The sequence below is a fragment of the Aristolochia californica genome, unplaced genomic scaffold (genome assembly GCF_029961685.1).
Source record: "Aristolochia californica isolate CCGP_79_NKW_82.1479 unplaced genomic scaffold, dmAriCali1.0.hap1 SCAF_14, whole genome shotgun sequence".
Lineage (NCBI taxonomy): Eukaryota > Viridiplantae > Streptophyta > Magnoliopsida > Piperales > Aristolochiaceae > Aristolochia > Aristolochia californica.
This window is the reverse complement of record NW_027181815.1, coordinates 22,354,895-22,426,460: the sequence shown is the minus strand read 5'-3', so window position 1 is coordinate 22,426,460 and position 71,566 is coordinate 22,354,895. Positions and strand designations below refer to the sequence as shown.

The following is a 71,566-nucleotide window of genomic DNA, read 5'->3' as shown; positions in this document are numbered from 1 at the left end:
GGGTTGAACCGGCCCGATGTAAATTTTTCTTGCACGTATCTCTTTACTGGATCGTTTAGGTCTCTTCCCTTCCCGTTTCCTTGGCTCCGTGCTTCTTTCTCTGGTTCTCTCCTTTCGTGTTGTCGCTTGAAGTCTCCGCCTCTTTGAAGAACCCACAAAAAGGATGCAAGGAAGCGAAGATGTCAGCATTGAAGAACTGGCCTCAAATTTATCGACGTACAAAGATCAACTTGCCCAGGTAAAGTTCATCTTTTAGACCGACTGATAGATTTATTGGATTCTCGGGTAACAGTTACAAGTCCCTGAAGTGATTGTTGATTTGGTATTCATTTTATGGATGATAACTATTTCCCTCTAGTCCTGTGTTTGATTTACTACCATGTTCGTTCCTAAGGGCTTTATGTTATTCAGCCTTAATTTAGTTATTATGTCTAACCTTTACTGCAAGTCCAATTTTTGACCTTCGAAAGTTGGTTTTGGATTAAAAGCTGGTGTTAGTGGTGGAGTAACTTTAAGTCTCTCCCTATTGCATTCTAATTTTGAATTTTTTTTTATCTATTTCAGTTTATTGTGTCCTAAAAAATTCATGAATATGCTTTTCTTTCTTTATTATGACTTGCTGTTTCTTTTGCCAACTTTTGCCTTCCTGATGTGTTTTTTAATTTTAATTTTTATGGGCTTGCAGGTTATAAAACTATTAGTTGATGAACCTGGAAACTCGGAATATCTTGATATGGAAAGAGAGCTTGAAGAGGTAATCAGCGCCATATTTTTCATTCTCTGTGTAGTACAGAATCCATGTCACCTCGTTACTTGCTTATACTCGGTATCAGCGTTATAAGTGTTAGTCCTACTGTCTATGTTAAGAGAAATTCAAAAACCAGAATTAATTAATGGAATTTCTAGACTAGGGTGTCTTATGTTCTCTTTTAAAGGAATCATCAACATGCTGTTCAAGCAGGGCAGCACGATACAGCTGCATGCAGGCAGGAGACTTCTCACGGCGTTATTGTTTTTATTTTTTGCTTTGAAAAGGTGAGAAGAGTGCTTTTCTTGAAAAATAGCCACATGGTTAAGACAGAGATTGAAGAATTTTCTGATAAAAAAAGAGCTATATGTGGAAAATGCGGCTTTCTGAAGATGCCCATCACCCCTATTTTGGTTCCTGTGCAGGTTCTCTGTGTCCTGATGGCCTGCCTGCTTGCTACTCCCTGATTTCAGATGTTCACGACTGAGATTCTAAGTTTGAAATCTGGATCTAAATTCATTGCTTTAGAAAAAAGAAAGTTGGTTTCTTTTGTTTGTTATTTGTTTGGTTGATTCTGTTGAATATTGTCGGCCTGCAGGTTATTGCTTTGACAGAGGAACTTTTAGCAACAGCAAAGCAAGCTCATTTGTCTGGAGTGAGTCCTGATATAGATGGAGATTTGTCTCCTAATCAGCAGAAATCTGTTGTATCGCCCACGATTGAAATGGTGAACTTTGTAAAAGCTTTTCTCTTACTTATTTATGAAATTTGAAATTTGCCTCTATTACTCTTATTCAAGCTCTAGGGTTATCAGAAAAAGAAATAGTAGATTCGGATGATGGTCATTTTCGTATGATTTTTAACTCTCAATGAGTGAAATGAAATACAAAATTGTGTCCTCTATATTTACAATTAAACAAGAAAAAAGGGCAGCAAAATCTGAAGTTCTTTGTTGATAAAGGAAGTGACTTTTCTTGGTTATACTTTCTATTGAAAGCAATATCTGATACTTATATTTCACCATGTCACGGATCCTTTTCTATATAACTGGAGATTAGAATGGTTGCAGGTTGTGTGGAAAAGTGTGTAATGATATGGTTTGTCCATTTTTTTGCCGAACCTAGTTGAGCTGTCTTTAACTAATTATAAATTTGAATGGTCACACAAATATTTTTTAAGTTGGCTAGATGTCTCAGAAACCTCCATTCTTCTTTTGGTTTTTAAGTTTAATTGGAGTGATGTGGTGGAATGAAAGGTGTAATGTCAGAATTAACTTTGAGTTTGTGCTTATACACACATTAGCAGCCTCTATTTCTGTACACGCTGGTTTTTGGCTTTGTATGTATATTTTCTCATGCTTTCTTAGTTATATATGTTTTGTTTGACTCAGTTTGCTTAGGGAGTATTTCTTATAGTGAATTCTAATTCACTACTACATTCTCTCTATTCTTTTCTGGTGTTCATTTTTGTCCTTTTCTAGATATCAAGCAATTCGTTTGAAACATACAAGAGGTTACCTGTTGGCTCAAAGATTCAAGCTGTTTGGAGTGAGGATGGAGATTGGTATCTACTAATTCACAAAAATTTTGTACAGTATAGACTTGTTTTATGTATAGGTTTTGCATTCTCCTACTTTTTTCTTACATCTTGATTTAGTTTGAATGTTTAGGTATGATGCAACAATTGAGGCTATCACTCCAAATGGATACTTTGTCAGCTATGATGAATGGGGAAATAAAGAAGAGGTATTTTATCTTGTTATGTAGGTTATTGGTAGAAGGTTTGACAATTATATCAGTGAAAGCATTTTAAAAAAAATTTAGTTTGCTTTTTTTTTTTTTCATTTTCAAAACAAAATTGTAGACACCGAATGAAATTGAGTTTGGAAGAAATAGAGTAGGGAGAGGGAAGCAGCCAAAGTGAGGGCTGCGTGAATCAGTCTCAAAAGCACGAGTCTGATCCCTTTTTAATAATTCACTTGTGATTTTACATCAAAGGACAATAATGCCCCTAAGTACACACATATACACTCACTCAATATACATCTGAATGCAATGTGACTTGAAACATAAATACATGATAGGTAGTCTAGCTAGCTGTGAACATATGACACCTATATGAGATAGAGAAATGACCAAAATACCCTTGTACCAGTATTCTAATACTCCTCAAGCTAGAGATTAAATGTCAAAAAGTCTCACCTTGTCACAAAATTCGTAGTGTCAATGCCTTCCAAGGGGCTTTGTGAACACATCTCCAAGTTGTTTTGAAGACTTTACACAGGGAGTGACCACTTTCTCTTGCATGACAACATCTGTAATGAAATGGCAACCAATTTCTTATGTGTTTAGTCCTTTTGTGGAATGTTGGTTGCTTGTTATGAATATTGCAGCATGATTGTCATATTTCATAACCATAGGTTCTGGAATGGGAAATCCAAACTCAACAAGAACTGACTTTACCCACTTAAACTCACTATGTGAGCCATTGCTCTATACTCTCCCTCGGCATTAGATCTAGCCACTATAACTTGTTTCTTACTCTTCCAACTCACCAAGTTACCTCCAACAAAACAATAGTAACTAGTGTTGGATTTCTTGTCCGTTTTGCACCTAGCATAATCTGCATCAGAATATTCAAACACATCAATTTTCTCATTCCTAGTGTACAGTAAGCCTTTCCTAGGAGCGTCATTCAAATTATTTAAAATTTTCTGTGTACCTTCTAAATGTATCAGTCTTGGGTTTTCCATGAACTGACTCACTACTCCCACTGCAAAGGATATAACAGACCTAGTAATTGTAGCATAAAACGTCTATATTGTGTCTTGTCGTTAAGCACATGGCTATGAGAGTCATGAAGATTAGCATTGACTTCCATGGGAGAATCCACTAGTCTAGCACCCAAGAGACCATACTTTTTCAATATATCTATAATATACTTCCTTTTAGAAAGAACAACACACCTTTCTTACTTCAAGCCACTTCAATGCCAAAGACATATTTTAACTGTCCTAAATCCTTAGTTTGAAAATGTGTGACCAAATACTTTTTTACCTCAATTCCTTCCAAGTCATTCTCAGATAAGGCAATATTGTCAACATGAACAACTAAGATAACAATACGAGTCTTCCTTTTCAACAAGAACACTTTGTGACCCACTTTTCGGAGCATCTGATTGTAGGATGTCATTGGGTCCACACAATTAAGTATAAGGCTAATGGGACTATTGATCGATATAAGGTCAGATTTGTAGCCAAGGGCTATAAATAGACCTTTGACATTGATGTGTTTAAAACTTTTTCATGTGTGGCTCGACTTACTTCAATTTGTATTTTGGTTTCAATAGCAGTTAACAAAGGGTGGCCACTCTTTCAACTAAATGTCAAAAACATGTTTCTGTATGGCGACTTAAAGGAGGAAGTATATAGAAAACAAATTGTTGGATATGTTGCTCAAGGGGAGATAGAAAGTGTGTTGGTTAAAGAAAGCTACTTATGGACTTAAACAAAGTCATAGAGCGTGGATTGAAAAATTCAGTATTGTGGTGGAGTTTAGGTTTTATAGAAGTCACTGTGATCACTGTAGTACAAAAGATATTAACATGGGCGTCAAACTGATTTTTTATTTCATTAATGAAAGTGACAAATACATCAAAGTCTTTAGACTTTTGTTAAACACTTAGCCAATACTACCTAAAAGACCGGCCTGGTAGGTAGCGGAAAGCCAAGTACTTAACCCAGGACCATAAAATCACATCCCACCTTCACGAGCCGATGACCACGGCGGTCCACTCTAGCGACAACCCACTCTAGCGACGGCCTACTCTAGCGACGGCCCACTCTAGCGACACCAAGAGGTCGCCCCTTCCGCTAGGTCGCCCCCTCCGGGATTCAAACTCGCGACGTGGGTGCCTGCTCTGATACCAAATGTTAAGCACCTAGCCAATACTATCCAAAAGACCGGCCTGGTGGGTAGCGGTAAGCCAAACACTTAACCCAAGGATCATAACAATACTCCCACCGTTATGAGCTGACGTCCACGGTGGCCCACTCTAGCAGCCTACTCTAGCGACCCGGATTGCCTTTTTGCGCTACACAGGTCTCTAGGTTGCCCCTTCCGGGATTCGAACTCGCAACCACGGTATAACTCTGATACCAAATGTTAAACACCTAGCTAATACTACCCAAAAGACATGCCTGGTAGGTAGCAGAAAACCAAGTACTTAACCCAGGACCATAACAACTTTTCCCAAAGCAGACACAACCATGTGAGTCTATTTAAAATCAAATGGATTGGGGACCGACTCTGCATGGACCCCATACATCTGTATGAATTAACTCAAAAACATGCTAATGGTGACTATGACTAATTGAAAAACTAGTTCTATGATGTTTTCTAAGTTGACATGATTCACAATCAAAAGAAATATCCACTGATAAAGATGGAGTTTAGCTGGTGACGGATGCCCCAAACGCAAGTATTATAGGAGTGGAGATTCCTTAGCTGTAAGTGCCATATTTTGTGGAATAAAGATGTCATCCAGCAAATAGACCCGCTCTTCTCATGTCTGAAACCAATTGTCCTCTTCGTTTGCAAGTCTTGAAACACACAAGAAGTTGGAGAAAAGTTATTGAACAATTCAGAGACTTATTTATATGACTGATAGGTAGTAATTAAAAGAAAATAAGCAGCAAAAAAGATTGAACTCAATGATATCTGAGGTGTGGTATGTACAATACCCTCCCCTAAATTGGGGAGGTGGACCCATCAGCTAAAGTAATAGGACTGAGAAAGGTTAATAGACTGAAACAAAGGCCAAACCTGACATGTGGGTAAATGCTCCTAAATCAATGACCCAGGAGGGAGAGTGAGACATATGCAAGTGCTAGCATACCTGTGTTTGCCAGCATGGCACTTGTTGAGGTAGAGGTATTCGGCTTAGTGGTAGTAGAAGCGTTAGAAGTGGTGGTCAATTGACTAAGTCTCTGAAGTAACAATTGAATCTCCTCTTGAGGACTAGAATGGAAAGTCGAAGCACAATTTGTCATCATGGAGTTGACCCATGTAGGCTTTCCAAAATTTTCCCAACATTTGTTAGAAAAACAGTTTTGTCCTCTCATAGTGGACACACTTCCTATCCCTTTTGTCATTACAACCATGACCTCGAGTAGAGGAATTTTTTTTCACGGCCTCTACTACTGCTCTCACGACCTTGGGCCTCTAGTTTACTATAGGACGAGTTGAGGTTGCAAGAAGTTCCATCAAAAGGTCGTGTATCTTTCTTACTTTTACCTACCACTACACCTTTTGCCTTAATGACTTGGTTAAAGGCTTGCTCAAGTGTAGTTACATCATCATTTGCTAGCAGCTGTGCTCTTAGAGCATCATATTCAAATCTCATATCACCAAGGAATCTAGCAACCTGAATCTTGTTTTTCTCTTTTCGAATGTCATCAACAATCGTAGTGAAAGGATGGAAGGTGCTCATTCTTGCAACACATCCCTCATCTCTGTAAAGTAGTCAGTGATTGATTGGTCACTCCGCATATTGAAATACCAAACATAAAGTTTATATATGCAAAAAAAATTGCTCTTCTGGGACAAAATGGAAGCCAGTGTAGTCCACATCTCCTTGGCTATCCCACAACTCAAGGTCTTATCACTAAAACAGGACTCCATGCCATTAACTAACCGAGTCATGACTTGATTATCTTTAGCCTCCCATCTTCAGTCATGGGACTAGGAGGATCATCCTTGATGTATTTTGCTTTTCTTTTTGCCTTGAGAAACATAAGAATTGAGTGGGACTAATTTACATAGTTGGATCTATTCAACTTAAGTGAGGTAATCTGTATGGGGTGAGAGTCCAGGTCTTCAAGGGTTTAAGTGCAATAACCTGTTTGCCGGAATCTGCCATTCAATCCTCCAAATCCAAAATATCAATAACCTAAATCCACCCAGATAAGGTCATGTTGGTCTCACACTATGAAATTAGGGCACAGATCAAGCAGCAATAACACATACTATCTTCTATTCTGTCATCAAATATCTTCCATGACGTAGGCATGGAAGGGATGACATAGACACAGTGATGGTTGCGCAAGTAAAGTGGAAGCAAAAAAGTATCAATTAAGCCCTCTGAGGGCAGTAGGGCATAATAACTGCTCAGCTAGCAGTAATGTCCATCAACCAAATGATTATTGCAGGAGAAAAGAAGAAACAATGAAGTTTTACCCTACTGGGAGAGAAATCGATTTGAGCCCTTTCTGTGGGGTTGAGAAAATCTATAGAGAGATCCCAAAACGTGAAGAACTTCCCAAAATCGATGTCTATTGCTCTTATACCATGTAAGCTGAAGAAGGAATAAGAGGGAGGAGAGGGAAATAGAGGGAGAAGGAGAGAGAGGGAAGCAACTAAATTAAGGGCAGCATGAATCAGTCTCCAAAGCACGAGTCTGATCCCTTTAATAATTCACGTAAGTGAGTTTGCATCAAAAGGATAATAATACCTCTAAGTACGCAAACACTTATAGTTCACCCAATATACATCAGAATTCAATGAGAATTGAAACATAAATACATGATAGGTAGTATCGCTAGCTGTGAACATATGACACCCATATGAAATGGGGAAATGACCAAAATACTGCTAACCAGTATTCTAACAAAAAGTAATGAAGAAAGATGCAGAGATGAACATATAGAGCTTTGCCCAGACAAAAGGAAAAGAGAAGTTACAATGACCATAATGCCCCTCTTTTGCACTCACTAAACTAACTATTAATATGTAATGATGCTGTAAACATAAGAAATTATTGTTATGAAGTTATTGTCTAAAATACTAGAGAGAGACAATTACAATTATACCCTTAACACTTAATTAGCAAATAACCTAGACATATTACGTTTCTCAACACTCCCCCTCAAACTGGAGCTTGTATATTGAATACTAAAGTTCAAAAAGGGCAAGAGATTAATCAAGTAACGAGTTATCAAATAGCATGGCCTTGAATCTTTGCGAACACACACCCACAACAATAAAGTAGAGTAACATCTAAAGGTGTCTATTTTTTTCGTTCAGCTACCCCATTTTGTTGTGGAGTATAAACATAAGAAGTTTGATGTATAATACCATATCAATTAAAGCATAGAATTCAGAGAAAACTTATTATTTATATAGTCAAGTCCTCTATCAAATTATAGAACACTAATATGAGGTCCAAGTTGATAATTCATTTCGTTATAAAATAAATTGAATACATTCAAAGCTTCAGAGTTATCTTTCAACAAATAGACCCAAGCAACTCCCCAAGTATACAGTAGAATTCACTAGGCGTCTTAGTGCCCCCCTCAAAAGTTATATTCTTCATGTGGAGTGCTTGCCGTAATAAGATTCTCTCTACTGACAACCTTAGAATTCGTGGCCAACTCGGAGTTGACCCCATATGCCTTTTCTGCCATGCAAAGGAAGAAACTGTTAGCCACCTGCTTCTTTTGTGCCCTTTCTCTTGCGGGATTTGGACGTCAATTCTTAGCAAAATTGGGCTCCAACTTTGCTTCCCTGAGGACTTGACAGCCACCTGTCGTATGCTCGCTGGGACCCCTATCCCCAGTCTTGGGAAATTGATGATTTCTGCTTTATCCACATTCATCCCCTGGGGACTTTGACTGGAGCGAAATCAGCGTAGATTCAATGCCAAACTCAGCACTCAAGATAGAGTTATTGAAACCATCTCAGACAATATTACAACTTGGCTTCATTCTAGAAAGGCCTTCTCCCCTTTCTCTGGATCATCCATCAGGAATAATTGGAGAAGCCTAGCCCAGCTTCACCTCTCCTCGAAGCCTCCTGTCATTTGCGAATGGACCCCGCTTCCTGCCGAGTCCTTGAGCTGAATTTTGACGGCTCTTCTCTTGGTAACCCTGGCTTAGCTGGCTTTGGTGGCGTGATCCGTGATTCTCTTGGGAACCAATTCGTCTCTTTCTCCGGGCCGCTTGGTGTTGCAGACTCCACGATGGCTGAGCTTCAAAGCCTTCTCAATGGGCTTTGTGTTTTTCGTGATCATTGCTCCGGACCTGTCCTGATCGAGGGAGACCCTAAGGTGGTGATCGGTTGGTGCCAGAATGTCTTTTTTGAAATTTTGGATATTGTAAATCTCTTTAATTGTTTCTGGTCTCTCATTCCGAGATCAGCAAATTGTGTTTGATGCCCTAGCCAAGCAAGGAGCCTCCTTGCAATCTCTTGTTGTCAGGAGTTGACTCCTTCTGTTCTCTTAATAAATTCACATTTCATACAAAAAAAAAATCAATAAAGAGATAATATACTTAGAGACTGGGTATTCGACATGGGCGGCTCAAGCATCAAATTAGACTTACTCAAAAGGACACTCTTGTTACTGACTTGAGGGGATGGTGTAGGATAACAAGGACTTTAGGTTCTGGGGTTCTCTAATGACTCGGTTACCCACTTATGAAATGACTAAAATACCTTTGAAATTTAAACACTACTTATAGAAGATTCCATAATGGTTCGTAGCCATGGCATAATGAGAAAATTTTCTGATTTTCAATCCATAGGGAAAGGAGACGGAGGTGTTCACTAATACAGTGATACTTATTCTTTGTTCTCCAAAAGATTTCAACGACTCTAGCCCAGAACAAGTCATTCTACCATTTAACTTTACTCGTAGTAATACGAATCTCATCTTTTCTCTTCCCTTTCAGATTCTAGGAAGGGAGAAACCTTTGCTGTAGAACCTAGACTTGACTAGCTGGTTGCACTGTACCCTTTCCCTTGACTGTGTTTGCCCCCAAACATGGGAAGGGTAGCGCTTTGCCTCTTCGGGGAAAGAATCTTCTTCCCAAGATTGACAAATTTTTTTATTTTTAAATATTTTTTACCTGATGATGTCATCACCAATTCAATAGGTGGTCAGACCTGGTCATCTCATTGGTTTAGGTTTTATAACATTGTAAGTTACCTGACCAGAGCCATAATTTCACCAGAATAGTCAACTTTGCACCAAGGGGGGGTTAGTCAACTTGACGCAGGAGTTGAATTTCAACTGCATTACTCAGTTCATCTCTTGATGTTGTTAGTGGAGCACCAGCGTTCAAGTCATGTAGATGAATAAGATGAAATCCAAAAATCATCTCCACGGTTTAATTTCGGGAATCTGGTTTCTGCACTATTTTTGCGAATCAGGCAGATGAAGTGGCCGCCGTGCTTCAAACCCTCGTCAATTTTAATTTCTTTTGGCTCTCTCCCACAGTCTTCGCTCTCTCTCCCAGTCTTTGCTCTCTCGGTCTCCTTCTTCTCTCGTCTCTTCTTCCTTTGAAATTTTTTTTTCTCCCTCTCGGCCTCATCTCCCTTGTCCCTCTCGCTTCTCCTTTCTTCCTCACGACTTCCCTTTGCTTCTCCCTCTCTCTTCTCCCTCACTAGCGCTGGACAACCCCCCCCCCCTTCCTTCGTTCTGCGCCCATCGCCCGATGCCACACACCTGTGCAGCGCCATCGCCGCCGTTGTCCCTGCCCCTACCGCCGCTGCCACACCTAATCCCTCCCCCCGCGGGATTAAACAAACAAGCACTATTAACCAAAACATAAGCAACCAAATTCAGCCAACAGCAGCCTACTAGGATACTCTCCACCATGCACTCACCAAATCTTCTATAATAGAAACAACATCTAAATTTGACCAATAGAAACACATCAGCAGTGAGGCACATGTAGAAAGCCTATTTATTTATTTATTTATTCTAGTATTGACTAGTGGGATGACCATATATAACACAATTGCTCTGAGATATTGGCCAATTCCATAAAAAAATGGAGAATAACAATACCATTAATATCAAATTCTGAGTCACAGTTCGCGCCGGGATTCTTAGGGAGCTGGAGTGTGTCAGATCCTTCTCAACATGAGTAGTCGAAGTTAGGAGTTTTATTTTCCCAACTTCAACTATAAGATCTTTCTTGGCAATCAACCTATTTTAGATTATTCTACAAACATTCCCCTTCATGTCAATCTTAAATAAATGTAAAATGGGCTCAGATGTGGGCAATATAAATGGTATATAAACTACATGGGGCATGAATTTGGCCCAACAAATCAGATGCCCCGAGTACAGTGTTAATTTTGGGTATAGGTTGTGACTTGGGCCTTTCACTTAATGGTCACATTGGGGAAGGGGGGAGGGGAGGGTTAGCGTGTGAGGTCTTCAGTTCAAGTCTCACCAGGGTTTATAAGGGTAGTTGTCTGCATGTGTATTTAACATTCAAAAAAAGAAATTAGTATAGGTCCATCTCTAAAAGTTAGGAGACCTTTTTCCAACTTTAACTACTGGGTTTTTCCTGAGATTAGCATATATGGGATTAATTTTATTAACAAAAATATTGGTTTTTCTCTCACTTGTTAACTAGGGTGTAACTTGAGCTGGATTTTCATTTTTTTCTTTTTTGTCTAAGTTATCGTCTCTAATTCCCTGCAAACTTTTCTACAATATAGCAGTTCCTGTATAATCTTTTACAGTTTGGTTGATGTCTAATAATTTTAAGGTCAGGGTTTATACTTTTTTTAGGATCAAGAGATTTCTGTTGCTACTCTTCATTGGTCCTATTGAGTTTAATCTGGGATTTGACCATTTGTGTTCTTCGGTTGCTGTCTCTAGGTGGATCCTGCAAATATTAGGCCTATCGAAGAGGGAGTTGTTGATGCTTTGCTTGAAGCTGAGAAAGAAGCTGAAGCTACCAAACAAGCCATTAAACAAAAAATTGCACAAGCGGCTACTGTTGATTTCCAGTCCCGGAGCCTACCTGCTAAGCTACGTATAGAGCCTGGTGACCCCGAAGATGTGGTTAGTAGAGCTTGTTTTTCTTATACTGCTTTTGGGAAAGCCTTTGTTGTCATTGACATTCATCTTGTTCTGATTCAAAAATCATAGTTCGGACTTGCCATTGTCGAAGTTTAAAGTGGGATTATTGGACCTCTTCAATCATCTCCTTTATTGTCCATCTGAGTCGAGCTTTCATCATGGGTTGCATAATTGTGTCATCTTTACATTCATGAGGGCAAGCTTCTATTGGCAGTGATTATATTTTATTCAGGATGTAAATTGTATTACTAGATATTGTAGATCTTGGGATTTTAGCTGCAAGTTACTCATAAAAGATGTAGTGAATAATATATGAAAATACAAGAATGCGGTAGAAACTTTCATGCTTACTCTGCATCATTCACCTTTGTGACGTTTGCATTGCATTTCTAGCAAGGGTTAGTAGGCTATGAGTAGTCATCTGTGTTAAACGTTTTTTCTTTCTTGGGATGTTTAGAAAGCATACTTGGCTTTTCATATCTGTCTTCTGCTCAGTGGTCTCTCTCCTTTGTTGATTGCAAACAGGTTTTCTCTCTCAAGCTTGTTTAACCCTTTATCTCTGGGATTTGAATCATTCAAATGCCCTTTTTTTCTCTCTTTTTAAGGAGGATGATGATGGTATTTATCTAATGCTGAACTATGTTATTATTTCAGAAAACTGCAAAACGAAAGAAGATCCATGCTTTCAAGTCAAAGCTGCGTACTGAGCAACTTGAAGTTGCACAAAATAAGCGGCAGAATGCTTGGCAACAGTTTCAAACAACAAAAGGCAAAACTAAGAAGGTTACTTTTATTTCGAACTCTCTAGTTCCCAAATTTATTTAATTTTGACTTACTAATTATTTTTTACTCCATTACAGGTTGGCTTTTTCTCTGGTCGAAAGCGAGAGAGTATCTTCAAGTCACCCGATGATCCAAAGGGAAAGGTAGGCGTCACTGGCAGTGGGAAGGGATTGACAGAATTTCAAAAAAGAGAAAAACATCTGCATCTTAAAGGTGGTGGTGCTGTGGCTGAAACTGAAGATTAGTTTATATAGTTGGTCCCATTTTTCTTGTCGTGGATGGTAGCTGCCTAATCTAATTGGACCAGATTCAGGGCCCTCTAATTTTTCTGTATGTATAGGGTGGTCGCAGATGCCTAACTGTTACTTTCTTGCTGTAAAACATTCCTTCTGTATTTTACCTGACAATATGCACTTAAAGGAAGCTACTAAAATTTATTTATTTTTTATTTGTTGATGGTTGACAATCCTGTAAACTGCTAACACGGTGAAGGGTATGATAGAATTCTGAAGAGGCATATCATTATTTCAAGTGTGGGTAAGAAGATACTTGAATGAATATAATAGAGACTGAGTTGCTACAGAGTTGTTATAGTTCCTTTATGTTTTGGCTTAGAAAAGAAATATAACAGAGACTGAAGTTTATATAATTGTTAGGATGGAGCTTCATTTGGAACTGTAGTCGATTGAAGGATGAGAATGCATGAAAGGGACGAGGAGGCGACTGCTGGAAGAAAACAGGAAGGAGAAAAAAATGAGAAAGATGAAATTAGGAAAACCGGAGAGGGATGGGAGTGTGTGAAGGAGTTGGAGGTAGGAGCAAAAAGAAGAGAACGAAAAGATGAGATTTTAACTGTAATGAGAAGTGCCTACAACTTCAACTTTGGACAAAAAATAAATAAATTGTTACAATGTGGGATCCACCACGGTTACACGAGTTGGTGAGACCCACCATGAGGTCGAGAGATGTCAACAAGGGCCCTCATAAGTTGACTTGAGTTAAGATATAAGGAACATGAGTGAGAATTAAATAGAAGATTTGAAGATCAAGTGGTACCCACAAAGATACCACAAGCTGGTATCTTTATCAATATGAGCTTGAAGATTATGTGGGACCCACAAAGATAAGACCACGAACTGGTTTTTATCTTGGTTCACGTGTTTAAAGAAGGGTTAGAAGTTGAGTTAAATTAGTCTCTGAAATAGATAATATAATCTTATCATGATAGACTTATCTTAGAGAGTTCTAGTTAGAATGTAATTAGGAGTCCTAAGATTATTTATACATAGACTCTATCACTTCCTCAACTATAAATAGAGGTGATTGTAACTCGAAAATTAATCAAGCAAACCTCTTATTTATCTTCTCTCATGTGAAGCTCTCTCTCTCCAAACTTTTTTTATTTTTTCTTCTTCTCTCTCAACCCGAGAGTCTTTCTTGTTTTTCCCCTTTTCTTTCTCTCTACCCTTGCTCGAGGTATTATTCATGGGGTCCTAAATTCAACATAAATATATAAACCATTGAAGTAAATGTGATTTTGAATAAATAGAATAAGTTATTACAATCATGTAGAATAATTTATTTTATATACCATTTATTTACCAATTTATTGAATAGCAGAATAAGGTTTCAAGGTAAATAAATAGAATAATAACGAAAATAACTTAAAAGCTTATAAAACCATAAAAAGTATAAAAACTCATATTATTACATAGTAAGAAGCCTAAGAACAATGTCAATCTAATATATAACAAATTTCATAAAAAAAATTTAGAAAATCCTTCAAAAAACACTTGAATTATGTTATGATTCCATTTGGATGTAAAGCTTCTAGAGGCTAGGGTACTGGCTTATAGACCTAATGGACATTATGCATGTGGAGTTTTGATGGACTTTTTACATGAAAATTGTTGGAATGTTAGGAGCACAAATACTTGTTAAGCTATAGTTATATGATGTAATTGTCTTTCTTAAACACTCATCTTTTTTAGAAGCATTGTCTCATCTAGTGACTATATTGATTACATCTTCACCCTTCACCATTATGTTTATTAAAACTCACTTCCTCACCATTGAATAGATTTAATACAATTTTCTTGAAACTTTAAAATTTTAATACAAATACATCTACCACACCAACTTTTTTTTATAGTGGTCCAGAATTACTATTTCAGATCGCTACTCTAATCCCTGAGAGTCCTTGCCCTCGACTTTAAAATTCCACTATAAAATGCCCAACGACACCTACATCAACGAACCAAGCAGGTTCAATTTGTAGCACTTGCCCAAAACATACAAGACTTACCATCAATAACACTAGGTGCATCCTCCTAGACCGAAAAAGGGATTTCTTATAACTTTGTCAATATGTGATCTTAATGCAAGGGATACTTGCTTTTTATTTATTTATAATGTAGTACAATTATCTCTTAAGTAAATAGTTATAACAATCAACCCAAAAGAAAATATAACACCTTAATTATTGGTGAATAACCCATATATCAATAGCCCTAGAATATAATTTAGAGTAAAATTAAATAAGTCTGAGTGAAAAGAAGTTTTGAGTTCGAGAACAATAGCTCAAGTATGAATATAATCAAAACTTCTATTTCTTGTGTTGATTTCTAAGGCCAAGACATAACTCAAGAGATCACAAGAGAAGGAGAGAAGAGAAGAACTCTAGTTCTTTGGAGAGAGGAGAGAAGAAACCAAGGAAGATAAAGAAAAAGAAAAAAAGAGAGGATGCTCTACCCTATGCTTTGAGGTTGTATTTATGATTGTGTGAAAGTGATTAAAATGACTACAATGCCCTTAGGGCTACATGCTTCAAAAAGAAAAATGCATAAGAAGACATACACTAGCTTACATAATTACAATTCCATTCCATTTCTATGAAAGTTCTCCTTATTTACTAGCCATGCCACCCCTACAAATGTGGGTGCCTTTTAACACTCCCCCTCAAGTTGGTGTTTGTAGCTACACTTTGTGTTGGAAGATGGGCTCAAGATACGAAGCCCACATGTCAAAAGAGTGGCATATGTGTAAAATATGGTACTTTCCATAAAAATGACATAGAGATGTAAATATGTGTTCCTTTTATGTCTTTTGTTTTATCAAGTTGTAGCCCTAAGGGCATTGTAAAACTATAAATAAAGGCATTAGCTAAGAGGTAGAGCATTGAAGCCCTCTCATCTTCTTCCACAAATTCGTCCAACCTTCCTCTTACTTATTTGACACAAACCCTTCTTCCCTTAATCCAAACTCTCTCCTTCTACATTCTTCTTCTTCTCCTCTCCTTTCTCTCTTCTTCTCTTCTTCTTCCTCGTTGATCTAAAGTTCTTCTCATGGGATCTCAAATTCTACATGGTATCAGAGCAAGGAGTTTAGGATCCGACTTGATGAAGTAGTTATGAAATCTGTCCAAGAAGTTGGTAAAAAGAGTTCAGCCATGAAGAGATAAGTTAATTCTCTTCTTCTTTACATTTTTTTTCTTCTTATTTACATACTCACTTTACATTCTCTTGTAGACTAATTAGAAGCTTGATCAAGATCAGTTTCTACTTGTGTCTTATCAAGATTGATGTTTTGAGATTCAATTACCTTTATGTAATTTGGATCAATTTTATTTGAGGTGCAATTCCGGCACATGTTGCTGTAAATTCTCCCACTTGACGTTGCTCATGGGATTGTGTTATGTTGTTGGATGACCGTTATATGTTTGATAAAATTCTAGCACTCACTTATCCCTATTATTTTTGTTGCTCTTGAACTTCAACAATTGCATTTTTTTTTACGTTGTAGTATTCCCATGAGCTGAAGATAATTTTTTTTCAAGTGTCTTGATTTGCCTCTAAGTTTTCTCTAAATATTTTTTGCTCTCTGTTTGTGTTAGACTTTGGATTAAGGCCTAAGTGGTTGCATCTACCTTATTCTCTTTGTTTTTTCCTTTAAGAATATAAGAGTAATTGAGTGATGGCTGGATCTTATTCTCACTTGCCAAAAACACAAATTTGTTGATAATTTGGTGCTTACTCTTTTTCCTCTTTTGTTGGTGATTGATTTGGTCCACGGGTTCTTCAAATTACATTGAGCAATTGTTATTTGAAGAAGGTCCCTGCCCTTGACCTCCACATTTGCCTTGCCTCATCATGGAGAGTGGACACACCAGTAATAAGAGTGACATACTCTGCATTACTACGATCCACTAAGAGGTCTCTCCAATTACCTTAATTGGTCACAATTGGTATGGAGGGTTCTCATTACTCGTGACCTTCTAAGTCATGTTATCAAAATCCATCATCCGATTGATGAAGAAGAAGAAGTCTACAACAAGTGGGTTAAAAATGATAACATGGTTATCAGTTGGCTCATCAATAGCATGGAAGAGCATGTAGCTAACAATGTGGTCCAATTGGAAACAACCAAGGACATTTGGGACACTTGTGCTAAGCTCTACTCGAGTACTGCCTCATTACAAAGAGTATATTATGTCTGACAAAGTATGCTGCATACTAAACACGGAGATAACATTCATGAGTTTTTGGCCCGGTTTCGGGGCCTTCTCCATGAATGGAAAATAGCTTAGCCATACTCCATTGACATTGTTGTTCAAGAACGACAACGAGAGGCCTTGGCAGCAACTATTTGCTTGTCAAATATTAATCCTTACCTTGAGGTTGTGAAGACCCAGCTTCCAAGTTCCTCCGCTCTTCCATCCTTCGATGACATCAGTGCTATGTTACTACGGATCCCTGATCCATCCCCTCATTCTCCTATTGATGCTCCATCGGCTATGTTATCCGGCAATCGGGGTACATCATCTTCATACCGAGGACAGGGCAGAAATATGAAGGGGGCGAAAAATAGAGGTGGTCAAACGGGTCCTCCCATACTGAGCCACGACTTTGTACTTACTGTGGTGGTCAGAACCACCTTGTGGAAACATGCTGGAAACTTCATAGCAAGCCTAATTGGGCTACGACTAAACCAATCTCCGTTAATATTGAGAAACGTGAAGAAAAGGCTGACTCTCACTACTGAAGACTATGTTGCATATCAGAAGATGAAGTCCTTAATGGAATCTTCCATTCCTCCATTATCTATTGGCGCTACCACTATTGCCTCAGGTATGTTTTCTTTTTCTTCATCCTCTTCCTCTTGGATCATTGACTCTGGGGATTCCGAACATTTGTTAGGTAACAAACACTTGTTTCAATCATTATCTCCTTGTCTTCCTCATAAATTCGTTACTATTGCTAATGGTACCCAAACCAAGGTCCTTGGCAAAGGTTTCTCCTCTCTTACCTCGTCTATTCCTCTTTAAGATGTTTTGTTTGTCCCTCAATTTCCTTTAAATTTTCACCTGGTCCTTAGCATCACTCCCGAAAGGTAAAAGATTGGTTGGTTGTAGATGAGTGTTTTTGGTGAAACATAACTCGGATGGATCGGTTGCTCATCTTAAAGCTATAATCATTGCTAAAGGTTATACTCAGTGCTATGGGATAGATTATGAGGAGACCTTTTCTCCTGTTTCCAAATTGAATTCGATATGTATCATCTTATCTATTATTGCTAACTCATAATGACCCATATATCAATTGGATATAAAAAAATTCCTTTTTAAATTGTGATATACCTGAGGAAATTTATATGGTTCAACCACTTAGTTATGTGGTTGAGGGGGAGTTGGTATGCTGGTTAAAAAATCTTTATATGGGCTTAAATAGTCCCCTCGGGCTTGGTTTGATAAATTTAGTCAAACACTTCTACGGTTTGGTTTTCATCGGTGCTAGGTTGATCATTCAGTATATTTTATAGATATTGTCAAAGGGAAAATATTATTGGCTGTATATGTTGATGATATTATCTTAACTGGTGATGATGCTCAAAGCATACAAGCAGTGAAGAATATGATATGTCAGGAATTCAAGACTAAAGATTTGGGTTTGCTTAAATATTTTTTGGGCATAAAAGTTCTTCAATCAAAGCGAGGGATAATATTGTCCCAGTGGAAATGTGTGTCGGATCTCCTTGAAGAAATAGGAATGAAGGGTTGTCGACCAGTTGACACACCTATGGATACAAATGTTAAATCGTGTGCCACAACTGTAGAAGATATTGATATTGGAAAATATCAAAGACTCATGGGAAAACTGATCTATCTCACAGTAACTAGGCCAAACATATCATATGTTGTAAGTGTGGTGAGTCAATTCATGCACAAACTACAAATTACCCACTGGCAGGCCTTAGAGAGAATATTACGATACCTAAAAGGAGCTCTGAGAAGAGGATTGCTGGATAAAAAACATGGGCACTTCAACATAGAAGGCTTCTCAGATGCAGATTGGGCTGGATCACCTGATGATAGGAAATTTACATCGGGATGTTGTACTCTTGTTGGAGGTAACTTGGTTATATGGAAAAGTAAGAAGCAAAATGTGGTTGCAAGATCTAGCACCGAAGTAGAATACAGAGCTATGACCCATACAGTTAATGAACTCTTATGGATTAAGACCTTTCTTACTATATTAGGATTTTATAAAGGAGGTTCCATGGGTTTGCATTGTGATAACCAAGCAGCCATTCATATTACTTCAAATCCAGTCTTCCATGAAAGAACTAAATATATTGAGGTGGATTGTCACTTTATATGAGAGAAGTTTCAAGCAGGAATAATCTCCCTCAAACTTGTTTCATCTCAAGAGCAAATAGCTGATATTCTCACTAAACCCATTACATCTAAAATCCTATCTTTTGTATGTGGCAAGCTGGGTATTTGTGATGTCTTTTCTCCTCCAGCTTAAGGGGGAGTGTTGGAAGATAGGCTCAAGCTCACAAGCTCAAGATAAGAAGCCCACATGTCAAAAGAGTGGCATATGTGTAAAATATGGTACTTTCCATAAAGATGGCATAAAGGTGTAAATATGTGTTCCTTTTATGTCTTTTGTTTTATCAAGTTGTAGCCCTAAGGGCATTATAAAACTATAAATAAAGGCATTAGCTAAGAGGTAGAGCATTGAAGCCCTCTCCTCTTCTTCCACAAATTCTTCCAGCCTTCCTCTTTCTTATTTGACACAAACCCTTCTTCCCTTAATTCAAACTCTCTCCTTCTACGTTCTTCTTCTTCTCCACTCCTTTCTCTCTTCTTCTTCTTCTTCTTCCTCGTTGATCTAAAGTTCTTCTCATGGGATCCTAAATTCTACACTTCGAAAATAATCTTGGTCAAGAAAATTGTGTGTTTGAAAAAGAAATTCCAATCTTGTGTGGCTTGAAAAGAAATTTTGATTGCCTTGCTTTGATTCATCTTTTTCTCGTTGACATCTAGCTTGTAGTCTTCATCTTGTTCTTGTCTTGTCTTCCTCTTATTTAGATATTCTAACCACATAAAACTTGATTACCACAACTCGTGGAATTATTCATTGTTGGTTACCTCTTTCTTGTACTCCTGCTTTTCCCCCTCAAGTTGGACATCTCTTTCTTCTTTACAAAGAGACCCATAGCGAGAGAAGAAAGTTCACTCCTAGCCATACGACAAAGCTCCAAACACCAGTCAAAATGGTGATAGTTTGAAACACACTCCGTTCAAATTCAAAGGCGAAAAAATAATCCAACTTTAGGGCTCAATAAAGAAACTACTCTTTCTAAGGGTAGCTCAAACAAAAACACCTCTTGGGTGAAGAATAAAACAACTTAACTCAAGTTGAGGTAGTGGGTTTATAGGCATTGCTCTAAAGTGATTTTTACAAAACAAACTGGAGAGAATACTAGGGACTCCGCTGCCTTGAGCTTGATTAAGATGTCGAAAGATGGTCCGGATCTGTTCTGCAGGGGGGGGGGGGGGGGATAGTGTCACCGACCACTACAGATTTGAGGCATTCTAAACCCGTTGGGCCCAGTGACCGTGCATGCTCAGAGCCATCAGCTTCTATGTACTTCTTAGCATTATCCCAAGTACTGCCAGTGTTAGAAGTAGAGATGGCAACAAGTGCACTAGGGGGGGGGGGGGGGGGGGGGGGGGGGGGACCAACTCCTTCAATGAATATCGGGAGAAATTTGGACACAAGTGGCATAGTCAGGCTTTGCTCTTCCCTCCATTAGTCCTGGAATTGTGTGACAACCTCCTAACTTAAGCCCCCATCTGTAAGGCTGCACTTCCTACACTCTTCATGGTCATGGCGGAGAACCAGTATGGAAGCATTGCACCCATGATCAACCCAATGACTTTAGGTGTCAAAACATCCACTGTGGAAATTTCAGCACGTCTCACAAAGGTACCAAAGAGAGCAAAAGACACTAGGGCGGCTGAACCAATGGCAAACCCCTGTCCAATAGCAGTAATAGTGGTTCCAACAGCATCAAGGGCATCGGTTCTTTCATGTATCCTGTGACTCATGCCAACAATCTCAGCAATTCCTCCAACATTGTCACTAATGGAACCATATGCATCAATGGTGCTCAACATTCCCATAGCTACCACACATGGAAGCACGGCTAAACTGAAAAAAAAGTTGACAACAATAGCCTCTTTGAAACAATTAATGTGTATGTACACCTTCAACTGGGCACAAGCTGAGAGGACTAAAACAACAACAACACCATCCAGCTTAACACTGGCAGACATTAATTTTTTGAAGAACCCAATAGCCTCTTCAGGTGGCCTGTTCTGGGCATACCTGGCAATCATACTAGTCTACATCCTTGGTTTTTTGGAAGAGTTTGGAGTGAACTGGTCACTAAGCTCAAGTGCCTCATGGAACTGACCTGCTCAACTGAGAGCAACCACCCTGCATGCATAGTTTTCAGTCATTGGAGCCAGTCCATGTTCATCAAATTGCCCAGTATTCTGTACTAAAATACCATAAGTGCAAGAACTTAACAAACCCAGGTAAGTTACCTCATCTAGTCCAATGCCACGAGTTTGCATTTTACCAAACAGTTCAAGTGAATCTCTGAATAACCCATGTGTTGTAAAACTAGTAGCTTCCTCTATGGATTCACATGTAGGATACATGTCAATCATGGAGTTTCTCAAGGCCACACACAACTCCAAGACATTGTGGACAGTAGACTGGTGCATCTTTCTCCATTGCTCTAGAGCACCAAGGTGAGCACAACGATTAGCCATGCACCAGAAATGTGCAAACTTGGGGCTGCTATCATACGTAGTCAACATTTCATTAAAATACTATTGGCCTTCTGACACTTATCCTGCACGCACACAAACACATAACATACCGATAATTGTAACTTCATCAGCCAAACCCATGGGACTACCAACAGAGAGCACACCTATGAATGTTACCTCATTTGGTTTCTGTCAAAATTCTTGCATTTGGTGAAATATTTCTAAAGCTTCTCTTCCTTCTCCATTACTACCCAAACCCAGAATTAAGGCTATCAAAGACAATACATTTTGATGGGGCATCTGCTCAAATACCTCCAAGGAGTTACCTAGCAATCCACATTTTGCATATAAATTCATTAAGGTAGTTCCTAGATTAATAGTCAGTTCCAACCTGTTCCTTGTTATGTAGAACTAACCCCATTTACTAGTCTCAAGAGCTCCAAGAATGGCACATGCACCAAGAACACAGATGACATTTGTTGTTGTCCCTGTGCTACAAGAATCAGCAACATCCTGTACAAGACTGTATGCATTGCCCACAACAACATTACCACACATTTCATAATCATCCAAAATATAATTTCCAAAATCCACACCTGGTTGAAGAATTTCAACGAACAGTGTCTGAGCGGACACTACACCTCCACAGGCTGAATACATATGTTGAAGGCTCAATAGCACACCAAGTCACCCAAAGGAGGCGGCAATGACTCACTGAGTTTATTACTTGTTGGAAGATAAGCTCAAGCCCAAACGACCAAGAAAGGCTCACATATGTAAGATTATTATAAGATGGGTCACATGACCAAGGAAGGCCCACAAGATTGGCCCAAACCCATAAGAAGTAGCACCCCCAATGATTACCAAGAGTTGGCATCCTTATCACATTAGTTGGAAGATCAAGAAGGACTCACAAAAGTATCTTTATCTTAGGGTCACGACCAAGAAGAGTTTTAGTTTAAGTTATATTTGTCTTTTATCAATATTGAGTTACCTAATTATATTAGGACTTACCTTAAGTGTTAGAGTTTGGTTGTAATTCGTACAAGGGTAGTTTTATTGTAATTGGACTCTACTACCTCCTCTATTATAAATAGAGGTGAATGTACTCTGATTGCAACAAGTTATTGATGTCAATTAAGTATTTCTCTTTTCCATAAATTTAACATGGTATCAGATCAGGTCCTGTGAGTTGACTTGGTCAACTCATGAAGGTAATGTGATACTTTTCTCTAAACCCTAAATCCTAGGTCTAGGTTCGTAGTTATTTTTTTCAGTCCCTACACCTATAGATTTCTTTGCAATTTTTACCTCGATACGTAGTTTTTCATATTGAAATTTATATATTTACGAAAATATATTTGAGTCTAATTTCTAAAAAAGAATGATTTGTTCCAATCGGAGTTATCTACAGAGAGATATCAATATTTGAATGAGCGAAGGTCAGATTGTGAAAAGGTTCAAGTAGCAGCAACAATTTTCAGATTCCGAGGTATATTTTGCTATCAAGAACTAGAATTTATATGGAGAAATATATATCAAATGAAATATCTGTAAGTCTATTCTTTTACCTATTCAACCAATTTTTTTATCTGAGTCATCTACAAAGAGAAATCAATATTTGAAGCAGCAAAAGTCAGATTATAGAAGAGGTTTGAGCTGCAGCAGAAAGCGTCAACTTCAGAGGTATTTTATGCTATCAATAAATAGACTTTATATGTAGAATTATATATCAAAAGAAATATATGTAAGTCTATTTTCTTAAATATTCAACAAATTCTCGGTATGATATTTTTATAAGGAGATATTGTTCTTGGAAGAGTCAATGGTCATTCCAGAAAAACAGGAGAAACAGAACTTAGTTCGGCCAAATGACCAAAATATATCAGATTATTTATCTTCTTAAAATTATATTATATGAATTTAATTTATACTTGGATGAAAGTTATTTAAGTCTAATTTTAGAAGGAAAAAAATTCATGTTAATCTGATCTATATTGAAAGATATATTCGAATTGGAAGAACCAAAGGTCATGCTGGTATTCTGCTGTATTGAAAAATCCGAATTTATGCCAATTGTCTCACTTCTCCATGGTTTGAAGGTTTATTTATACATCTCTATTATTTGGGCTTATGGCTACATATATGATATTTGGTTCAAGCTGGGATCATTGCAATTACCTCCCAACTTGAGGGGGGAGAAGTAGAACAAGAACAAGAAAGAGGTATTTTATTCCTTATGTTGTGGATACATTTATGCGACCAAAATATTCTAGAAAGGTGGAGCACAAAATATGAAGCATGTGCATCAATGAAGAAAATTTTATATCGGATTATTTTATGGGTTCTTTTACAAAGTTTATTATTTGAATTATGTGTTGGAAGATGGTCGTGTTATATTTAGTTGCAGCTATTATGTCTCTTTGGGGACATTATTATTGAATAAGAGGTGGCCTCATGTCATCATTTATTTTACCCTGTTAAAAAGATCAAAATTTTTTATGGTTGGGAGTCCATGACTGAGGAACTTCATCCCCGTCTAAAAGATAAAAATTATTTGTGGTTGGGAGTCCATGACGGAGGAACTTCATCCCCGTCTAAAAGATAAAAATTATTTGTGGTGGGAAGTCCACGACGGAGGAACTTCATCACCATAAAAAAGATGAAAATTATTTGTGGTTGGAAGTCCAAGACGGAGGAACTTCATCCCTATCAAAAAGATAAAAATTATTTGTGGTTGGGAGTCCACAACAGAGGAACTTCATCCCTTTCAAAAAGATGAAAATTATTTGTGTTTGGAAGTCCATGACGGAGGAACTTATGATTACATCTATGTTATCCACACCCCCTTTATGTCTCCTACCACTTGAGAGTCGTTGTCCTGTGGAGGGACACAGTGAGGAACTTCACTCCCGTCTAAAAGATAAAAATTATTTGTGGTTGGGAGTCCACGACGGAGGAACTTCATCCCCATAAAAAAGATGAAAATTATTTGTAGTTGGAAGTCCATGACGGAGGAACTTCATCCCTATAAAAAAGATGAAAATTATTTGTGGTTGGGAGTCCACAACGGAGGAACTTCATCCCCTTCAAAAAGATGAAAATTATTTGTGTTTGGAAGTCCATGACGGAGGAACTTATGATTACATCTATGTTATCCACACCCTTCAACAACCCCCCCCCCCCCCCCCCCCCCCCCCCCCCCCCCCCACCCCCCCTGTAATGGCTTTTATGTCTCCTACCACTTGAGAGTCGTTGTCCTGTGGAAGGACACAGTGGTGGACACTTCAGAGCAATGTCGATATACATACTACCGATAGCAGTGGAGTGTGCCCTACATCCATCATTAAGACTGGAATATGAAGCAATTGCTTACCGGATAAGAGTGATTTTTACTCTCACTTATAATGTCGTAGGGCCTCATGGAAGGATGCAACAACGTGAAGGGGAATGTTGGAAGACGAAGGCATATTGGAAGATGTGTTATTTTATACAAAAATATTTTATACATCATTTGCAGCAAGCTGGGAGTTCATGTTGTTCTCTCACCCCCCCCCCCCCCGCTTGAGGGGGAGTGTTGGAAGATAAGCTCAAGCCCAAAGGACCAAGGAAAGCCCACATATGTAAGATTATTATAAGATGGGCCACATGACCAAGGAAGGCCCACAAGATGGGCCCAAGCCCATAAGAAGTAGGACCCACAATGATTACCAAGAGCTGGCAACCTTATCACATCAGTTGGAAGATCAAGAAGGACTCACAAAAGTATCTTTATCTTAGGGTCACGACCAAGAAGAGTTTTAGTTTAAGTTATATTTGTCTTTTATCAATATTGAGTTACCTAATTATGTTAGGACTTACCTTAAGTGTTAAGGTTTCGGTGTAATTGGGACAAGGGTAGTTTTATTGTAATTGGACTTTGTCAGTTTTAGCCCTAAAACACTTATGACCTATTTAGAGGGTAGAGAATAAGCCGTGTATGGTCATAGTCCCCGGAGGTGGTAAGTTAGATGAGTGGCTCAACTCATCCAACTAACTTGGAAGCTCAATTGTTAGCTTGGGATGAGATTTTACGTCAATTAAAATACAACCTAGTTGTTACTCAATACTGCATGAAACAGAAAACAAAAATACATCTTTCCGTTCCTCTATGGGTATGTCTCCTTTTTAAGCAATCTATGGTCATAGTCCCCAAAGGTGGTAAGTTAGATGAGCGGCTCAACTGATCCAACTGACTTGGAAGCTCAGTTGTAAGCTTGGGATGAGATTTTACATCAAATAAAATACTAACTTGTTACTCAATACTGCATGAAACATAAAACAAATGCCCACCGCACCAAACGCTAATTCCAAGTTGAGGGTCTAGCTTTCCTCAGTAGATGTCTATGATGTAATGAAGAAATCAAAATCTTTTATTCAGACATTTTGAACCTTTTCCAGGTTATTGAATGCACGGGTCTAGTTGCCCAGTGTTTGGAGTTGTCGAGCAACACTATAATGCATCAGGTTTTCCATGTGCCGTAGTTACAGCTCCACGTTCGTGATGATACTTTTGTTTCCTCCACTCACCCTGATTAGTGAAGAATTATCCCTGTCGTTCTGGTGTACCCGAACCACCGTAAAATTTTGTCTTGTTCGTCCTTAATTCTTCGTTCTTCCTACATCAATCTGTATCAAAGCTTCAGGTGTTGCAGGAGGAGGATTTTCGGGCGGAGTTTTTTTTTTTTTGGTTCTGAACTCCAGAAACAGAGAAAGGAAATCAAATCCCTCCCCGTCGACAGAATCCACTGTTGAGTGTTGAAGGAGGCTCTGTTTCCAGAAACAGAGAAGCTTTCCAGCATTCGGCGATGATGAAGGTACGTTCAGCGACGACACAGTCGCAGATAGAGGACGACGGACAACCCTAAGCCGCCGTTGTCGGGGACGACGACGGAGACGACGTGAGTTCGTTGCGGGAGGACGACGGAAGGTGAATGTCATGCAGAACGAAGCTGGAAAAAAATTTGGAGAAGAGGAGAAGATTTCTCCGAGTTGTTGAAGGACTCCAAGCCTGAATATTCCCGTTGCCATCGCCGGTTCTGCGTCACTGCGCACCACCTCCAGCTGTTGTTGTCGTCGCCGCAGAAGGTCGACGACGACGACGCTTCTCCCGTCGCAGAAGGTTCTGTGCCACCTCGCACTGCCCCTAGCTGTCGTCGCCGTCACCGTTGCCACGGAAGGTTGGTCTTCATCCCGCGTTGTTCTAAACAATGACGTGGGGAAGAAGACGACATGCCCGGTTTTCGTTCAACCAGGTCGGTGGGTCGATTGGTCTGCTTTTGTAGCCCCTGACAGTTCATTTGACTTCCGATTAAAGCGATTTTAGAGGCATTAGATTCATCTCATCAAGATGAATCTTCGAGAACCCAAGTTAGGCTATGATGACTGGGGTTTCTTTTGCCAAATTTGATATGACAAAATTCGACAGCACTGGGAATTTCGGATTATGGTAAAGGAGGTTGAAGGAACTGTTAGTGCAGTAGGACATGTTGAAGGAGTTGTATAAAAAACAACCGGCAGGAATGGATGACATGGATTGGAAAAAAATAGAAGCGAAGGCTATGGCGACTATTAGGCTTTGTCTGACTGATGATGTGATGTATCACATCATGGATGAGGAATCACCGATGGCAGTTTGGTTGAAACTGGAAAGTCGGTATATGCCCAAGTCGTTGACGAACAAGCTCTAACTTAAGCAAAAGTTGTATGGTCTTAAGATGACAGAGGACTCGGATCTGAGCCAGCATATCAATGTTTTCAATAAGCTTATTAATGACTTGAGGCGGGTTGATGTGAAGTTCGAAGACACCTTGAAATGACACTTTTCCCAATTTAGGACTAGATTTTTATCTTCACATCTCTGCAAAACTAGAGCTAAATTATGTAAACAATGATCAAAAGATGTACCAAAAACTGAAAAGTCATTTATGAAAATTTCCATTATATCTTCCACCATATCAGAAAAGATAGCCATCATGCAACATTGAAATGTCGTTGGAGCGTTGCAAAATCCAAAGGGCGTCCTCTTAAAAGAAAATGTTCCATAGGGGCACGTGAATGTAGTTTTCTCCTGATCTTCAGAGGCTATAGCAATCTAGTTATACCCTGAATAACCATCTAAGAAGCAATAATAGGAATACCTAGACAATCGATCCAACATTTGATCAATGAATGGAAGTGGAAAATGATCCTTCCTTGTTGCTTTGTTCAACTTGCTGTAATCCATGCATACACGCCAGCCCATGACTGTTCTTGTAGGAATAAACTCATTATTGTCATTCTCACCACCGTCATTCCCCCTTTTTGGTACAACCTGCATTGGACTTATCCATGAGTTGTCTGCAATAACATAGATAATTCCAACATTGAGGAGTTTCTAAATTTCAGCTCTCATGACTTCCTTCATTGCTGGATTTAATCTTCTTTGGTGCTCGATCGTCGGTTTGTAAAGTTCCTCCATTAAAATCTTGTGCATTCAAATGGAAGGACTTATACCTTTATGTCAGGAATAGTCCATCCCAGGGCTGTTCTATGCTCCCTTAACACACACAACAACTTTTCCTCTTCTTCGGGTGTGAGTGATGCAGCAACAATCACTGGAAATGTATAACTATCACCCAATAATGCATAGCGAAGATGCTCAGGTTATTGCTTCAACTCTGGAGTTGTATTTTGCTACATCTTTTCTTTAGAATTCATAGAATCAATCTTTGCTACCATTGGCTCTAGCCTCCCCACTTCATTACTAAGTGATGTAACCTGCTGCAATGCTCCCAAGGCAAATACATAGTAGAGAAATTCTTCATTAACAAAAGGTAAATTAGATTCACAAACAACAGAGTTATTAAAATCATAAGCATGAGATGAAGTGGTGATACATCGTTCTAGATGATCGGCTGGCAAATCTTCTTGAAAGGCTTCTTCTACACATTGCTTAATGATATCTACCCGAAAGCAAGTACTTGGATCTTCTAGAAATTTCATGGCTTGGTAGATGTTGAACATAACATCTTCCTTGTTTACTTTCAATGTTAATTCACCCTTTTGAACATCAATTAAAGCCCTTCCCGTAGCCAAGAATGGTCGGCCAGGAATTAGTGGCACTTCTTCATCTTCCTCCATATCTAACACCACAAAATCAGCAGGAAAAATAAATTTATCCACCTTTGCCAATACATCTTCTATGATTCCATGTGGATACTTGATGGATCGATCTGCTAATTGCAAAGAAATTGTTGTTTGCTTCATCTCTCCAAGTCCTAATTTCCTGCAAATAGAAAGTGGCATAAGATTAATGCTAGTACCAAGATCACATAAAACTTTATCAAAAAATGAATTTCCAATAATGCAAGTCAAAGTGAAACTCCCCGGATCTTTTAATTTTTGAGGCAATTTCTTTTGAAGAATGACACTGCATTCTTCAGAAAGTTTCACTGTTTCAAACTCCTCCAACCTTCTCTTCTTGGAAATGATATCCTTTAGGAATTTGACATAGTTTGGCATTTGTTCCAAGGCATCTGCAAAAGAAATATTTATGCGAATTTTCTTGAAAATATCCAAAAACTTAAAAAATTGCTATCTAATTTTTGCTTTTGAAAACGTTGAGGATAAGGAAGTGGAGTAGAGAGAATAGGAGGATTGTCAGGAAATGAAATTGCTGGAGGCACGTCAGTCTCTCTTAGTGTATCATTAACAATCTCCTCTTCTTCTACTTTATTCTTGCTTTGGCCATTGTTCGCAGTAGTAGAGGCGGACTTACTTTCCTTTGATGGTGACCTCTCAATTTCTCTTCTACTCCTAAGTGTTGTGGCCTTGCATTGTTCCTTTGGATTCATTTCTGTGTTGCTAGGAAATTCTCCTCTTTGTTGGGCATTGATGGTCTTGGCCAATTGTCCAATTTGCACTTCAAGATTATTCATAGTGGCTCCCATATTGCTACAATGAGTCTCAATGTTGTCCAACCGTGAATCAGTTTTTTAAAACCTTGCATTTGTCTCCTGAACAAAGGAAACCTTGGCATCCTCGAGTGACATCTTCTTCTCGCTTGGTTGACTATCAAATCTTGGAGGAGGTTGAGGTTGCAACACATTCTTTGTATTTCCATACAACAAATTCTCATGATTTCGAAGCCCTGGATGGTAGTAATTTGGCATAGGATTGCCACGATAGTTGTAGTTCCACTTTTTGATGTATTGAACTTGTTCTTGACTCGCTTCATTACTTGGAACTGTCATACTTGTACCTGTAACATATTCTGCACTTTGTGGTATCCTTTGGGTTGTCAAAGCTGAAATCTGATGAGATAGAGTAGCAACTTGAGCTGAAATGGCTGCTAATGGCTTCAATTCATGAATTCCAACAACTTTCTTAGCCATAGTTCTTTCAGTTGGCCATTGATAGTTGTTTGAGGCCATTTTTTCCAAAAGAGAAGTAGCACCCTCAACTGTCTTTGACATTAAAGTTTTACCAAAAGCAGCATCAACTATAGTTCGAGTTTGCCCATTTAACCCATTATAGAACATCTGAACTTGCAACCAATTTGGCAATCCATGTTGAGGACAGCGTCGAATCAAATCTTTATACCTTTCCCACGCTTCATAGAGTGACTCAAAATCATTTTGCTTGAATTGACTAATCTCACTCCTAAGTTGGGTTGTTTTTGTAACAGGAAAGAATTTAGCAAGAAACTTTTCAATCATGTCCTGCCAACTAGTGATGCTTCCCGGTTGTAGAGATTGAACCCAACCTCTATCCTTGTCTCTCAAAGAAAAAGGAAACAATCTTAGTCTAATGGTGTCTTCAGTAACACCATTAATCTTTACAGTATCACAAATCTCCAAGAACATTGTCAAATGAATATTGGGATCATCAATTGGCGATCTGCTAAATTGGGCTTGCTGCACCATGCTAATCAAGGCTGGTTTGAGCTCAAAGTTGTTGGCATTAATGGTCTGGCATCTTATACCCGAGTAGTTGTCATTCACAACTAGCCGTACATAATCCTTCAAGGTGTGTGGCAGTGCATCATGTTGTGTGTCAGTCATGGCTAGTATTTTAGTTTTTCTTCGTGATCTAAGAGTTCTTTCGATCTCCGAATCAAAAGGAGTAATGTCACGAGATCTAGCACGACGCATCCAACATAAAAAACACACATGTAGAGCAAAAATAAGAAATAAAAAGAAACTTTTAAATTAAATCCAATATTACTTTGTATCGATATTGGCAAGAAAAAAAGAATAAATCAATCCCTGGCAACGGCGCCAAAAACTTGATCGGTGCAAAATTGCAAGTGCACAATATCGAAATTTTATAGTAAAGTGATGAGAAGAGTATCATCCTCAGGGATTGGTAACTTACTTTTGACAAATACCGAAATTATACTAATCTTAATTTTATCTAGAGAAGTCACTAAGATTTGTGTAATTGCAATTCAAAAAAAAAAATCAATTCAAAGAAAAATACTTAAAGGAAAAGAAAAATGATGTTTGAAGATCAAATTAATGGGAAAGAAAACTTCTAGGAAATCGATTTCACCTACTTCCTCACTATGTCTTACTCATCTAACTATTTTAATTTAATTCTTGCTATTTATTAGCAAATCTCTAATTCATCCAAAAGCCTCTTTCGATAGTCAATTGGAAATTATTCTTGTTCATCATTTTACACAAGAGTATGCAAATTAATAAAGCAAGAGAGCAATAAGACTAATGATTTAAATACTACATAGGTTCATACAAGGCTTTCAATCTCTATATTTACCTATGTCGAAATATTCAAGATCTATCCTATAATTCCCTCTTTCGATAACAAATCATAAGATTAAAATCATCTAATTAATGGCCAATTAACTAGAAGCAATAAACTCAGAATAAATCAGATAAACAAAGAAAAAATTACTTTAATTTAGCATAGAAAATCAAGCATAGTTAGGAACAAGATTACATCGTTTTCCTAGAATAAATAAAATTTAGTTCATGCTAAAAATTAAATTTAACATAAACGAATTCACCATAATTTTTTCGAGAATAATGGAAGGAAAATGAACACTGAAAAATAGTCCTCGTAGTTGCAGCTCTCTGTTTCTCTTCCGTCTTCGCAGTTGTTGTTCTCATTCCTAGTGTTCTCGCAGTGACTGATCTTCTTCAAAAACACCAGGAAAATATTCACTATCCTCCTCTCCCCTCTGTGCCCGTCTATGATCCCCAGTGTATGTGCAATGCCTCGAACTCGCTCAAAACAGATCGCTTGAAATCTACTACCTCTTCCTTAAAATAAAAAATGAAAGGCTAAAGTTGCTCCATTCCTTCCGTGATGACCAAATCAAATTTGCCTGCTGCCTTCCACAACCAAGAGCATATCAAAATTGTTTTTCATGTCACTTCTTCAGGCTTGAACTCCACGTGTAGTTAGGATCCTTCATTTTTTTTTCTTCATCAACTTTTCTCTTCCATCTTTAGCATATTGGATTGATGCCAACCAGATTAATTTTTCCGTTTCTGTTTTTGGATCGTATCTTCACTGCTGCTATCCATCGGGAGTCTCTGGTTTTTCGCCGAAGAAGAAGGCGGCAAGATCTTCAGTTCTGTTCTATTCGGTGGAAGAAGAAGATACTGTAGAAAAATTAAATTGTTTCCGAAGTTAGGAAACTCAATTAATCAATCGGGCCTTTCCTGTCCTGTAGAGACCCGGACTCACCCGAGTCAAGCCAGCGAGCCAGTGAACCAAATCTTTATCCTCAAATTGCATCGGTAAAATTTAGATCTTTATTTTCTTCAAATCTGACATAACATTTAAATAACAACAATGAAACCTAAATTCAATGAAAATTAAATAAAATTACACTAAGTTTTAAAGTAAAGAGGTGATAAAATATATTAAATTATGCAAGTCATCAGGCTTCCATCAGAGGAAGAAAATTAGTGATGAGACTTCACAAGGTGAAGGACTTGTGGTGAAGGGTAACCAAGAAAGTGGAAGAAACAAGTCTCGGAGTGGATCGAGTAACAAAAAATCTCGGTCTAAATCCCGGAAGAGGAAAGACATAAAAGAAAGGGGCACATAAAACAAGATTGTCTAGAGAAAAAGAAAGGGAACGCAGAGAACAAAGAGCATTCATCAAAGTCTGCGAATGTAGTGGAAGAAGAAGACTTAGAGCGTGGTGACAGGGATATGCTTTTTGTCTCATCCAGTTCAGATCATCTCAGAGATTCTTGGATTCTAGATACGACATGCTCTTATCACATGATGCCAAATAAAGATTGGTTGCACACCTACATGTTAGTAAACTCTGGTTGTGTTATAATGGGTAATGATACTTCATGCAAAGTTGTTGGAATAGGGAGTATTCAAATTAAAATGTTTGATGGTGTGATTAGAACATTGTGTGATGTTAGAAACATACCTGATTTAAGAAAGAATCTGATTTCATTGGGCACTTTAGACTGTAATGGATATAGTTACAAGTCTGCAAGTGTAATAATGAAAGTTAGTAAAGGTGTCTTAACAGTGATGAAGGGACAAAAAATATCTGGCAATATCTATACACTGCAAGGTATTACAGTTGTAGGTGGAGTTGCAGTTGTACAGTCTGAGTCAGACTGTACAATCTTGTGGCATAGGCGGTTAGGTCATATGGGAGTGCGTTGGATGATGGAGCTTCATAAGAGAAATCTATTGAAGGGTATCAAAACATGCAAGCTTGATTTTTGCAAATTTTGTGTCCTTGGGAAATAGAATAAGGTGCAGTTCAAGGTAGCCACGAACAAGACGAAAGGGATTCTAGACTATGTTCACTCAGATGTTTGGGGGCCAGTAAGAGTAGCATCCCGTGGAGGACACATGTACTTCGTGACCTTTATTGATGATTACTCTCGAAAAGTTTGGGTGTACTTCATGCAGCACAAGTCAGAAATGTTAACCAAGTTTAAGTTGTGGAAAACTGAAGTAGAGAACCAGACAGGGAGGAAGATTAAAGGCCTCTGATCAGATAATGGTACTGAGTACACAGACTCAAAGTTCAAGGGGTTGTGTGAGCAGCATGGAATTAAGAGATACTTCACAGTATACAAGACACCACAATAGAACAGTGTGACAGAAAGGATGAACAGAACTATAACTGAAAAAGCTTGACGTCTGAGGTTGAATGCAGGGCTTGCAAAGAATTTCTGGGCAGAAGCAATGAATATGACATGTTTCTTGATTAACAGACCACCTAGAGAAACACTAGATGGGAAAGTATCAGAGGAGGTATGGACAGACAGTGAGGTAGACTACTCTGGCTTGAGAGTGTTTGGCTATCCAGTCTATGTAGATGTTTCTAGTGAGGAGAGGTCGAAGCTTGATGCGAAGTCTAGACAACGTACCTCTTTGGGCTATCAGAAAGGGGTGAAAGGCTTCAAGTTCTGGGTCCGCAGGCAAACAAGACGGTGATCAGTAGAGATGTAGTTTTTGATGAAAAATACAGACCCAAACACACTATCAAGCCACCTACCAGATATGTTTTTGAAGATTTGGTTTCTTATGCGCTTATTACTAGTAGCGGGGATCCTACTACTTTTCAGGAGGCAGTACAAAACCAGGAGAAAAGTAGATAGATAGGTGCTATGGTGGAGGAGATGGAGTCTCTGCATAAAAACCAGACACGGGAGTTGGTGGTGCTTCCCAAGACGAAGAAAGAGATAGGGGACTTGATAAATGTCTCCAGTTGTTAGATGAGAGACGACCCCCAACCTATTGTTCCAGGTGGAGTCCTAAGTTATGCTTTATTTCTTAAGGGGTGAATATTCGCCATGGTGGAGATTGTTCAGCATATGGCTCATATAAGATAAGGTTAGGGGGGATATTAATGTACAGGGGTATTTGTGTCTTTTTGACACAAATATCTCTGGGGTTTAATATTATATAAAGATTATGTAACCCTGATTATCATTAGTGAATAATTATCCCTATCTCTCCGGTGGATGTAGGCTCAGCCGAACCACCGTAAAATTTTGTCTTGTTCGTCCTTAATTTTTCATTCTTCCTACATTAATCCTCAATGGGACAATTCAGGTCCGCTTATGTTGGAACCTAGTCACATAATATTTTTCGCCACAAAGTTCATGTATAGGGTGGCCTCCACACATAATTATTAATAGAGTGGTGATATTTTTATCTCTTGAAGATGTCATTTGGGAGATTGAAGATCATTTCCATATGCAATTCCCATCATTTTTCTAAAGGGCTTTTACTCAAATATCGGAAGAGAGAGAGGCCGAGAGGGAGAAGAGAGAGGGAGGTCGAGAAGGAGAGCGAGTGTGTGAGAGAGAGAGGGAAGCCGAGAGGATGTTTGCAACGAGAGGGAGAAGAAAATTTTCAGTGGAAGAAGAAACAAGAGAAGAAGGATACCAAGAGAGGGGAAGAGTGCAGGAGAGACATTTTTTTTTTAAACAGTATGGTTCGATACGTCCCACTTGCTTCATCCGGATGATTCACAATATACCACGGAATCCGAAATCCTAAAATTATACCGTGGGTGTTATCTTCGGATTCATTTGATTCATCAACATGAATCTAACGCTGGTGCTTCACTAACAACGTTAGGAGATGATGAAGTTCATCTCCTAATTCAAGTTGACTAACCCCAACTTATACAATTTCCAAACTACCAAATTTCAATACTTGAAATCCACGCGGGATCAATCAACTTCCCATGTCAGCGAAGCTTGTCCACTTGGCACCCGTCCACTAAGGAAAGAGGGACTAGAATGGGGAAGCAGGAATTTTAGGTTTTAATGGTCGGGCTGATGTGGTCCCACGTGAACAAGCTTCATTACGTGGGAAGTTGACCGATCCCACGTGGATTTCAAATGTTGAAATCCGATAGTTTAGGAAATAAGTTTTAAAAGTCATTATTTAGGTAAATAAAATAAGTTCTAAACCCTAAACTTATTTTATTACTATTGATTTTAAAATATTATTTTTGATATTAAATTATCAAATAAAATTAATTAATTATTTAATAATATAAAATATTGTATTAAATTTAATTATTAATTATTTTAAGAGTTTATTTTTTAAATTATTAAAATATAAATACTTTTTTTATGATTATTTAAAACGAAACTTATGTTATTCAATAATTTTTAATTAATTCCCTTGAAAAGTTCATGACTATTCATCATTGTTTGGTAGTAAATTTTAAATTATTTATGCTAATATTGAAAATATTATATGGATAACTTATAACTTAATATTTTATAATTTATTTAATTATTTTTATTAAATATTAATTTAAGTATTTGAGACAATTATATTATTTTACTATAATTTGTAGAAAATTATTTAATGCTATTTCAAAAAAATTAATTATTCTATTAGAAAGGTCATTTTCAGTTATATTAAGTAAATAAATTAAATATGATTTTATTATTACTTGAAGTATAATATTTTCAATAAGTGAAGCCATCAATATTTTCAACTTATTTTATCAAATGAGTTATTTTGAGTAAATATCATAACTATGAAGTTAATTTTTAGTTATTTTCAAAAATTAAATTTATGTCAAAGAATTACTAATATTTTGTAACTTAGAGTAACTAATAATAGCATCATTTTGCGTTGCTGAGACAAGCGCTGTGCAGAACAAACAGGGTTTGCAACCAAAGCCAGCCGAGGAGACGAATGACGTGCCACGCGTATCCTGTTTTCTCTGCAGTTATTTCATCATTAAATAGTAAACGAAGAACTTAATTAAATAATTATTTTAATTAAATAACTTAATTATAATCCTTCATTAAAAAAAAATCACATTCAGTCGCAGTTTCTTTTAGAAAAAAGAAAAAAGTACCACAACAAGCACATGAAATTCCTTTCGAAATCAGAGCGGTCTCTTGTGCTGCGAGTTCTTCTAGATGTTTTCCAGTTCATGAAAGATGGCGGAGCCTGTAACAGTGCCGGACGAAACTGCAGAAACCACAAACCACACCCAAACACGCAAAGTGAAGCGGAAAGCCGCGAAAAAGCTGAAGCGAAAGCAACTACGGGCGCAAATTGCTGTGAAAGCAATTGAAGAGGAACAGGCGCGTCTGAACGATCCGGAGGAGCAGAATCGCATTAGGTTGAAGCAGCAGGAAGAGGCAGAGATTCGGGAGAGAGAATTGAGAGAATTCGAAGAACGAGAAAGAGCGTGGCTCGAAGCGGCGGCGAAGAGGAAGCAAGAGGAGGATGATCAGAGGGTACTGCTAGAGGAATCTACGAGAAATCAGGTCTTCTCATTAAATTGTGTTATTAGTTTGACCCTCCCTCTCTCTCTCTCTCAGTTCTTAATACCCAACTTTCATCTAAGTGCGTCGTTTGATACATAGCTTGATGTGACTTGGTTGTTTAGTTCTAAGTAACTCAAGAACGTTCTCTGCTATTTAGTTCGCTCCTTTGGTTTGGGGGCATTAGTGCTTTTATTTATAATGATTCTCCCTTAGAACTTGCAGTTTAAATACGTAATCAGTATGTCACGATATTTCAATTATGAGTTATTTCTTCCTTTCATTTTTACCCAGTACACTTGGTCACATTCGAAAATAAAGTAGATCTTCATTTGTTGAATTACCATGTGGTTATATTGTTTATCCTTTTAGTGTGAGAACTAGGACATGCGGTGCCATGGATGTACAACCTACATTCGGAAAATAACTCTGGAACTTGCAGATGGTCTTGTAGCATGAGTTTGGTTACCTATCTGAACTTCGATTCTTTATCACTAGGACATGTGGAAGATACTCTAGTTTATTATGTTCTAAATACTCGTCAAGAAAAATAAGTTTTTCTATTAATTCATATTCCTGATGAAGTTGGCAACTGATATGTAGTGGTTTAACTATTTCCTATGTGGAACTCTGAAATTTTAAAGGCTTTTGATGAATGGATTATGACATTTTATGTTTGAGACTTAAGCTACCAAAGCTATGCAATCTTCTTCCTTTTTTGTTCTGGTCGTATATCAATTTCTATAATACACTGAGGCTTCTTTTCCTTATGAATGATTTTGGCTGATCTCCAAAATTCTATGAGCCGCATTGCATGCTTTGATTTTTCAGTATGAATTTCGACTTCATAGTTTCTCATTGGAGTTCCTGGACCATGATTGTTTTTCATGGATCTACTGTTTTTTATAATGCTTGCTCTTGACATGCTTCTACTCCATTATTGAAAGTTCTGCTAGTATGTTCATTCATTCTTCTTCAAAGGATTTCATATGATTTCTACTTTCTGAATCCATCCTATCCATGTTATATCACAGAGTTGCTTCATGAGAGCTTGACACTTATGTAATTGGCCTCTAAAATAATTTACCTGCAATCGGTTGTGTCTTGACTTTTTGATGTAGCTTTGCCAGGAGGGAGAGAATGAATGGGATGAAGATGATGGTGACGAATACATGCAAGAGGGGCCAGCAGAAATTATCTGGCAGGGAAATGAGATAATTGTTAAGAAGAAAAGAGTGAAGGTTACTGAAAAACTTGCTGATCACCAACCAAAAAAAGAGGTAATACTGTGCTTTGTCCAATGTCGAGCTTTTTTTATGGAGAAAATCAGGAGTATGGGCTCAAGTCCAAATAACTTAGGTTGCACCTTTTTTTTTTTTTTTTAATTTAGTCGATACACTTAAATATAATCATTTAAGTTTCTTTCCTTTATATTTTGCCTTTCTTAACTTTTGTGTTTCAAGAGTGCAATCCATCTTAGTTTTTTTTTTTTAATTTTTGGATGATAAAATAGAAAAATAGCGGTATTATAAATAGTGGTAGTCTGGGAAATAGTGCATTTTTTTTAAAGAGGGAAAAGGTTGGAATAGTCAAACTCCCTTGTTTTTTTTTTTTTTTTGAAATCATGTTTAATGTCATTAAGATGTGTAAGTGTGATACATGAAAAGGGGAGAGGGAGGTCTTCAAGCCCCAATGGGTAGAGGCACCCTTTCAACAATAAAAGATCTAGAAACACCTGAGCGAAGCTCAATTGCCCTTTTATAAGTTGGTCTAATATGCGATTGAACTGTTTGGAAATAAGATCTGCACTCGTTTTTGAAAAATCAATTTCTAACACTATTTGAGAATTATACCGGGGAAAAAAAAGTGGAAGTTTATAAAATTGAAAAAGGTGTGCGTTGGGCCTTTGGCTTGATTATCACCAGGGGGTTGGGGTATTGTGTTTCTGCTGTCAACATTCAAAGGAAAAAAACGAAAAATTGAAAAGACTTAATTTGTATTCAGGATGACGACAGACCTACATCAAACCCACTTCCTCCACAATCTGCAGTATTTGCTGCTTATAGTCAAGCTTCTTCAGTTTCTTTACAGCATGTGTTTGACAATGTTGCTCAGCAGGTGCCCAATTTTGGAACTGAACAAGTAAGTTACTGTTTTCTTAATCAACATATGGCATTGTTTGGCCTTTTTGTCTTTATATTTTAAAATTTTTAACTTTTGGGGTATTTTTTTGATAGTTTGATAAGGAAGTGCTTCTATATTTTTTTTACAAGAGAAAAAATAATTTGTTCTGAAGTATGTTGCTTTGATTTTTCCTTTCATAGGACAAGGCTCATTGTCCATTCCACATTAAAACTGGAGCTTGCCGTTTTGGATCCCGCTGCAGCAGAGTTCATTTACACCCTGATAAATCCTGCACATTGCTAATCAAGAATATGTACAGCGGCCCTGGCCTCTCTTTTGAGCAAGATGAAGGGCTTGAGGTCTGTAAAATTGGCATTTAATGTGGATCACATTGTATCCTGATAAAAACTCCGTTCTTTCTAGCCTTTTCAAGTCTATTATTTTTTGAGACATTCTGCCTTCCACTAGTGGAGTCTTATGCTTCAAATTGAAATGGTTTCCCTAAGGTGCAAGATTAACAGCATGATCTCTGAAGCACTGTGCTAGATCTCGAGTGTTTCTGATGTTTATATATTGTGTACATCTAAAAATATATACTGTGCATTATCAGTAATTTTGAAAGCATATCCATCTAGGTTTAGCTATCTTAAGGAAGAATTCTATCATATGTTTACCAGGTTTGTTGGATATGCTTCTCATTTCATACATTCATGTATTTATCTGTTCATTTCTTAAAGGAAACAGTGAATAATGAAGCCTGAACTTCTTGTTCTATGCCTTGTCACTGCTACCAAGTAAACACTTGACCAGCCATGTATCGAAAAGAGGATTGTGTTCAAGCTAGATAGAGTTCTTTAGTGATCTCTTTCTTGTCATATGATCTAAATGCATAATGCAAACTGTTTTCACTTTGTGGTTGTGTTGACACATGCTTTTATTATTAGCTCCTTCTCTGTTAAAACCATCGTGATGATTATATGAAAGAATTCTTTTTTGTTCTTTGACATATATTTTTATCAGAAGTGTATCTCAAGGTTCGCATGGGTGAAGAGTCAAGGTGCTTGGCCTTGGTTGTGGCGGTGATTATCTAGTGCTATAGATCTGTTCTGTATCCAATGCAATTTGTGACTTGAGATGGGCTCACTTAGTTTTCCAATATCTTTGCTTGTATTGGTATTGTGTTGCTTCATACTTCATGCATGCTTTTGTGACATAGGACTTGAGCTCTTGTGGAGTAATTTTGAAGTTTATCATGAGCATATTTATGTGTGAATTGAACAATCTTTTTTTGGTTTATGTTTTATGATAAATTTGCTGTTTATGTGCTTCATTAGTTTTTCTTTTCAACTAAATTAAGTCCTTAACAGTCATTAGGCTTCTTTCTTGTTCTTCATCACGTACAATGTTGGCAGAGTTCTACTAGCACTAACTGCTGTTAGGTTTTTCGCTCTTTCTTCATTATGTGCAATTTAGAGGTGTTCTGGCTACTTTAAAAGCACTGTATTGGGAGGCACAAATATTTTTGTGCACATACCATGAAGATTTACTACTCTACCTACCCGTAGGACCTTGTTGGTGTGTCAGGAAGCGAGAGAAAATAAGATAAAATGAGAGAATACTTGCTTTCAAATATCTTATTTTTTCTTAAAAATCTCGTATTTCATTTCTCCTTGCAGTTTCTTTGCAACCAAGCGGGGCCTTCACATTGGAAAGGAAACTAACGGAAGAAATCTTATGTTTTTTCTTCTTTCTTTATTCATATGCAAAATTCAAAATTCTTTCTCCGTTTGCCAAAAAAAATTTTTCCGTTGGAAACTAGATTCAAAGACCTTTTTGTCTATTTATAAATTAGAATATTGAAAGTGTATTATGATGGTGCAAACTCCAAGGAAAAAACGAGGGTTGAGACAGGGAAACAACAATGAGAAAGAAAAATTATCTTATTATCTTCTTCTTCCCCTTTTTCTCTATCATTTTCTTCTTCTCCATCTCAAGACCATCATTCTGATACCATGTGAAAATGTATGAACATGCAATGAAGAAAAGAGTCAACTTAGGAGAAGAAAGAGCTGGAAAAAAATTAACTCACATTCAAATTCTGAAAGGGAATGTTTTAATGTTCCTTCTTTTATTCTATTTGTATCATAAAACAATGATAATAAACACTAATGCTCCCTACTTCTTTTACACACTTGGAAATAATATTCTATAAGAAACTGATAGACCCTTGATAACTCGGGTTTATACAAGAAAGGGTAAAATGGGAATCATTGGCCCAAAGGAGAGCATGGGAAAGGCCTCCTGGACTCCAGCACCACTATCCTTCCAAGGAGAGTTCGTTGAGTGTAGTACCAGCAGCAACGGAATAAGGAGTGGGGGGAGGAATGGAAGGGGGCAACCGAATTCTGGAATTGGGAGGACCTAGACCCTCGAAGGCTAGCAGGTATGTCTCTTCTCTTTATTGGGTTTCATCATCTTGTTACAGAGCTGGTTGAACCCGGGCATGGTGAAGTCGAAAATGGACGGGAGAATGGAATTGGTGGAGAAGGAGGTCTTGGGACTGAAAAATGGGATGGAAGAGACTCCTATTAGAATTCCGGATAGAGAAGATGGGGAATGAGCAAGGAAAGTTGCCGATTGGAGAATCATCGGCCAACTGAGCCGTCTGCGACACTTGGGCTGAAGCTTCGGGGTCGGAAAATGCAGAAAGAAGAATCAAGAGCTGGACTTACCAGTGTTCACGGGAGACGATCCATACGACTGGCTTCATTAGGCGGAGCAGTACTTTTTCGTCAACAACATCAGAGAAGAGGAGCTGATCTCGGCTGTGGTCGTCTGCTTGGATGGTCGAGCCCTAAACTGGTTCCAAATGATGGAACATAGAGCTCCCATGGCGAGCTGGGAGCAGTTCAAGGCAGCCGTCCTCCACCGGTTCAAGCCGTTGCAGTCCGGGACACTATATGAGTCCTTCTTAAAGCTCCGACAAGATGAAATGGTGGCAGAGTTCTGGGAGCGCTTTGAGCTGCACCCGATGCCGCTTGTGGAAGACTCCGATGAGGTATTGATGGGCGTGTTTGTTACGGGCTTAAGAGGTGAAATTCGAGCTGAGTTGCGAGCCAACCCGCCGAGTTCGCTCGTTGAGCTCATGGAACTAGCACAACGGATTGACGAGCGCAACATGGCGCCGACTCGGGCGAGAGATGGTAAGTGGGGTTGGGACGCAGTGTTGAGATTATCATCCTAGCGTTGTCCCAGATCGTCCCTTTGGGCGGAAGAGGAAGGACCTCACCAACTGTAGTAGTCGCGACCTCCACGACAAGCGCAGCCGCCGGCTTCCACCCTGCCAGCTCCGCTGTGACGATTTCTTGCCCTTCGCCATCTCTTAGAGGCAAAATCGCAGAAGAGGCGCGATCGTGGCCTTGGCTTCAGATGCGACGAAAAGTTCCACTTAGGCCATTGATGCCAATTGCGCTAGCTGAACATGATGCTGGTTGTCTGAGAAGGCAATGACGACAACACGATGGAAGAATTGGAGGGGATAATCGAGAAGAAAGAAAACCCACATGATCAGTAGCTCGCCACCTTGTCCCTGCAGGCCCTCAGGGGCGGCGTGACCACTAATAGCACATTGAAGCTGCGTGGGATGATTGGCGACAGACAGGTGGTGGTTTTGATAGACAATGGTGCCTCTCACAACTTCGTCAGCACTACCTTGGTTCAAGAGTTGGGTTGCTGGTAATCCAAGGCCGCACCTTTGCGGTGAGTGTGGTGGATGGCTATAGTATCAATGGCGGCGACATTTGTCCTGTCCTTGAATCGAACATCCAAGGAGTGAGGATTAAACAATATTTCTATCTCTTTGCCTTTGAATGTGCCGAGGTCATCTTAGGCGAGGCTTAGCTCTAGCTGCTGGGAGATGTTTGTTTAAATTGGCGAAATCTCTCTATGAAGTTTAGGTTAATGGCCGTAAGGTAAAATTCCAAGGTAAGCTATCATTGTTCACGGTCGAAGTCTCTTTGAAGGTGATGACCAAAATCATAGCCCAAGAAGGGCAAGGTTGTTTGCTGGAGTACAATAGCGGCCCTCAGCTGGATCGCCAACAACACTATCAGACCTCCTTGCAGAGTTCCCCCAGATCTTCCGACCCCCCATAGGGCTACCTCCGGCTCGACCGTGTGACCACTTGATTCCTCTGGAAGCAAATAGCCAGCCTCTGTGCCTCCGACCTAATAGATATCCATTCTATAAAAAAACTGAAATATAACGGATTGTGAAAGAGATTCTTACAACCGGAATCATACAACCAAGCATCAACCCCTATTACAAAGTCTTACTAGTTAAAAAAAAAATGGGGGATAGTGCTTTTGTGTTGATTATCGGGCTCTAAAAAAATCACTTTTCCAGATAAGGTCCTCATCCCCACATTAAAGAATTGTTGGATGAGTTGGGAGGAGCCAAGGTATTTACCAAGCTGGACCTAAAGTCAGGGTAACATCAAATTAGGGTACGGGTGGAGGATATTCCCAAAACGGCGTTTCGGACACATGAAGGACATTATGAATTCCTCATGATGCTGTTCGGATTGACCAATGCACCTTCAACCTTCCAAGCCTTGATGAATCGAATCTTCCAACCGTATCTCTGTAAGTTCATCCTTGTCTTCTTCGGTGATATTCTTGTCTATAGCACGGACCTTGTTGCTCGCTTGGTCCATTTGAGGAAGACTCTCAAGGTATTAGCAGACAATCACTTGGTACTCAACCATAAGAAGTGCCCCTTCAGCAAGCCAAAACGGGATTATTTGGGACATCGAATTTCGGGCAGTGGAGTGTTGGTTGACCCTTCCAAGGTGGAGGGGATGCTCCAGTGGGAAGTACCTTCAGATGTGAAGAGTTTGCGGGGATTCCTTGGTCTCATAGGGTATTATCGCAGGTTTGTGAAGGACAACGGGAAAATTGCAGCACCCTTCACTCGTCTACTCGAGGACTCCTTCTCATGGGATGGATAAGCACAATCTGCCTTCGAACAATTAAAAACCGCCAGAGAGTCAGTCCCAAAAGATCTTGAGGCCCTAGAGCAATCCAGCAAACTCAGCGGCGGTGGAATTAGAGATACCCACAGGACTAGCGAAGGAGAGGAGGTTGCTGCCATTTTCATCGTGAATTACTCCATCAAATTCAGCATGCCCAGGGCATCCAAAAGCATTGCCATCAAAAGTTAAGCTTGAAGTGACCTGGGGGGGAGGGGACCACATTACCATTTTTGGGGCACGAGAGAGTTCAGCCATGGCAACAATCAGGCACCAGTTTCCAAGGAAATCAGAGCTGCTGAGGTGAAGGAATTCTTTCTTTGTGAGGATCCAGGCGGAGACCTAGCCAGTGATGTGCTTAGTAAGCACCTTGATAGGAGAGGATTTGAATTGGAATTTCCGGTTATTTCTCTCTTTACAGAGCGCCCAAGGAATGTGGCTCACACAACTAGACATGAGCTTTTTTCTAAGCTTAGGGAGCCGAGAGTTGGTGATGGATTGGATCATAGATGGCCTGCTGTGGGGTGTACACCAACTCTGTTGAGGAGGTTAGCTTGGGCAAAATGGCAATGGAGTAAGACATGGGTGGCAAATTCTGGAGTACAGCGACAGAAGGGACAAGTTGGGTCTAGGACATGAGTTCCCTGTCTGATCAAGGCATCGGAGGTGAGGATTTTGTTCTTCCAGGAAAACCAGGTGAAAAAGTTGGCACAAGGAGGATCAAGAAGGGACCAGGCCAGAGCAACAGAGTGGTGACGTTGAGAGGTGTTGAGCACTTGCAATAGATTGTAAGCAGAAGCCACAAAGAAGGCACCTTTTGGGCGAGGGGTCCAAATAAGTGTCTGGGATATGGCTGCGGATGATAACATTGACCAGGTTGGAGAGGAGGTTCGGCCATCAAAGCCTCAAAATCCTTCAGGGCTCTGTGGAGATGTAGCTTCCATCTGCCAAAGCAAGACCAGATGTCCGCAATGGAAGCAGAGGGGAGTCTGGAGAGGCTCGAGATGGCGCTGAAGTTTTTGTCCAATGGCTTGTCGCCTAGCCACCAATCCGTCCAAAATTTAGTTTGATGTCCATTCCCTAGGTAACTCTTAACAACCTCTAAGAATTTGGGAAGGAGGGAGATTTTTTGGCCAGATAGGCGACAACTTATAATGACAGCCACCATCAAGCCACCGACCAACCGTCTTGTCAGCTTTGGCAGTGACCAAGGCCCTCTAATTTAGACCAAAAGACAAGTTGAATCGCCAGATCCATTTGATGAGGCAAGCGGAGTTGGTATTTGCCATGTTTCTGATGCCAAACCCACCGAGGTACATAGGTTGGCAAATGTCAGACCACTTAACAAGATGATATTTACTCCAAAGAAAGTGACTCTTGAGGCATTCTAACCGGTTCTTGACGAAGGCAAGGCAATGGAAAAGGGAAAGGAAATAACTGGAAATACCATGGAGGCAAGACTTAACGAGGGTGAGTCTGCTCGCCTTGGAAAGAAACTTGCCCTGCCAGGTGGCCATGCAACCTTTAGATCGTTGAATCACAGGGCCAACTGTGCTTGGTCAGAGTGCCGAACATTAGGGGTAACCCAAGGTAGGTGCTGGGGAGGTTGGCGATTTTGCAGCCGAGATAGTCAACCATGACAACAAGAGCATTCTGATCCACGTTGAAACTAGAGATGGAGGACTTGGCCCAACTCACTTTTGGGCCGGAGGAGAGTTCGAAGAAATTTAGCAAGGCCTTTAGGTGAGTGACTTGATCCATTGTACCTTCACCAAAAAGGAAGGTGTCATCGACATATTGGAGAATGGGAATGTCCTGGTTGGGGTTGAGCCAAACAGTGTTTTTGGCATGTCGGTCCATAGTTGAGAGGTACTCAACAATGATGGTGAAATGAAAGGGAGACAATTGATCACCCTATCTAATCCCACGGGATCCACTGAAGTGCCCACATGATTTGCTGTTTACCAATAAGGAGTAAGAAACAGTGGAGATATAGTTGCACATCCAAAACTGCCAGCGAGTACCAAAATCCATTTGACCAAAAAGATGATCAAACGCTTTTTCGAAGTCCAGCTTAATGACAATTCATGGGAGGTTGGTCTGCTTGAAGGAATCGAGAAGCTCGTGTGATGCCATTGTAGAGTCGAGGATGTTTCGGCCTTTGATGAAGGGATGGATAACTTGCTGGAGAGCAGTGTGAAGGCGTTTAGCCAAGACACACGCGATGACCTTGTAGGTGTTGGTGGTGAGACTTATAGGCCTGAAGTCCCGGGGATGCTCAATGTTGATCTTTTTTGGAAGCAGGGCGATGAAGGAGGCACCAATTTCAATGGGGGTAAAGGAGAGTTCAAGCCAATCAACATCCTGGCTGGTGATGCGGTGGTGGTGGAGTTGGTGCAAAAGAGACCGGTTGTATTGCTCCTCGATGTAAAGATCTATGAAAAAATTAACAAAAAAACCACCTAGTCCTTCCTCCCTCAGCAGCATGCATTCCACGGTTACTCAAGGAGTTCCACTCCTCTCCCTCCTGTGGCCATTCCAGGTATCCCCGCACATATAAGAAATTAGCCAGCATGCTGCATTGGTCGGATCTTAAAAAAGATGTACAACAGTATATGGACTCTCATGAAATATGCTAAAGAAGCAAATACAACAATCTCTCCTCAGCAGGGTTTTTCCAACCACTTCCAATCCCCCCTCCAGGTGTGGGAAGACATCTCCCTTGATTTCCTAGGAAGACTTTTGAGAGCTCGAGGCTACGACACTATTTTTGTAGTGGTGGATTGACTAACGAAATATGGTCATTTTCTTCCCCTCAATCACCCCTATACGGCCAAACAAGTTGCTGCCCTTTTTGCCAAAGAGGTTGTTCGTCTACATGTTTTTCCACGATCCATAGTGTTTGACAAAGACAAGGTCTTCACCAGCCATTTTTGGACGGAACTCTTGTCACTCTCCGGCACGGAACTCTGTAAAAGCTCAGCATACCACCCATGGACTGATGCCCATCCTTGGCATCTAAGCCCAATGTGCAGCTCAGTCCACGTTACTCTGGTCCCTACCAGGTGCTGGAAAAAGTAGGTCTTCTCACCTACAAATTAGACCTCCCCACCCATGCCAAAATCCACCCCCCACCCTCATAAATCTCAGTCATTACCTGTCTGCCTCACTGATGATCTCAACCTTTCAGTCCACCCAGCCAAGTACTTGACACCCGCCATCTTCCTGGGCATCCACCCGAGTCATATGACACCATTATCTCTCAGTTTCCTTCCTTCCACCTTGAGGACAAGGTGGCTCTCAAGAGGGGGGGGGGGGGGGGGGGGGGGGAGGTGATAGACCCTTGATAGGGTTTATACATGAAAGGGTAAAATGGAAATCAACGGCCCAAAAGAGAGCATGGGAAAAGCCTCGGGTCCCACAGATGGGAACCACTGGACTTTAGCACCACTGTCCTTCCAAGGACAGTTCGTTAAGCATGGTACTAGCAGCAATGGAATAAGGAGAGGGAAAGGAAAGGAAGGGGGGCAGAACTGAATTCTGGAATTGGGAAGACCTAGACCCTTGAAGGCTAGTGGGTACGTCTCTTCTCTCTGATGGGTTCCATCATCAACACTTTCCTAGAAACCTATGTAAACACATTTTATATCTTCTAAAACACACAATGAAGGATTTGGTGTTGATACATTTGATATGGGAAATGACATAATGCATCATCTTAATGGTTGAAGATAAAAGGCCTGTTGTTAACAATTGGGCTTTTTTTTTTTTTTGTGGTAATTGGATGCATGTCCTTCTAAGATAACAAAAGTATGAATGATCTCCACTTAGGTGCAAGCATCATGTGTATTACTGGAATCATATGGAATTCTTAAACATACTAAAAGCACAACTATTATTAAAAATTGCGAAGTGTTGATTCTTGATAGAGATGTAAAGTTTAAGTAAATTATCATGCTGACAGCTATTGGATGTATCTCGCAGGGATTCCTGCAGTTGACATTTTATTGCAGCTATTATTTGATGTCTCATGTGTACTGGGTTTTGCTCAAGCAACATTATGTGGAAACTTTTAATTTGGATTTCTAATTTTTAAATGGTGTTAATTGGCATGCCTTTTAGGATTAACTTTTAACCAATATTTCTATCCTTTCAGTACACAGATGAAGAGATAGAGCGATGTTATGAGGAGTTCTATGAAGATGTACATACGGAATTCTTGAAGTTTGGGGAGATTGTTAATTTCAAGGTTTGTTTAATGCCTTTCCTTTTTCTTTCTATATACGAGAAAGTATTTAAACGCAGCCATCTTCAAGTTTGTGAGGTAAATGTATTAATCATTCTTCTCAGTAAACTAAGTGACCAGATGCTTCCTTTAATTGAGATTGTCATGTTCTGACCTCATAAAGCTTTCGGCATAAAAATTGGCTTGAGAGTCACATTTTCCAGAATTTTTTTTTTGGACATCTACAATGGATTCCTCCTTTTTCTAACTGATTACTTTGAAGAAGGGTGGGGGGGGATGTCCAGTATCTTAGAAAAAGACAAAAAAAAAAAAGGATTGTGTACTACATCTTTTTTTCTACATATCTGGAACGACCGGGGTATTGCTATTGCATGTCCATTATCTTAGAAAAAGACAAAAAAAAAAAAAAAGGATTGTCTTCTACATCTTTTTTTCTACATATCTGGAACGACGTGGCTGAATTGAAGTGGACGTTGGTATTCTTCTGTGTTCATGATCTGTCAGCTTTTGGTTTAAGTGTCACAGGGCATATGTGGAATTTCTGGTGCATGTGTGTACCTTTCAAATACCTTAATATCCTCTTTGCTGCTTGGAAATGATGTTCAGTAGGGCAATCCATGAATCTACTGATGAAACTCACCACAAACATAACATCTGGACGAGTGACAGTCAAATACATAAGATTTCCCACAATTTGCTTATAGAAAGTATTGTCTATCCTCGCTCCATCTCCATTTTTCATGAGCTTGAATCCAGGAACCATAGGATTGTAAACTGGGTTGCACTTGTCTATGTTGAACCTCTCAAATACTTTCTATAGATTCACAAATTTTATTGGTGTTGCAATTGCATGTCCAGTATCTTAGAAAAAGACATCCTTCTCCGGGCCTCTCGGTATTGCGGACTCCATGATGGTTGAGCTTCAAAGTCTTCTTAATGGGCTTCGTGTTTTTCGTGATCATTGCTCCGGGCCGCTCTTGATCGAGGGAGACTCTAAGGTGGTGATCGGCTGGTGCGAGAATGCCTCCTCATCTCCGTGGCGCCATTGGGATGCCTTTTTTGGAATTTTGAATATTGTCAATCTTTTTTATTGTTTTTGGCCTCTCATTCCGAGATCAGCAAATTCTGTGGCTGATGCTTTAGCTAAGCAAGAAGCCTCCTTGCAATCTCTTGTTGTCAGTAGTTAGCTCCCTTTTTGTTCTCTTAATAAAATCACATTTCATAAAAAAAAAAATTAAAAAAAGACAAAAAGAAAGGTGTACTACATCTTTTTTTCTACATATCTAGAACGACCGGGGTATTGCTATTGCATGTCCAGTATTTTAGAAAAAGACAAAAAAAAAGATTGTCTACTCCATCTTTTTTTCTACATATCTGGAACGATGTGGCTAAATGGAAGTGGACACTGGTATTCTTCTGTGTTCATGATGTGTCAGCTTTTGGTTTAAGTGTCATAGGGCATATGTGGAATTTCAGGTGCATGTGTGTCCATCATTCTAGGAAAAAAAAAAATCTCGACTCACAAATTTTATTTATTGAGGTAAATGAGGCCGGACTCAAGTCTAGCCAATCTTGGCTGGACCCTAACTTTTTCTGCATTAGAAAAGTAATTAATGCCATTTATTTCATTAAATTTACGACAATTCTCGTATCTCTATTTGTCATTAAAAATTGGGAAAAACAAGAGAAATCTAAAATGAGCATCAATCATTAATGCAATGGGATAGGAAGTGAATGTAGTATAAGAATGACTCAAGTTTTAAGTGATTCAATTCAAATTTGATGGTTAAATAAAATTGGTGTACCTAGCTTTGGTGGACATAGGTTTATACACCTTTTTCCTTTTATTCATCTACTTTATGTTAAAAAATTCTATTCATCAACTTTTCTTATGAGTTGCTAGAAGCACCAGGTATTCTTCTGTCTCATGTGTTCTGGATCAGTTACGAGGTGTTCATAGCTTCCTCTTTCTACTTTCATAACTACTATATTGGAATCTTCAATTGATGATATGGGGATACAATGCAACCGTTAACAAATTTGTTTAATCCAAACCTAGGCATGCAATTGGTTGGAATTTAGGTTGTAAACCTACACTTATTGCTGAGTCAATGGTGAACTGACAAAGAAGAAAATGGACATTATTAATAACAGGAGGCATGGATCTGATTTTCCTATTCAGGTATGTTGTAATGGGTCATCACATTTGCGTGGAAATGTGTATGTGCACTATAAGTCACCGGAATCAGCTGTGCTCGCTTATAGTACAGTAAATGGTCGCTACTTTGCTGGCAAACAGGTACTTTTTGTTATACATTTTTAATTGGAAGTTCTGGGTTTACTCCATGATGCCATCCTATCTCTGATTAGGCTTTTTGTTATTGTTTTTGTCAATTATTTCATTTGTTTCAACAACTTTAGCGTGTGCTTTGCTCTATCTTTCTTTTGTTTAGGTTTGTGTCTGTGGTTTTCACCTTTATGTGGCTTCCTAGGACATTTTATAGTTATTAGTGAGCATCATTTTATATTCTATTTTCTATTTACGAATGACATTATTGTAATTTGGGGGGAAGACCTCTTAACTTCAGCTAGTCATTTTAGGATCGACTTGAACCCAACTTTAATATGGTATTAGATTGGAAAGTCTGCCTTGTTGGGATCAATTTGTGTCCCATTTAATTTTTATCCCATTTGTATTGCTCACCTCTCAGGCCTGTTGTCTACGTGAGTAATATAGACCTGATGGAGAATATGAGTGGGAGTAATCCCATGTGGATTAGTATCAGGAAAAGTCAGTTATTTTGTTGGGGAAAGACCTAATTTTGGCAGTCATTTGGGGATAGACCTGGACCTAACTTTAACAAAATTGAACTGTCTATAAGTTTTTTCATCTTTCTTGTTTGTGTCTGCAGATAATTTGTGAGTTTGTAGGTGTTAGCAGATGGAAGGTTGCTATATGTGGTGAATACATGAAGTCAAGATATAAGGTAAAATGATTTTCTTTGGGACGGTCCCCCCTCCTAGAAATTTTGCTCATTTGAACCTTTTAATATAATTCAGCACTATTTTAACAAAAAAAAGTTATAAGGTAAAACAAATAATTCTGCATGCCCTGTGTTTCTGCTGGAAAGTTAGTTCATTTCTTTGTTGTTTTGTGTCTTTTACTGTCGTCTTTGGGTTCTCCTAATGCATAATTTGTGGTCTCTCTCTGCCTCTCACACACTCACATTTCAGACCTGTTCACGTGGGACTGCTTGCAACTTCCTACACTGTTTCCGAAATCCTGGAGGAGATTATGAATGGGCTGATTGTGATAACCCGCCCCCTATGTACTGGACGAAAAAGATGGTTGCCTTGTTTGGCACTTTGGACGAGTCTCAGTATGATAAGCTTGTGGAAGCCAGAAAAGGGGATGCAAACAAGACTGCAAGCAAGAAGCATAAGCTCGATAAGGGCAGGTATGCCAATAGCTATTAGAATTCTCTATGTTCTTTGAAATGTTTGAAAACCCCAAACCCTGATAATTTACAATTAAAATGCAACCCTTTCTGTTGTGTGTTTAGAAGCCAGCTGAGCCCCCAACAGACACGCATACACGTGCACGCGCGCACATGCCCACACACCCATACACACACAAAGTTGTAGGTCTGTCCCTGAGAGTAATGCACTGCGATTCTTTTCCTTATAGGCCGTTATATCTTACTATGGTAAAGCATTAAAAGTAAACCTGTATGATCCCTGGACCTGACATAAATAAGGTTAACTTTATTGAAATAAAATGGAAACAAATAAAACTGAACAGAAATCTTAATCTGAAATTCCTAAATCTACTGATACTGCATGAACTCTTAAATTTTGCTCATTTAGCTAAATAGATAAGTAGCCTTTATATTCCTCAAGTTGTAAGTTGTTGATTCCCATCTGAGATTTTTATTCTTGAGAACTTTTTGCTCAATTAGTCATCTAAATTTGGTCCATTTGATGGATGCCTTCGTCAACATTCAGATTCTGCAGGCTTCTAAAGCATCTTTTCACACCACAACTTGAAAGGAGACTATTCTTGTTGTGTTATTAGATCTCTTATGTTATGGTCCAAACACTAGATATCAATTCTCTTTAACTTGAATTAGTCAGCATGGCAGCCTGATTTACTGCAAAACCTGCCTTTAGGCAGATTCCTTTCATCTTGGTTAACTTGTAATAAGATATGGCAGGTCAAGCTCTAGAGGATCTAGATATTGTGAAGATAATGGATCCAGCAGGGAGAACTCCAATGACTACAGGTCCCAAGGGAATCATCGTTCAAAAAGAAGATCATACTCAACAAGCCAGGCAAGGACAACATTCTCTCCTGATGAACGCAAAAAGTCTGGTAAAAAACATGATTCTGCTCATCATAGATCCAGTGGAAGGAGTAGATTCCATCATGATGATCAAGGTGCAAATGAAACAGAACTGACAGATATTTCTGGAGAGCATCAATGTAGTGAAAAATATAGAGCTCCTTATTGTAATTTGGACAAAAAAATCTTTGATGGAGATGAGAACCGGTATGGAAGTTCTTCAAGGTGGCACTTGAGCAGCACAAGAAATGAGGCAGTTTCTCCCGTTAAGGTTAAGAAAGAAGGCCGTGAAAGATACTATGAGGATCATTCTGACTTCTCTAGCAGCGAGTACTCCGATGAAAACCACAACCTAAATTATACTCATTTGAGCAGTGAGACACGATCAACTAGAAGGCACACAAGGATGCATTTTCATGGTGGGGATGAGAGATCTTCAGGGAAGTATGGCTTTTGTAATCATGAAAAATATGGTGGGCGAGATGTTTCTGAAGATGGGAATTCTTCTGATGATATCAGAACCTATCGCAGTGATCATTCAGGGAGGAAGAGACGATCATGAGAGCCGCACTCCCATTGCATATTATTGTGGTCAAAACAGAAATGGGTCTAATTCTGAGCATTACAGGAGTCGCCATTCTAGTGGTGGTCCTAAAAGACATGATAGCGGAAGGAAAGAACAGAAGAATGGTGATGGTAGTAGTGATTCGGTGCAGAAAAAACGAAAAAACTTGAGAGGAGGTCATAAAAAAGCCGATCAAGGAGTGGATCCTAGTATCAGTATTCATATCGGTCCAGAAGGAGAGAATTCATCAGGGAAGGCGCAAGTAGAGAGGTTCTTTGACTATGGTGTACATTTCTTTTCTAGTTTCCTTTTTTGGTATTTGCAATATTAATGGAATCAAAGCAGTTTTTGCAACTATAAAGTCCTGCTCCTCTTCCCCTTTTACTTTCTGAATCTTCCTTTAAAAAGAATGATGGCTGAATCTTAAATGGCGAAGAATCTCAGTTACAAAATAGTTATTTAAACTGAAACATGATATTTAAGAAAGTATATTCCAAACGCACAAGGAAAGATAGGAGGAATGTTATTTCTAAAGAAAAGGTGATCAAAATGGTGATAGAACATTCACATTACTTAGAGGAAATGGATCAAACTATTTATGAACTTTTAAAAAAAAGTTATTTTAATTAGGCCTTGTTAGTAACTATTTCAGGAAATGTTGGAAAAACATGTGTTTGTAGGAATATGTTTCTAAGGACCATTAGTGTCTCATATTTTTTTAAAACACTTTTTTTGTTAAAAATTCTTATCAAGAAAATTATATAATTTTCTCGGTAAGATTTTTTAACCAAGATAAGTTAGAAAACAATATGAATTTGTTTTTGAATAAGTATTTAACAATTGATGCAACTTTCAACACAAGGCGATTTTTTAAGGCAATTTTTTATTTGATAATTTATCGGATAAGTATGGTAATGTATGAGATTGATTATTAATTTTTATTTATTTTCTTAAAAAAGGCACTAATATCTCCATTTAATTTTCCTTAGAAAATTTAAAATTTTTTCATGTAATTTCCTAGTAAGGGACTAATAGGATTTTATCTTAAGGTTTCTTGGGAATGTATATTTTAGGAAAAATATTTTTAATTTTTCTTGGGATATAAATTTCCAACCAGGGGCACTAACAGGGTCTTCAAGTATAAAAATTAATACTATCAAATATTTAAGTACGAATAGAATAGATTAAAGGAGAGAAAAAAATGTCCTCTCACCATTAGAAGCTCAAGAAACGAGTCTTGAGTCCAGTCCTACCTAAGTACTTTGTCAATAGCTTCAACGAGACGATCTCCATGTCCATAGATAAAGGTGAAATATAGGAATTGGCTTATTTGGATAAAAAGATGGTCTACGTTGTCTCTTCAACCTGGTCTGTCCACTTCTACTTCTATTGCGACTGATCAGTTGCTAAGCTCCACAGGGTGGACGTATCCATAATAAGTTTTGCAAAGGTGTCAATGTAACCTTACTTTTCAATTGTCCATTATTTTAAACTTGAGATAAGGGCAGAAAATAATGTGTATTGGATTTTTATGGGTCCCAATGCTGTAGCCAACAACGAGAAGTCCATACTTGACCGTGAATAGTTGATATATGGGATCACATTTCTAAATGGTTCAATGGTGGTAGGGGTCTTGTGATGGATGGGGGTCTCCTTTACAAAGATTTTTTCAACCAATCTACGATTGAACCAACAAAATTAACATAGTCAATTGGGTTATAATAGCTTCTGATGATGAGTTTGGTTGAACTCGACTGGATAGGCTAGTCCTATCTAATTTTTTAAACATTGATCAATATTACTCAAATTTATTCCTTTTGTCAAAAGAAAAAAAATATTAGGTCCTACAACGATAAACCAAACCATAAGGGTGAATAATTTTATTAAATTTATTGGGTAGTTTTTAATCTAATGATAAACAAATATACCTAACACATCAATAATGCAGAAATTTCACTCAAAATCAAGCAAACTGCATATGCTCAAGGATTTATAGTGGTTCACAACCCATATTCTGGTTGCTGATTCATTCCTTAAAGTGTTTGCTCCTTAAGAGTTAAATTCATTATGTTTAATCAAACAAGCCACATCATACCAAAAGACTTATGGAGGTAAGTATTGAAGAATATGTATGAAAGAGCTTTACATGACTCTTATAACAAAAAGTCTCACAAAACAAGAATTAATATGGTGGAGTCTAAAAGGAGTCTCATGAGAAGGAAGATTCACAAGAAAATGTTCAGTTTAGAGGTGTCTTAGTTATATTAGAATATTGTTTATATTTAGTTGTTCAATTGTTCTAGAACTTGTCTTTTGGTGTTTGAATTTGGGTGTAATTAAATTTCTGGAGAAGAGAAAAATTTCACTAACTTCTTGTAATCTGAGTATATAAGCCCATATTTATAATAGAGGAAACTAGTAAAGTCTAATTACAATTAAACTATCTTTGTCCCAATTATACCCAAAGTCTTAACACTTAAAGATAAGTGCTAGCATAATTAAACAACTAAACATAAATAAAAGACTAACATAACTAAAACACCTTTTAACTGAAACTCTCCTGTGAGACCTCCTTCTATAATAATTTTGGCTCTATAAGATTTTTTATTGTCAAAGTCATGTAACACTCTTCCATATATGTTCTTCAACACTCCTCAAGTTGGAGTTTATAACTGTAGCTAGCAATGAAAAGGATTCTTGCTTTTTTTTTTTTTGTTGAAAAAAAATCATCACAGATGCAATTCTTCATAGATGCAAAAACTTCATCTTTTGTGCTCCCCCTTTCATGAATATTTTGGTCACATAAATTTTTTCACAACATATAAAATAAAATACCTCTTTCATGTATTTCTTCTTCTACTTCTTCCTCTCAAGCTGGAAGGTATCGGTGTAATCCTAGTTTGAAACAAAAAAATAATTGTATTTATTATCTCCTCCATCGAGGTGTCCCGAGGATAAGAACTCAATCAGACACATACACTAAAAAAATAAGATGGGCGATGTATGTATAAAAAAGGTCGAAACCAACCTCATAGGATTTCAAACAAAAATAGTAATAATAATCACTAAAAAGATAACGCCTGTCACTCAAAGGACGATGAAAAAACCTCACTTAAGGGTATTCATAAAAAAGTCTCAATGGACTTAAAATACCTATATGTATATAAAAAGAGAAACCAACCGAAGCAACACAGAAGAGGTTGACCCAAAGGGGTATGCTAGAATAAAAAAAGGATGGCAGGGGAAAGGTAACTGATAAAAAAGGTATGTGGGGAGTGTAATAAAGGAAAAATAACCACCTTGATAATAAGAAGGAGATTGTAATGATAGAAAAATAACTTAACACATTTGACCGAGTATGACCTCAAAATAATTTCAAGAGGGCGAACATTTTTTTTTTTTTGGAGTTGACGATTCAGAAGATATTCAACCAAGAAATAAAAACCACAAAACTTGAAAACAACATTGACTATGGAAACTTTGATAATTGCTTAACTTATAACTTAAACTTATAAGTTTCCGTTTCCAAATTGATCAATCCATATGAGGAAAGTTTTTAATCAAATACTCAATGAATTCTAATTTGGAATACTTTTCAGATTTGTATAATCAAAACAAAAACATTCCAATTATTGACTTTCTTGAATTACCAACACTTTCCGAAATTAGACTTTCCATAGATAAGAGATTTTGGGAATCAAAGAGGCTTAAAAAAAGAAGATAGTATTGAAATCAGACCAAAAATCTCTGATTAGCAGATAACTTTGGCTAAAAAACTCATATTTTAAGTGAAAAGGAAATTCAATTCACATCAATGCGTGGAGAGACAATAGGAAAAAAAATAGAGATTTTCAACAAAATTGATTTTCGGTACTTTTGATATCAATATCTCTTAAAATATAGCTCAGAATCACAAAAAATTTGTTTCTACAAAAAAATAAAAATAAAAATCAAAGAGATTAATTTTTTTACTTAGTTTGACACAAAAAGATTCGTTCTCGAATCTTTTATGACCTTTTGATTCTCTTTTTTCTATAGCTTGACCCTTGCCGACTCCAATACAAATATCTCCTTAAATATAGATTAGATTGACATGAAATTTTCTCCTTATAAAACTATACTTCAATATCTTTCATCCAAGTATAACTTCTTTTCATAAAATATACTTGTTTTTAGACAAAGAATCTAATAGATTTCGGACTTTGTAATCTAGTAGAACTGAGTACTCTTTCTTCTTTGGCTAGCATGACCATTGACTATTCCTAGATCGATATCTCCCTCTAGAAAACTCAGATAGAGAATTGGTTGAATAGGTAAGAAAATATATTTACATGTATTTCTTTTGATTGATAATTATCCATATAAAATCTCGTTGTTGATGGCATAAAATGGCTTGAAAGTTGAAGTTTTCTACTACTGCTCGAACCTCTCTTGTAGTCTGACCTTTGCTACTATCAATTTCTCTTTTTAAAAAATCCCGATTGACAAAATTATTTTTAAGTTAGAAAGTAGACTTAAAGTTCTTTCCGTCTTGCAATATGAAAAAACAAGTATAGAGGTGTGAACGCCAATAAAACAATGAATGTCTATTGAGACTGAAAAGAGAAAAAATAAAATAAAATATGAACCTAAACTACTAGAGATGATAGATCGAAAAAGGATAACATTATCTTTGTGGGTTGACCAAGTAAACTCACAGAACTTGATATGTTACCATGTTGAATTTATGGTAAAGAGATAAACTTAACTAACTTGTTGTAAGCTGAGTATATGAACCCCTATTTATAATAGAGAAAAGTAGTAGAGTCCAATTACAATTAAACTACCATTTTCCCAATTGCACCCAAAGTCTAACTCTTAAAATATGTCTTAGAATAATTAAACAACTAAACCTAAATAGAATACTAACATAACTAAAACACATTTTAACTGAAACTTTTCTATGATACCTCATTCCATAATAATTCTGGCTCTGTAAGACTTCTTATTGTGAGAGTCATGTAAGACTCTTCAACATTTGCTCTTCAACAGGTGTAATTGAGACAAAGATAGTTTAATTGACATATGATTCTACTTATTTTTTCTATTCCAATAGAGACTCATTATACTATATTATAATCAAGTCAATGAATTATTTTTCTTTTTTCAAAAATTTATAAGTTTATTATACTCGGTTATAATCAAGTCAATGAGTTATTTATTTATTTTTTTTAAGAAATTTAAAAAGTGTTGAATTTAGGACCCCATGATTGAAACCTTGAGCAAGATGAGAGAGGAAGAAGAAAAAGAGCAAAGAGAGAGAAAGAGAGAGAGAGAGAGAGAGAGAGAGAGAGAGAGCTCGGGTAGAGAGGAGAGAAGATAAAAGAGTTTAGGCTAGAGAGAGATTCTTCACAAACTGAGAAGTAGAGAACTTGATTGAACCCTTCAACCAAGACCCCAATTTATACTATTTTCATTTCATATTTAGAGATCAGCTAGGATCTCTAATATCCCTAATTACATCAATCATGATTACCCAAATCTACATAAATCAAGGGAAGATAAATCGATTACATTAATCAAAGAAGATTGCCAAATCTTCCAACTTATGTGATAAGGATGCCAGCTCGCGTGATGACTCATCATGCCACCTCACGTGATCATGGTGGGTCCCACCTTGTAACACTCGTCCTCAAGCTGGGGGTGAGAAAATATCGTAAATGCCCAACTTGCTGCAGATTGTGGACAAGGTCTTATGAGTGACTGATTTGGTGAGAATGTCTGCAACTTGCCCTTGTGAGATGATATGTTTGAGAGATAATATACCGACTTGGAATTTCTCTCATATGAAATTGCAGTCTACTTCAATGTACTTTGTTCTCTCATGGAAGATCGGATTTGAGGTAATATGTATTGTCGCTTGATTATCACAATGTCGATCTATAGGGGCTTCTTTATAGAATCCCAGCTCAGTGAGAAGGGATCTGATCCTTAGAAGCTCACTAACTGTGTGTGCCATGGCCCTGTATTTTGCTTTTGTACTAGACCTTGAAACTACATTCTTCTTCTTGCTTCTACATGTAACCAAAGTTCCCTCCAACCATTGTACAATATCCTTAAGTAGATTTTTTGCCATCCGGGGATCCGGCTCAGTTTAGATATGAGAATCATTTTATGTTGAAGTAACCATGGTTCTTATAGAGAAACCCTCTTCATGGAACTCCTTTCAAATATCACAATATTCTTTCTAGTGTTTGCCAATGAGTAAGTTGTGGTTTGTGCATGTATTGACTCACCACACTTATTGCATATGATATTTTCGGCCTTGTTACACAGAGGTAAATGGGTTTCTCCACAAGTCTTTGATATTTTCCGATATCTACATCTTCTTCAATGCCTGCAGATAATTTTGTATTGGAACCTATAGGGTTTTTTGCTGGTCTACACCCCATCATTCTTGTCTCCTCTAGTAGATCAAAGACATACTTCTTTTGAGATAGTATAATCCCATGTTTGGACTGTAGTAATTCAATACCCATAAAAGTATTTAAGTAGTCCAAGATCTTTTTTCTTGAATTCTTTACATATCTTTTCCTTGGTTTCTTGAATGCTCACAGGATCACTACCGGTTAAGACAATATCATCAGCATATACAACCAAAATCACTTTGCCTTTAGGCGTGTCATTAAGAAATCCGAAGTGATCTACAGAACATCTTTGAAATCTAGCCCGTATGAGTGCTTGGCTAAATTTATCAAACCATGCACGAGGAGACTTTTTCATATCATAAAGGGATTTCTTCAATAGACATACCGACTCCCCCTCAACTAAAAATCGAGGTGGTTGTTGCATATAAATTTCTTCCTTTATATCCCCATTGACAAAAATATTTTTCACATCAAGTTGATAGACCGACCAGGAAGAATTAGCAGTAAGAGATAATAAAATACGTATCGAGTTCATTTTAGCCACCAGAGAGAATGTTTCCTCATAATCGATCCCATAACACTACATATATCCTTTAGCAATGAGGCGGGCCTTAAGGTGAGCAACTGACCCATCCGTATTGTGTTTAACAGTAAAACCCACTTACAATCGACATGTTTTTTATATGATGGAAGAGGAACTAGAGCCCATGTCTGATTCTCATAGAGTGCTTATATTTCTTCGTCCATTGCCGCCTTCCACCCTGGATGTTTCAGAGCCTCCTGATAGGACTATGAGACTGAGATGGAGAAGATAGATGAAAGAAATTGACAACATGAACAGGATATATGATGGTGAGACACAAAATTGGATATTGGGTGAGAAGTAGAGGGCTTAGTGCAAGTTGTGGCTTCTTTTCTTAAGGCAATGGGTCGAGTATCATATCGTGGTCCAAAAAGAATAGGAGAAGATGGACTTACCTTGACGGGATCCGCAAACTCCGTAGGTGTGGTGTCAGCCAGTGCTTCAGGGGGTTGAATAATTTTTGTAGCACGGGGCACAACCGGTCGAGGAGAGGCTAGTACTGAAGAGAGACCTAGAGGAGCATTGTCAGAGTAGTATGAAGAGTCTTCGAAAAAAGTTACATCCCTAGACAAAAGTAACCTTTGGAGAGTGGGATTGTAGAAAATATAACCCTTCTGCGTGCGAGAGTATCCTAAGAAGATACACTTGACAAATTTTGGATCAAGTTTACTATGTTGTGGGGAGGTACTATGAACAAAGCATGTACAACCGGAGACTTTTAAGGGAAGCAAAAAAGGATCACCATGTGGAAACAATAAGGAATATGGGGGATTAATGACCGAGAATGGAAGAGGGTAGCCTACTTATAAGAAAGCATACAGTAAGGATGGCATGCATCCAATAAAAGTATGAGACTTTCATGGTATAAAATAAGTTGCGCATATCCTGGAGTATGACAATGATTGCCTCTCAGGTTGAAGAATCGATCATTGTGTTCCCACTCTGATTCCAGTTGTTACAGTCCCTGATCTAACACAATGATTCATAGGAAAGAAGATAAGAGAAGAATCAAGTCGAAGGGAAACTTGAAAACCCTAGGTACGTTAAGGATAACGCACACCCCTGAGCTCGTTTAGGATAACTCAAAACCCTTGTTTACTATAAATCAAGACTTGCCTTTTCTCATTCCTTTCACCCTTTAAGTAGGGTTTATGCTAACAAGGGTTCAAGAGAAAGAATTACAATAATGCCCCTACGACATACTAACTCATTAATTGAAATAAAAATGAAGTAAAAGTAAATGGAAAGAAAACCAATTAACTTAATATTAAATGACTCAACCACTACGCCTCTATATGACTCGACCTACTATTGAGTTCATAACACAATACCTTAGGTACTCATATATCAATAAATACTAGAAAAAACATAGCCAAACTCATGTATAAAAATACAAAATATGAAAACTTGTTTCTAGCCTCGAATGCAATCCCCCAAAATTTCCCCCCGGCTTCTTATAAGAAGAAAGACATTGCAAGAATTGAGAGGGAATAGAAGAACCTTAAATGTTAATAGAGAGAATGAAAGAGAAAAAATAGTGAAAGGAAAAAAAATTGTTACCTAGAGATGGTTCTTCCTCGTAGTTAGGAGCTTCAAGGAGGAAGATACGTCTTCCGTCGATTTTGGATGAGAAAGATAATTTTGAGGAGAAAAACATAGGTCATTTTTTCCATGTTGGATGAGAAGGACAATTTTGAAAAGGAAGACACAAGAAAGAAGATAAAATTTGAGGAGGAATACAGAGAAAGATGGGGTTTAGGGTATGCACTCTTCGTGTTTTGAAAACTCGAAGTTAAAGAAAATGAGTTTGGGCATGACTAAGTTGAGAAGTTGGATTTAGGGAACAAAATGCGTAAATATTCATGATTTAGATTAGGCATACGTTTTTATCCCAAGATTTATATATTATCATTTTATCATATTTTAGCAATAACAATTTTTACAATTATTTTGTAGATAATCGATAACCTTTTTTTACAAAAATACCATTTTCTCGGACCCCAGTCACCCAACGGTGTTAACCGTCAACCTTTATTGGGGATCCCATGTTGACCCCGAAACCCCAAGCCGCCAGGCATGGCGATTGGCGAGATGTGTAATTTCTTCGTGGCACTCATGAAAATAAGCTAATAGTTAAGCCCGTTTCAGCACAAGTCTTAACGTTTAACGACGACTGCGACGGTCAGGTGGCAAGAGTGGGACCAGGTGCTTAAACTTCTCTTCCGGCTACGGGTCTATAAATCGGTCGCTTTCTGTCTGTCTCCCTCTTCGGTCTGCACTCTTCCGACCCTCCGTCTTCCGACCCTCCGTCATCACGCGTACGCTGCAACGCCAGTCCACCCAGATTACCCAACCAATCTTCCACAGTCCGACATCTAAGCATGCATGAGAGTGATTGGTTTCGTTCCTGCTAAACTCGTAAGCTTAGAGCTGGAGCTGGAGCTGGGAGCCTATATGGAAGACTTTTCTCTGCTGCTAATTTAGAAAGATCTAACTTTCGCTCAATCAAAATCACAGGGGCATTTAACCGAATACTTCCTTCAATTTCCGCCGATTCTTTGAGTAGAACGGCGATATTTTTGCAGTCCTGGATCTTGCCAGTGCGTGTGAGGTTTCTGTGGTTTCCGACGAGGTACGAACTCTGATTTCATTCTTCTTTTCTTTCGTTTTAGATTGAGTAGATATGATCTGCCTTCTGGTGCTGTTTTTCGGCTCTTATAGATCTGGTGTGAAGACACCGGAATATGACGCGTAGAATCGAAAGGCCCTGTTTTCTGTGAATATTCCGGCAGAGTAGATCATGTAGGACGTTCTTCACTTCCTGTCGTGGTTTCATGAGTCAATAGGAGTTTGATTTCTTCTCAAGCTATGCTAATGATTTGATTTAAAAAAAAAAAAAAAACGGAGCCTGAACTGATTCCGTTTCGACGTTTGTTCGAATCTGGTAAATAGAGATAACTGAGTTGTTAGGACTTCGCAAGTTGCAGGTACTGACGGGACGACACTGGTGATGATAGATCTGGTTTTCCGCAACTTCGGAGAACTGATTCACTGGTCTAGTTTTCCTCTCGTCAGGCTTTGGCGTTTTCCTTTTTTTTTTTTCTTTCTTCCGGTACGCCTAGTTTGAAGATTATTTGTAGAGCGTCCTAGTTTCGTCTCCTTCTATTATAGTCATAGTACAGCCCAGAGCCACTTGAACGGTGCACACTTACCATCTGCGGTCCTGTTCTGCTGAATTCCCTCTCGATTGCACTGCCGATGGCGAACTTGTGATCTTTTTCTGGAGCGGGGAATGACAGTAAAGGTCTCATAAAAGAGCACTTTAATCACATATTAATAATACCTAATAAAATGTTGTGGCTTCTGCTTTTCGATGGGGCGCTCGCATGACTAATCCTACATTTACAAACTTGCTTTCTATCACTTTTTATTTTTGTCTTCCTACATTTACAAACTTGCTTTCTATCACTTTTTATTTTTGTCTTCGGCAAGACATTAATGAATCATAAAGGATGGCAGTGTATGTGATTCCAGGGGCATTTCCTCGAACACTCGGGACAATAATTTCTTTTTTTAGAAAGAATAATAATTATCTGTAATCCGAGTGAAGTTACATCTAATACTGGTGGGTTCACTCCATTTTGACCCATCAATCCATGTTTCTGGGCCACAGAAATTATGAAAACTCCTCTTTGTTTTTTATTTTCTCCGGTGGAAATCGGTACACCCACCACTTTTTATGGTTTGGCTTATGTCATGTGAGCTTTTTCTTTCTCCCCTTCTTCGCATCTTCTCAAAGCTTCAGCTTGCATCTCACGGGACCTTCTTGTGATTGGATGGTCTAGCTCGGCTCTAGTACTGCTTCAGAATGTGCTCTCTTTTGGCTCGAGTTCTGTGTACTTTCTGTGCTCTTTCTTTTTGTCCGCTGGTGTTTTTGGGGATTGACCGCCAGCAGTCGCATGTGAGTGCTCTACGAAGGATTTCCGCCAGAAAAGACGTGCTATTTTGGGTGCGTTGACCGGATAGGTGTGCCACGTATTCTTCCGGAGCCACTTCCCGTAGATGAATCAGTTATTTACTCAGTGTCTGTATCGAATTTGAATTCTCAAAATTCGATACGTGCGTTTATCTTTTTTTATCTATTATTACAGTGTCAAATTTCAGTAGAATAAATTTTAAATGGTTAAAATTTTATTTATAATAATATCTAAGTATTGTATCTCGTACCATATTATACCACACGTATGATCTGGTGTGGTAGATGCACTCTGTGATCCAGGCAATCCCCGATATGTTGCTCATGAATCAGATTCAGCGGCAGATAGAGAAAGGTAATCGGACTTTTCGGCCTATATTCCAGGTCTGCTACTAAGCTAAACATTCATAGAACACTCTTAGCTTTAGGCAGGTCCTTTGTGGCTTTTAGCTGTTTTCCAGCAATTTTTCACTGTCATACTTTCCAGATATTTGAAAAGCTTATCCAGGGATACGGTGCAATAAGGAAAAAAACTTCTGATTAGACGAGCCCATCTGTGTCAAATCGGAATTGGGATAGTTGATTAGGACAGAGTCAGGTTGGTCCAGGCTGAAGGCCCGTTAAAATTGTGAAATGCGAAATTTTAGTGTTTTAATTGCCCCTATCGAATATCGTAATATCGGATATGGTTGGTTAGGTTTGATACATATCAAAATTTGAGCTACCTGACATACTCCGTATCATCTGATAGAGCCAGACGTATATCGGCCCTACATATCTGAATTTGGGTTATTGATACTTATCGGATTTCCGAGACGGGCAACACCGTTTTACCGGCTTCAATAAATGGATTCTGCTACGAAGACTGGACCGACTAGTCTGTGGACAATAAATGGTCTACGGTACCTAGAGACGCGTAGAGAGATGGAGACGGCCTAACCATCTCTTGTGAGCCGGTGGTTGAACTAAAACGCAATTACCAGTTACGATTGCTACATGTCCTCCCTTCACTGCTGGTGTCCGATCGGCACTATTTTCATCTGGTTTTGATTCAGACAGAAATTACTGCTCCAAAAGACTTGACAACATATAAAGGTTATGTTGATGTAGGGTAAGCTTTCAAGAAGGCGGAGTCGTTTCTTGTGATCATTAATAGAGTATACTCAAGAGTATATCATTAATAGAATATACTCGGTAATCGGAATAGGTTTATTTTGTTTGGTAGGGTTGTGGACCCGGCTGAGCTGCGTACATTTTTTTTAATTTAATTTTGATAATTTTTTTATAATATTAGTTGGCAACAGAGTCTGATGGTCTTTCGTCGGCATCTGGGGAAGACGGGTATTCTGAGCTAACCAATGGGCAAAATTTGAGACGGCTTTCTGACTACAACGTTGAAATTTATAATATTGAAATCCTGCTTCTTCGCGTCTGTCACTGTAATGCTTCTAAGCAGGTCTAACTGGGTGAAAAATAGAAGGAAATAGAAAGCTAAAATGCGAAACAGCTAGTAATACATTAAGAAGGAAAAAAAATCATGTATCCATCATATTCTTTTCAAAATGTTCGTTGATCTTCTTATTAGCTGTCTTATATACCATTTTAAAGTCTTGAAATCATTTAACCTCGGCAGTAGCTCGTAACAACCGTGATACATGTTTAACGAAGAGAAAATAAATGGCTGAATGAACTGGACACAACCCCGATGGGTTTGTCTTCCTTTGCCGAAACTTGGATATTTGCAACTCGTTTCTGCTCTTTGATGCCTTATGCACTCAAGAAACTCGGTTTTTGCAGTGTGTAGCGCTCTTTCAAATTAACGTTTTATTTATATTGTAGAAGCAACTACGGCGTGGCGCTCATCGTTACGAGGGAGTAGCCGAGTGGTGGTATGTTTTCTTATTGTTTTTGTCTCATGTTTGTAACAGAAGCTTCGTTATGGAGTCGTAGAGGAGACTGTGATCCTTGTGAGTCTTGAAGAAAAGAAATGGCTACTGAAATGGGTAGAGCTCACTGTGACTGGCCGCAACATGAGGAGTTATCCAATCAGAACGATTGTCAGGTACTCTTCCATTTTCTGTCCCTTTATCATTATCATTATGCTTGTCAGGTTTGCTGTTATCTTTGTGACGCTTTCAGTAATCTATCCTAGTAAAAATCTGTTTCGTTTTCCTTGATTGTGAGTTTATCCAAAATAGTTCTGGTGATAATGTTGATTTATAGGGTCTTCCTCACATTATAATAACAAGGGATTAAGAGAAGAGAGAAGAGGAAGAAGAGAGGAGGAGAGGTTAAGAGCTCTAGCTCGTGAAGAGGCTAGGAGGAGAAACCAATAAAGAGAAAGAAGAAAGAAAAAAGGGTGACAAGAGGGAGCACGATTTTGTGCTTAAGAGGATTGAGTTTAATGCTCTTTCCCATGCCTTGAGGTTCTATATATAGTTTTGAGAGGTTGTTTGCAAAGACTACAATACCCTTAGGGTAATATCTTTCAAAAGCAAAAAAAATATAAGAGTACAAACACCAGCTTTTATTATTATAACTCTATATCATCTTTATAGAAGTTCTCCTTATTTAGTAATCATGCCACCTTGTGTCTTATTTACCATCCATGTCACTCCTACTCGTGGGTTGCTCCTTTTAAAAGATAAATTTGTCAAGATTCTGACTTCACTTTGCTTAAGTTTATTTTCTTCGGATTATGTTTATTGATACAATCTAACTTTGCTATGTTAATATTTGTTTCATATTTATTGATTCTGATTACTTTTTATTGCAAATCATTTTCCTTATTTGACTTCTTTTTTTCATTTAATGGATCATGTGGATTTTCCAGAGCAATTACTTACTCATTTTATATCTTTAAACATTAAGTTCTTTAGTTGGTTTCAAACATCAATTTATCGAACTATAGAATTTTCTTCAATTCATGTGCTTTGCTTAGTGAGCTGTTCACGTCAGTGAAATGTCACCTCCTGGTTTTGTATTTGAGATAAAATGGAATGATGCAATCATAGATCTTTCATGCACTTGAAGAACAAAAGTAACTTGGTGAATCATCTAATAGAAACTCCCAGAAACACCAAAATATACTTTGTCATGTTCGGTGTTTACTAGTATAATTCCTTTGCACTTTTGCCTCACACTACTCTAAGCAAAGGTGTGATGCACAGGTTCTAGATCATGGTTCAATATCCTTCGGAAGATTTGCTGTTGAATCTCTTTCTTGGGAAAAATGGTCTGTTTTTTCTCATAATAGATGTAAGGAAGAACTAGAGAAATTCAGGGCCCCAGGATTAGTTGCTCAGAAGAAAGCTTACTTTGAAGAATATTATAGAAAAATTAGAGTTCTAAAGGCTTTGCAGTCTCAGCAAGATGAGCAGACCATGGACTCTGGTGACAGTAGTGTTTGTAGCCAAGGTCCAGAAGACGAACAGACTACTGCAAGGGCAGAGAACTCCATTGATGGACAAGATGTTGATGTTGTTCAGGCGGAAGAGGATGCTATTCAAGTTTCGGCAGAGCAGGATATGATACCTGTTGCTATACCACTAGTGCAACATTTGGAACCTCACTCCATATTATCCTGTACAGGTTCTCCCAAAAGCTCTAAAGAAGGGATAAAGGAAGAAATTGAAAACCCAAGGAATAATAATTTGCATGAAAGCATGGTGAGTGTCAACTTTAACAATAAAAGGGTACCAGAAGCTGAGCAACTGAAGAAATATGAGCACTTAGATGATGGAAGGATCAAAATAGAAGAAAACCATTCAGATGCTACAGTACAATATGAAACTTCAGTGGTGGATGTAATGTATGGAGGGTCAAGCATAAAAAAGGAAAACAACCTTGCGCCTGCCAGGGTTGAGGTCAATCACAAGAGGAATGAAAATCTTTCTTCAGTTGCTAAAAAGGTATATAACAGGTTAATGATTTGTGGTCTGATATGTCCATCAGTAGGCAGATCTTTGAATTAATCAACAACTTACATTCTGCTAATCCTCGTATTACTCATAGACTTCTTTGGGGAAACATTTGCCGGAGGCAGTTCATCTGGGAAAGTGCATGGAGAGCTTGAAACATAATGCTGCTGAAAAGGTATGACATGAAATTTTTTACAGTTTGGAAAAATGCTTGTGTTACTTGCATCCTTTCATCTGTATATGTAATTGCTTTTTTAGGAGTCTAGTGCCGTTACAGTTAGAAACAGCATGAGAGCAGAATTGAATAAGGGAATTATGCCTAAATCACTGGTGGGGCTCAAATATCCTCTTCATAAAGTACCTGGAAAGGAGGAAAGCAGGATTAAATTGAGCAAAACAACTGTTAATAACACTAAAAAGTATACTCCAAGTTTCTCTCACAAACCACTTAAAGAAGTAAGTTCAACTGTCTCTGTCTCGTTACCTTTTTCATTATGTTACCTTGGACTAACAGAAGTTAACATGGTTAAACTTTCTTGTAATATGTGGAAGGATGCTAATGTTACTTCAGTTGAAAGAAATGCCAAAGTGCAAACCAGGAAAAGTAAGGATGCAACTAAATCAGCCCAAGGGGTCAAGCATCCTGTCCCTGAAGCAACAAACAGCACAAAGAATGCTATCAACTCAAGATTAGGAGCTTCTAATGCTCACTCTACTTTGAACAAACTCCAGCATCCTGTCCCTGAAACAACAAGGAGGACAAAGGGTGCTATCAGTTCACATGTGGGAACTTCTTATACTCACTCTAGCATGAACAAATCTATCTCTGTTTCTGCAAATAGACAGTGTAGAGGAATCTCCTCTTTTTCTTCATGCAGATCAAGTAAAGAAGCTTCCTCTGTTTCTTCACAAAGATCCAGTAACACTGTCACATTTCCTGAAACATTGTCTCTTTCAGGTGAAAGGCGTTCTGGCAATAGAGATGGTGCACAAAACAGCAGCCATTCTGGTTTCTCAAACATATTAGTGAGGTCTTCTGTTGATGCTAAAAATTTGTCATTAAGAGAGGTAAGTTTTAGTCAAGTGGACTGGTTTCCCATTTATGTCATACAAGCTATCACTACCTTTTAGGCCTTGAATCTTCATGTTGATGAGCTGGTTGAATTATTTTAGTTTCAATTCTATTTGTGTTGATGGTGTCTTTGCTTAAATACTACAAATGCTATTCTTGCAGCACATGTCAGCAGGGCAATCTATCAATTGTGGTATCAGAGACACTACAACAGTGAACAGAAGGTTGGCTACTTAAAAGTTCATGTTTAGGATTGCAATTTGACGCACAATTCTTTTGGTTCTCCTTCCCTTCTCATGAAATGGTCCACAAGCTGAGACAATCAAACTAACAGATTAAAACCACGACCATTACTCGTTCTTGGTGTTCTTCTTCTTCTTTTCTTTTAAACCATGGTAAGAAAAATAAATTTTTATCAAGCACTTGAACTTGATAAACTGCTCCAGAAATGTGAGTTTTCTGATGCTAAAATGCATGTTTCTTACCACCTTTGTGAACCACAAATAATTATACCTTGAACCGAATTAAGGGTGCAAAAGAAACAAAAAGAAAAAAAAATAACAAGAAAATAGAAGAGGAAAAAAAGTTCTGGAAGAGGGGCAGATTTGTGGCCTTGGAATTCAAGCCAGAAAGGCCTTTCCAGTTTCTTTATAATCAGGGTTTAAGTGAAAATTTACAAAAGAACAAAAATGCCCCCCAATACTCAAAATTACATATCTCCTAAAATACATGTCTAAATTGAATGAAAATTTAACTAGAGATAAAATAAGACATTCTCTATCTAATAGCCATACTGTAAGAGAAAAATTTAATGTAGAAAATATAGGAAATAACCAAAATACCCTGGACTTGTATTTTAACACTCTCCTTCAAGTTGGAGAGTAGATATCAAACAACCCTGACTTGTCACTAGAGGATACATGTTCATGTCTCCCCAAAGGCTTGGTAAATATATCTCCCAACTGGTTTGAAGACTTTACATGAGTTACCACCTTCCCTTGCATAACTGCATCTCTAATGAAGTGGGAGTCAATCTTTATATGTTTTGTTCTCTCATGGAATACAGGGTTGTTGGCAATAAAAATGGCTGCCTAGTTATCACAATTCATAACCATAGGGTCAGCAAACTCAAGAAACACATACTTAATCCACATAAGCTCACTAACTATAAGAGCCATTGCTCGATACCTAGCCTTTGCACTGGACATTGCTACAACTGTTTGTTTCTTACTTTTCTAGCTTACCAGGTTGCCTCCAACAAAACAACAATAGCCTGATGTAGAATGTCTATCCATCTTACACCTAGCATAATCGACATCAGAATACCCAAGTACATCAACTTTCTCATTCTGAGTATACAGAGACCTTTTCTAGGTGCACCCTTCAAGTACTTCAAAATCCTTTGAGAAGCTTTTAATGAACTTTTTGAGGATTTTCCATGAACTGGCTCACAACTCCCACAAAAAATGAGATATCCGGCCTAGTAACTGTAGCATAGATTAGTTAACTTACTAACCGTCGGTATTGAGTTTTATCCTTGAGTGTAGGACCCTGGGTGTCATGTAGATTATGATCAACTTCCATGGGGGTATCTATGGGTTTAACATCTAATAAATCATACTCCTGTAACATATCCAATATATATTTTCTCTGAGAAAGAACAATACCTTACTTGCTACGAGCGACTTCAAAGCCAAGGAAGTACTCGAGAGAGTCCAAATCCTTTGTTTGAAATGTGTGGCCAGATATTGTTTAATTTTTGTAATACCATCAAGATCATTACCAGATAACACAATGTCATCTACATAGACAACCAAAACCCCACCATACAAGTCTTCCTTTTAAGTAGGAACATAGAATGATCACAATGACTCGTATAGAACCCAAACTGTAGTACCACATCACTAAAATTTTCAAACCAGGCCTGTGGACTTTATTTAAGTCCATAAATAGCCTTCTGCAGCTTACACATTTTTCCTGTCTCCCCTTGAGCAACATACCTAAGAGGTTCCTCCGTATACAATTTCTCATGTAGATCACCATATAGAAAGGCATTCTTCATATCGAGTTGAAAGAGAGGTCAACCCTTATTAACAATTATAGATATTAAGATCTATACCGAAGTAAGTCGGGCCACAGGAGAGTTCTCAAGGACATCAACTCTAAAAGTCCGCGTATACCCCTTTGCTACTAGCCGAGCTTTGTACCGCTCAATAGAGCCATCAACATTATATTTGATAGTATAAACCAATGACACCTCATAATAGCTGTTCCTGCTAGTGGATCACATAAACACCATGTTCCCCGAGACACCAAAGCGCTCATCTCATCATCTATAGCTTGTTTCCATTCTAGAGAGAACAAGTTTTCCTACACTGAACGAAGTATATGGGAAGTAGACAATGACATAATGTTGAATTTATGGAAAAGAGAAATACTTCATTGACTTCATTAACTTATTATAATCTGAGTACATGAACCTCTATT

The 71,566-nt window shown here is 38.3% G+C and overlaps 5 protein-coding genes, 1 non-coding gene and 1 pseudogene across 7 annotated transcripts in view; 4 read left to right on the top strand and 3 right to left on the bottom strand.

The window, feature by feature from the left end:
• Positions 1-84: 84 nt before the first annotated feature.
• On the top strand, positions 85-12,952 carry LOC137950293 (uncharacterized). The gene is made up of 8 exons (XM_068796681.1): positions 85-238; positions 686-754; positions 1,347-1,475; positions 2,229-2,311; positions 2,418-2,493; positions 11,420-11,605; positions 12,278-12,406; positions 12,484-12,952. Exons 1-8 carry the CDS (start codon positions 164-166, stop codon positions 12,649-12,651), a joined length of 915 nt encoding a protein of 304 aa, XP_068652782.1. The 5' UTR covers positions 85-163; the 3' UTR covers positions 12,652-12,952.
• Positions 12,953-20,122: 7,170 nt separating this feature from the next.
• On the bottom strand, positions 20,123-22,193 carry LOC137949430 (pyrophosphate-energized vacuolar membrane proton pump-like; annotated as a pseudogene).
• A 6,054-nt stretch (positions 22,194-28,247) lies between these two features.
• LOC137949429 (uncharacterized) lies at positions 28,248-29,503 on the bottom strand. Its single transcript, XM_068795485.1, has 2 exons — positions 29,173-29,503; positions 28,248-29,089 (listed from the first exon to the last, which is right to left on the bottom strand). Exons 1-2 carry the CDS (start codon positions 29,501-29,503, stop codon positions 28,248-28,250), a joined length of 1,173 nt encoding a protein of 390 aa, XP_068651586.1.
• Positions 29,504-29,548: 45 nt separating this feature from the next.
• On the bottom strand, positions 29,549-30,616 carry LOC137949428 (uncharacterized). The gene has a single exon (XM_068795484.1). It carries the CDS (start codon positions 30,614-30,616, stop codon positions 29,549-29,551), a length of 1,068 nt encoding a protein of 355 aa, XP_068651585.1.
• LOC137950972 (small nucleolar RNA R71) lies at positions 30,117-30,223 on the top strand. The gene has a single exon (XR_011112057.1). It is a non-coding gene; the product is annotated as a small nucleolar RNA R71 (small nucleolar RNA).
• Positions 30,617-36,434: 5,818 nt separating the features above from the next.
• On the top strand, positions 36,435-53,482 carry LOC137949881 (zinc finger CCCH domain-containing protein 5). 2 transcript variants are annotated; one of them, XM_068796114.1, is made up of 9 exons: positions 36,435-36,817; positions 37,945-38,094; positions 38,819-38,956; positions 39,139-39,297; positions 48,124-48,216; positions 50,396-50,512; positions 51,126-51,200; positions 51,448-51,671; positions 52,428-53,482. In XM_068796114.1, exons 1-9 carry the CDS (start codon positions 36,485-36,487, stop codon positions 53,116-53,118), a joined length of 1,980 nt encoding a protein of 659 aa, XP_068652215.1. In that variant the 5' UTR covers positions 36,435-36,484; the 3' UTR covers positions 53,119-53,482. The 2 variants fall into 2 exon arrangements, with proteins under 2 accessions (XP_068652215.1, XP_068652214.1); XM_068796113.1 differs by having other exon boundaries at positions 37,936-38,094.
• An 8,933-nt stretch (positions 53,483-62,415) lies between these two features.
• Positions 62,416-71,566, top strand: part of LOC137950673 (uncharacterized) — a 17,721-nt gene continuing 8,570 nt past the window's right edge. Inside the window, exons 1-8 of the mRNA XM_068797261.1 lie at positions 62,416-62,743; positions 66,016-66,149; positions 67,258-67,998; positions 68,102-68,182; positions 68,266-68,463; positions 68,560-68,890; positions 68,966-69,075; positions 69,242-69,303. Coding sequence (XP_068653362.1) covers positions 66,075-66,149; positions 67,258-67,998; positions 68,102-68,182; positions 68,266-68,463; positions 68,560-68,890; positions 68,966-69,075; positions 69,242-69,303 — 1,598 coding nt within the window. The 5' untranslated portion in view covers positions 62,416-62,743; positions 66,016-66,074. The remainder of the gene's footprint in view (positions 62,744-66,015; positions 66,150-67,257; positions 67,999-68,101; positions 68,183-68,265; positions 68,464-68,559; positions 68,891-68,965; positions 69,076-69,241; positions 69,304-71,566) is intronic.

Coding starts and splice junctions, on each gene's coding strand:
- LOC137949428 (XM_068795484.1), bottom strand. CDS start 30,616: ATGACTGACACACAACATGATGCACTGCCACACACCTTGAAGGATTAT.
- LOC137949429 (XM_068795485.1), bottom strand. CDS start 29,503: ATGGGAGCCACTATGAATAATCTTGAAGTGCAAATTGGACAATTGGCC. Junction 29,090..29,172: donor TCCACTTCCTTATCCTCAAC/GTTTTCAAAAGC, acceptor TTTCTTTTGCAG/ATGCCTTGGAACAAATGCCA.
- LOC137950293 (XM_068796681.1), top strand. CDS start 164: ATGCAAGGAAGCGAAGATGTCAGCATTGAAGAACTGGCCTCAAATTTA. Junction 239..685: donor ACAAAGATCAACTTGCCCAG/GTAAAGTTCATC, acceptor ATGGGCTTGCAG/GTTATAAAACTATTAGTTGA. Junction 12,407..12,483: donor CAAAAGGCAAAACTAAGAAG/GTTACTTTTATT, acceptor ACTCCATTACAG/GTTGGCTTTTTCTCTGGTCG.
- LOC137949881 (XM_068796113.1), top strand. CDS start 36,485: ATGGCGGAGCCTGTAACAGTGCCGGACGAAACTGCAGAAACCACAAAC. Junction 39,298..48,123: donor AGCAAGATGAAGGGCTTGAG/GTCTGTAAAATT, acceptor CTATCCTTTCAG/TACACAGATGAAGAGATAGA. Junction 51,201..51,447: donor ACATGAAGTCAAGATATAAG/GTAAAATGATTT, acceptor CTCACATTTCAG/ACCTGTTCACGTGGGACTGC.